The sequence below is a fragment of the Sciurus vulgaris genome (genome assembly GCF_902686455.1).
Source record: "Sciurus vulgaris genome assembly, chromosome: 3".
Taxonomy (NCBI): domain Eukaryota; kingdom Metazoa; phylum Chordata; class Mammalia; order Rodentia; family Sciuridae; genus Sciurus; species Sciurus vulgaris.
In genome coordinates this window covers 81155405-81227493 of record NC_136463.1, presented here as the reverse complement: position 1 = coordinate 81227493, position 72089 = coordinate 81155405, and positions in this window count along the sequence as shown.

The window sequence follows — 72089 nt, the reverse complement described above, 5'->3', positions numbered from 1 at the left end:
AGCTTACCTCTGACCTCAAGGATGGAATACACTGGTTATCTTGGTCTGGGTCATTAACCCACCCCCAAGACAGGGTGGAGTGGATTTCCCCAGACCACATGGAGCAGCTGGAAGGGCAGGGGGTCATGGATAGAGGGCAAGAATTCTTCATTTGGATTTTTGGACAAATCATCTATTCTTCCCCATCTACTTCCTCATTTGCTAAGGGAGATAATTTGTCTCAAGTCCTTCTAACACTAATATTCTGGAAACTATCAGTCCTCTTCATCTTTCACACTGAAACCCTGAGACTGGAGCAAGTACTGGTGGCCGCCTTGCTCCAGCCATGGAGAAGGGTTTCCTGGGAAACTCTGGAACCAGACCTTTGCCAGCAAACAAGTGTCCCTTGACTTCCTGTCCTATGCTCACATGCTGCCACTGTGGAGAAGAATCAGAGAGCTGCGGCCTGGACCGTGGCACTCAGCAAGCGTATGGAGGAGCTACCAGGCACAATGCAAACGCAGCCCGACATGACTCCTCCAGCTGTGGAAGTCCAAGCCGCGAGGTCCACTGGGGCCTTCCGAACAGTACCGCAAGGAAGACACGTGACCTGGGAAAAAGGCAACAGAGGGCAGGGCGAGAAGCGTTCATGGAAAGACAGGGATGTCCATTGGCACAACTGTGAACTTTCTAGTGTTCAGGGCAGGGCAAAGGTCGAAAGATGACGGGTGTCGTGGTGGGGAGGAAGATTCCTTGGATACACTTTGAAAGCAGGGGTGGTCCCTTTTTATTCTTTCTGTGGTGCTGGGGGTAGGACCCAGGGCATGCTAGGCAAGTGCTCTACCACTGAGCTACACTTCCAGCTCCAGGCCCATACTTTTTTTTTTTTTAATTGTAACAAATGGGATACATGTTGTTTCTGTTTGTACACGGAGTAACAGCATACCATTTGCGTAATCATACATTTACATAGGGTAATGATGTTTGATTCATTCTGTTATTTTTTCCTTTCCCCCCCACCCCTCCCACCTCTCTTTTTCCTCTATACAGTCCCTCCTTCCTCTATCTTGCCCCCCCTACCACCCCCCCATTATGTGTCATCATCCGCTTATCAGTGAGATCATTCTTCCTTTGGATTTTGAGATTGACTTATCTCACTTAGCATGCTATTCTCCAATTTCATCCATTTGCCTGCAATACCATAATTTTATTATTCTTTATAGCTGAGTAATATTCCATTGTATATATATACCACAGTTTCTTTATCCATTCATTAATCGAAGGACATCTAGGTTATTCCACAGCCTGGCTATTGTGAATTGAGCAGCTATGAACATTGATGTGGCTGTATCTCTGTAGTATGCTGATTTTAAGGTCCTTTGGGTATAGCAGGCCACATACTTTTTTGAGACCCAGTGTAAAATGAAAATGTGGCTCCCTGCTTAAACAGTAGGAAAAGAGGTCATTAAAACTGGCACCTAGGGGCTGGGATATAGCTCAGTGGTAGAGTGCTTGCCTCGAAAGCACAAGACCCTGGGTTCAAATCCCCAGCACACAAAAACAAACAAAAAAAACAAGAAAAACTGGCACCTCATATGTAAAATGCTCCCTTTCTTCTGTAGTTACTTCTCTTCAACTTGTCCTTTTCAACATCTTTGCTTGCTTTTAATGTCATTGTAAGTGAATAAAAGCAAAAAATTCAAGTTATTAGCATGCATTTTCTGTTTAATCTTTACATTATGCAATGGCAATTTTAAAATGTGATCTTTAGAGCCTTTAACTCATTTGCAGAACCACAGTGACACAACCGTCTTTCAGAGCACAGCACCTCGTGTGCCTAGTTCTTCCTGCGCCTTGGGTACCGTAGAATGTGAACAGCCCGGCAGTTTCTCATTCTTGCTGTGCACGCTCGCTCTCTCCTGCTCACTGGTGGAAAGGAAAGACGTAAAGGAAGAGGAATCACAGGTTGTCCTATCTTTCCCCTTCCTTCTTGTCATCATTTCCAGCATAAGTGGCTGGCTAATGCAGGGAAGTGGTACGAGTGAGAAAGGATATGATATGTTCCCTGGTTGTTTGTGTTTCATGGAAAGCCAGGGTTTGCTTTCTGCCCTGGGAGTGAGTTCTGGTTCAAGTGGCAACTAGGCCCTCGGGGCTGTCACGTGGTCCTGCACATAGTACACTGATCTTGGGCTTGGACTGAGCACCGCTGACCTCTCCTGCATCATGGGTACAGCTCCTCCTGCTCACTCGCAGTTTCTGTTGTCTCATCCGACATCATTCACAAAACTCAAGGTCAAAGACAAAATGATGAAGAGCTTCCATACAGCAACAGCAGAGACTGAAGCCAAGCTCACAGGGACCTTCTCGGGACTACACGGGTCATCTGCCCATGAGGCTGGCCCTGTGGGAAGGAGAACCAGGAGTCATTCAGGAAGAGAGATGGAGAGAGGGAACCCTAGGCAGAAGGAGGGGCTTGTGCAGAGAGGCCAAGTCCAGAATGCGCCTGGAACAGTTGGAGGGGGTCTCATGCCCCCCGTGAGCCATAGATCAGGAGGGATGCTTACGATCTTTTAAGCTTGTCAACATTCACAGCATTAGGTCTGTTGACCAGGAGTGATGCTACCACCCAAAACCGTTCCTACTGTCTCCACAATCCTGAGTCAGCTTCCCCTGGGGCTCCTGAGCTGGCCGCACCCTGGGCTTTTCCCACTCGGGTATGATTATTTGTTAAGCGGGGGCCAACAGAGTGCTCCTAAGAAGCGGGTGGATGTTGCATTGTGCGCAGAGTTCTCCTTAGGTTCTTGGTCAGATATAAGCAAAGGATTTTTTTTTAATGTGGAAGAAAGAAAGGAGATTTCATTCTTTAGGAATTGTGTTTTCATTTGTGTTTAATTCAAGTAGTTAATTCATTTAAGTGTGAGAATTTAGTCTTTAAAATAATCCAATGGGCATAGTGGCAATGCGTGCGTGTAATCCCAGCTACTCAAGAGATTCAGACAGGAGGATCACAGGTTCCAGGACAATCTCAGCAACTTAGTGAGACCCATCTCAAAACAAAAAGGGTTGAGGGGCTGGGGATGTAGCTCAGTTTCAAAGAGTGCTTGCCTGTCAAGCACAAGGTCCTGGGTTCAATCCCTAGCACAATAAAAAGGATTGAGGCTATAACTCAGTGGTAGAGTGTTTGCCTAAAATATGTGAGGCCCTGGGTTCAGTACTGAAAAAAAAAAAAAAAAAAAAAAAAATTGAAACCTCCAGATTTCCATTTACTGCAATTTTCTTTCTAGAACAAGGAGTGACCGGTAACTCATGATGAACCAGGTGGGCCATTCTGCTTTAAGGGGCACACCATCTTCACAGCTTTGGGGGAGTCATGAGTATGCTTGTGTAATGTAACCAAGGGAAGGATGAGATCTGATGGCCAGACAGGCGATTAGATATGTTATGAGGAAGTAGATAAACAGAAGGACCCACTGACTATCGTGTCCTTTTGGCTCAGAAACTCCTTAACTCTCTGGTTGGATCACATCCCCACCCCTGCCCGCTGTGGGGCTGGTTGAACAACTGTGCCACTGGCTCAGACGGGCTGTACAATCTCTGAGAAGAGAAGAAAGGTCTCTGGGCTGTCGGGTGAATGGGTTGCATGCTTAGGGAGAAGGCAAGGAGGGACAGCCTTTATTGGATTATGTGTTGGCTTAGGTCTGCCCACCGCCAAGCAGTTGGCTAAAGATGTCCAGTTTCCCTGATTCCGTTTTCAAAGTTACAGTGCAGAGTAAACATTTAAATTCTGATGGATTTTCCTCCCGTTTCCCTCCAGATGTTTGGTGTGGTGCAGATACCACAGCAAATAAATGTGTCTCAAAGTCTAATAAATGAGGCAAGAGGGTGGGGAGGGCGTGCTGTCTTGCCTGGCTCCCTGGGAAGGGGAGCGGCACCCATGCTTGCATCTTGGGCCTGGAAGGTGGGGCAGGTGGGCTCAGAGAGGTGCTTTAAGCAGCGTGGTGCAACAGGGAACTGAGGAACACAGGGGAAGGCCGACACCCGCCCGCCAGAGCTGTCAGAATTCACACTGCGGGAAATGCAGGAAGGAGGGGTGCGTACGTGGGAATGTGCAGAATGACAGTGCGTGTCCTCGTGGCCCCAGGCTGGACGGGCGCGGGGCGGGGGCAGGGTTGGGTTCTGGAATCCCGCTTGTCAATCTCTTGCTCCAGATGTGGGCGCTGGGGGATCTGGGCTGCCTGGATGGGGAAACTGACAAGCGGTGGTTACATCACTGTCCAAAGGCACAATGGAAATTGACTCATGCCGCCTACTAAATGTCTTTTATGCCTCAAAGCCCTGGGGCCAGATGAATTTGCATGGTGATGTGTTACCCTAGCAGTGGCAAGGGGGAGAGAAAGAGTTGCTTTGGGTGGTTTTAACTGTGAGATTAAACATTCTGCAGGGAACAGAAGAAAAACAGGCTAAGAGATTAAATCAAACAAACTCAGCTGTGCGGGGTGCTGGAAACTTTTCTATTTTCCTCCTTTCTGAACAAGACCAGGTGGGGCCCAACACATCCTTTCGAAAGGTCCCTCTTTGCTGGGGAGGCAGAAGTTACTAAATAAAAATAACAGATGCTGTTTAAATTAAAAAAAAAAAAAAGCAGAGGATCTGGGGAATGTGTCCGCCTGGGAGCTGCCTCTGTTGTGTGCTGGTCATCACTGTGTCCTGGGGTCACTTGCTGGCAGAGGTAAAGTTGCTCAGGTTGCCACCTTTGAGCCAGGGAGCTGGGGAGGGTGCTGGCTCATTTATGGCTGACCAAGCCCAAAGATAAGGTGCCCCTCGATCAGGGTCACTTCCTCATAACACCCGGCCTGCGGCTGAGCATAAATGTGTCAAACACCTGCAGGGCTGACCTCGCCGGCCGCCAGCGCTGACTGCCTGCTCAGGGAGGTGCTGACCCAGCCGGCCTGGGCTTTGGTGGGTTCAGCCTGCCTGCTGGGAACTAGAATCTGCTGCCTTTCAATAGGGAAACTGAGACCCTGAAGTAATCAGGCCATACTGTAGGAGTCGCCACAGAAAGAGGGTCCACAGCGTGGACTGTGAGCCTGGGAACCGAAACCCACCATCCTCCATGCAACAGTTACATGACAACCCATCACTCCAAGTGATCGCCCATCTGCTCAATGGGGGTGACAGTGGCAGCAGCTCCTTGTCAAGGCTTCACTGTGAGCAGTAACTAAAGATTCATGTTGCTTCAGTTCAGATCTGGAGTGTTCTCCAAAGACCCCTGTGATAAAGGCTGTCAATCATGCTGAGGCCTGTGGCACAATTGAGAGGTGATGGAACCGTTAGGAGGAGGTAGGACCTAGTGGAAGGTCCTTGGGTTCCTAAGGATGCCCTTGAAGGGAATTGGGGGGGGGGCAAGTTTTTCTCTCTCTCTCTCTCTCTCTCTCTCTCATAGTTTTCTGGTTCATCATATGTGTAATTCTTGCTCTACCACATGCTCCCCACATGATGTGCTCCCTCACCACAGGTCTAAAGAAATGAGAAATGAGACCCAGTGATCATGGTTTGGAACTTCAAAAACTGTGAGCCAAAGAAACTCTTTTCTTTATAAGTGATTATTTCAGGTATTTCATTATAGTGATGGAAAAGGGCCTAACACATGTGTAATTGGAGATGTTCTAAGAAACTACTTGCTATCTTAGCTGGTCAACTGTTAAATGAATTGCTACCTGTGACAGCAACGTATCTGAGCCCCATGTTCTGGTTTCTGTCCCCTGTGGTGACAGAGAATTTGGGGGTTTGGGATCCAACAAAAGGAATACAACTGTGTGGCCCAGCTGTAAATGGCTGATGAATAAGGAGGAGGGGGACATACATACTGGGGGTACATAGGAGCTGATTCTCAAATGCAGAGTCACTCAAGTGGTGGTGGAAATGACCACCTTGGTGCCTGAGACTTCTGGGCCCAACCATGGAAGTCCCATAGTATGCTTGAGGTCCTTCTGGCTGGCTGACTCCAGAGAACTATGACCAGAAGCAGGAGACACCTCTACAGTGGGAACACCACTGCCCACCATACAACTAAGCCCCTTATATCATAAGCCCAAGGAGGGACAAAGGATGGAGCTCCAATGAATGACTGAAACTATCATTTTTGCCCAGCTTTGTATGGGAGGGGTCTTGAAAGAGATTGAAGTGGATTGAGATGGATGAATGTGGCCTTTCATGCACCCACATATCACAGAGGTATTCACTCCAGAGTCCAGGAACTATATGCGGGCCTAGAATAAATGCTCTGAAAATGACCCCTAGTAAAGCGCTCTGTGATGAGGGGCTGACCTGGGGCCACTGAGGCGTGCACAACTGTTAGATTAATTCTGGCAGATAAGGGTAAGCCCTGTGGAAGTGTGACGCTGCCCAGGATCAGATCCTTTCATAAACCCTACAACCAGGTTAAAAGGAAGCACGTCTCAGTTCAGATTCTGCCCCATGGAGACATTTGGAAAGCAAGAGTTCCTTCCCAAGGAGCCCCAAGCACCATATGAACCCCAGTGATTCCTCAGTGGCGTGGCCCCTCTGCCCCTTGGGGAGCTCCCACCCCACCTGCGTGCGCTCTCTGCAGCAGGCACGGAGCTCCTGGGAGGACACTTGTCCAACAGGACAGAGCTCATAGGCAGCCTTAGGTGACTGGGAATCCTCGTAGGGGATGGACAACTACACCCAGGACCTCTGAGAGGTCAAGCTCCAGGGGCAGAAGCCAAAAGCAAAGCCTCCAGGGCTCCAGGGTCTTTAGACAGGGCACACAGTGCCCATCCCTGGGGGGTGTACCTCAATAAGGCAGCCAATCCAAAAGACCCTAGGTCTTGAATACCTTCATTTTCACCAATGAAAACACACTTTTTATATCATCATATTGGTTGACAAGCAACTATTATCACTCACATATACACACAAACCCAAATAAAAGCACCCATTTCTGATGTTCTCTATGCTTGCTGGCAAAATTCAGGGTGTAGACTGAGAAAATAGAATGGTGTCCAGCATTTGCTCTGGTGTGGGGCTTCCTCATGACTATCGGAACCTGCCTGGCCTGGGCACTTTGGTTATTCACTTATAGCACTGAATTTTGGCTTAAGTGGCGTGCTTCAAATGTCACAGGGGAGGAGCACTCCAGACGTGGGGCAGAATCAGGCAAGACCAATTTGGCAGTCCCTTGATTAAAATACTTTAAAAATTTAGAAAATAATGTTACGTCCTTTTTCTTCTGGTGTGTTATTGCTCCCAATTAGCTTTTGTACTTCTTGGGAACAGGGCCAAGGTTTTCAGCCACATGATGCTAGACTCATTGTATTTGCTCTTTCTTGAAATATTTATCAAGTGGCTTTTTTGACAGTGAAGAAGTTAATTGAAAGGGCATTTGGGGAAATAAGGACTTTGATGGCTGGGTCGAAGAATCTAGATTACATTCAGGGGAGCCAAGAGGCCGAGGAGTACTTTTGAGAAGGAAGAGGTCAAACCAATGCTTGAAAAGGGACCCTGAACTCACTGGGCATGCATGCACAGAATCGTCATCCTCCGTCATTCTTCAGTTGAGCCATTTCTTAAGAAAAGGGAAAACTGAATCTATTCCATACCAGCCACGATGCTAGGAGTCTCAGTCCCCAAGCCATTTGAATGAACATTTTCCAGAAGAGGAAGCCAAGACTAAGGACATTTAGCTACCTGCTTGGAATTACAAAACAGGAAGGTGGAGAATTTCTGATCAGCACCACGCTCTCTCTCCTACATTGTCCCCCTGCCCCACTTAACCCTAGGCAAGGCATCTGATTCTGAGTGGCTCTGGAGGAATCTGGAATAAGAAATGGGTGCAAGGCAGGACAGTTCCAGCTCCTTGGGAAGAGCAGTACAGAAAAAGAAATGCTTCCAAGCAATAAAACCCGTTATCTGTGCAGCATCCCATTTATACAAAAGAGAATTCCACAGGGATTATTGTCCCCTGGAGACAAGAGAAACTATTTGGTGGGCCAAAGCAATGAAGATAAGACCTCAGCAGATTATACATCCCGTTAAACAATTACCTTCTTAGCTCCCAGGATTTGCTTTTCTTTCTTTTTGCAAAGTAAGAACGCCCAATTAGGACATTCTGGCCTTTTGTATAATAAACCTGTATATTGGGTGGAGTTTGAAAAACTTGGCACATTAAATATTACTTCAGTTGAGATTTTTTTTTTAGTCCCACTTGATTGCCCACACTCTCCTTCAATCCAGAGACCCTTGGTGAACACTGATTATTACCCCAAGTGTAGGAACAGCTCAGGGCAATTAGGGTTTTTAAATTTGCTCTTTAATATCCATGATATCAGAAGGAGGATTGGAAGGCATAACTGAAGAATGCAGTAGCTCTAGCTAGCTATGCAGGCCTTCTTTACCTTCAGCCTGACAAGACCACATACTTGAAGGGGCCAGTTAGGACCTGGGGACTTGCAGACTCAGATTCTGGTCTTAGCCCCTTCACTTCTTCACTGTGTGACCTTGGGTAAGTACTCAACCTGTCTGAGAATTAAGTTCCTCTTCTGCAAAATAAAGCTGGTAATTGAATTCTCGGAGAATTAAACAAGGTAATGGGTGAAAGAGAACTTGTGTTAGTCAGTTTTCTGTTACTGTGACAAATACACGAGGTAATAAGCTTATGAAGAGAAAAGGTTTATTCTGGCTCACAGTTTTAGAGGTCCCAGTCTATCATCAGGAGGACCCCATTGCTTTAGGTCTCTGGTGGGGGGCAGCACATAATGGTGGGAACATGTGGTAGAGCAGAGCTTCTCAGCTCATGGCTGAGAAGGAAACCCTTCAAAGGGCCCTGAACACCAATGACCTAAAGACCTCCTGCTAAGCCCTGCCTCTTAAAGGTTCCACAACTGCCCAATAATTCCTTCCTGGGAACCAAGGAAGGGCCTTTCAGGAGCCTACCAGACCCAAACTGTAGTATCACCTGACACACAGTAGCTGCCAGGGAAATGTTAACCTGTGACTGGTTGTTGATACGGTTTCACTTTTGGGGCATTCCCAGTCTCTAGTCCCCAGCCTCAGGACCAGGTTAACGGTAGTATCACTCATGTGACAAGGTGGAATGAGTGGGTGGGAGAAACATGAACTTCAGGGTCCCCTACTCCTGGTTCATGCTGTATGCTCACTAGCTCTCAGTCTTGAGCAGCTAATATAGCCCTCAGTGCTTGTATTTTCTTATCTGCAGAATGGGCTTACCATACCACATGCCTGGTGAGGAGTGCTATTGGAAGCTCCAGGCTAGGAGATCCAGGTTTGGATTACAACTCCATTGAATGGAGACCTAACTTGTCCCCAGTCTTGAGTAAGGGAGTCAGCCAGAGAATCCAGGGTCTTAAGTATTCTCCAAAGACCAAATACATTTGTTTCACATGTACATGTTTGAATAGTTTTCAGATGTATTCAGGTGCTGCTGCAATAAATGAAATAGAGTCTCTCTAAGGCACTAGTGAATTCATTTTCTCTCAGCCACTGGAGTTTGCAAGACTTCAAACAGGAGAAAATATTTCACTTTAGCACTAAATAGGGGTTCCCATACTTGCAGCCAAAGGGCTAGAAATTTGGTCCAAGACTAATCTAGAGTTATGTGTGTGCTGGATGTGGAGGTTGGTTATAGGCCGGGGAGTGGGACTAGGAGGAAGATGACCCTGGACTGACCCGTCACCCCCCTCACCTGCTCTCCTTTCTCCTTCCTGATGGAAATGCTTTGGAGGCTCCTCTACAGGAGCTCTCTTCCTGGTACTTGTCTGCAGGACAAGCTTGTTAGCTCAATGCAAATGCCTGAGACTATTTTATGAGTGAAAAGATTGTGGCCCAGAATGAGTAAATAAGTCGTGCAAGGAAGCAGAGCCAGGACTCCAACCCAGCAGCCTCACTCAGGAGACCTACTTCGATGGGAACTCATAGCTGTAATGGCAAGGGCAAGGGATGTAAAAGCAAATCGCAAAAGCAGCATGGATGGACAGGAGCCAGGGTGACCTGGAAGGATCTTCCCAGCATGGCCACCACTGCAAACTGCAGCTCCATCCAGGAGGCTCAGAGCAGCTGGAGGACAAAGCTCAGCAGCTTGTGCCTTCCCTTTCTCTATCCTTCAGGCAGGAGAAGCAGAGAGCAGTGTGAGTTGCTTTGGCAGCCAAAGCCACAGGGTGACTTTACAACGATGTAGCAGCAGAAGAGGACAACTGGTCATAAAGCTCCTGCTAATGTGAGCTCTGTCAGGGCAAAACAGCCTAGAGAGGATGCACACTGAAGGGGAGCCTCTGTTTAAGGACATCCTCACTGAGGGCATGACCAGTCATGAGCCCAAAGTGGAATTTGGAAGGTTCCGGCAGCAGTTATATAAGGTTGGAACAGACCAGGCCATTGTAGAGCTTGGGGTGAGGTGGGAGGGGCTTTCTGGAAAGGGCTAGACGATGCAGGTCTGAGGTCTGGGGAGGACCTGAGGTGTGCTATGGGAAACAGGGGGCCAGGGGATTGCGGAGGGCCAGATATGGTGGGGGCAAGATGAGAGTGTGTCAGAGAGGCATGGCCGGGTTTATATCAGCTCAAAGGTTTCCATGAAGTTGCTTTATGGCCTCTCTTGGCCTCTGTGTGGTAGGCTCTGGGCTGGGCTATGGGATCCACCAAATGACACACAGCCCTGGTCTTCAGGGAGCTCCTGGCCAGCTGGGGAGATAAGGTCCCAATGGTTCTTAAGCTCGAGGATGGCACTCATGCCTGCAATCCCAGCAGCTCAGGAGACTGAGTCAGGAGGTTCAAAGCCAGCCTTGCAACTGAGTGAGGCCCTAAGCAACTCAGGGAGACTCTGTCTGTAAATAAATATAAAAATGACTGGAGATGTGGCTCAGTGGTTAAGTACCCCTAGGATCAATTCCTAGTGAAAAAAAAAAAAAGGTTTAGGGTGCATCCAAATCCTTAGAAGACCCCTCCCCCAGAGTTTCTGATTCTACAGACCTGGGGTGGGACCTGGGAATTCATATTCTAGTAGGTTCCTAGGAGAAGACAATGCTGTTAGCCTAGGACCACAGTTTGAGAACCATAGCACAATAAGATGCAGAGAACCATGCCACTTGGCCATGGAGAAATAAGATCAAAGGAAGCACTTTAAATGGTGGAGAGCAGAAGAGGAGCTTCCAGAAGAAAACAAACAGAAATGAAAACTATGGGGGATTTAGAGGACAGTGCCCCATTGGATGAGAGCCAGTGGGAGGCTGGTGGGCTACAAACCTGCATTCGGCCAAGGAAGGGGCCTTCTCCTGGGGGTTTCCGAGCAGCTGAGGAGTTCTGAATGGAGAAAGGTCAGGTGGATGTGCTAGATTGTTGGAGGAGAATCCAAACTGAGGCTGACACTCGACTGGCACTTTAGTTTGTGAAGCACCTCTCTGTGTAGACCACCTCACTTCATTTGCCCAGCAACCCTGTGGGCTCTGATTCAGTGTTATATGAACCACCCAGTCCTCAGACCTCAGACACAAAAGGGAAATGTGGCTCAGAGGTGTGGAATGACTTGCCCTAGCTGATGGCAAAGGCAGGCCAAGCCAGGGCTAGAATCCCAGGCCCTGACTCTAGATAATTCCATGATCCTACTTCCTTCTCCAAGTCCAGAGCCAAGCACACTCCTTCCCTTGTTTCCATTAAATAAACGTCTTCATCTTTTTCATACTTTTAATAATAGTAGGAAGTCAATCTGGCCATGTAATGTGAGAAAGGTAATAGTCCCAGGTCAGGAAATCCTGTTGCTTAGAGTCCCTTGGGAATGTTAACTTTCCCACTCTGACCCCACTGGGATCCTGACCTTTGGCACAATTGGCTTCCTCAGGCAATACTGAGGCCCAGAAATGCTGGGCCTTGGGCCAGAGTCTGACCTTCATCCTCTGGTAGTGTCCCTTGGGGAAGAAGAGGCCACAGTAGGCCACCAAGAGGCTCCTCTGCTCCTGGACTCTGCCCTCTGCAGGTGGGTTGTGGGGACCAGGCAATGTGACCTGCCTGGGGAAGGAGAGATGCGCTGGATGTCCCGGCTTCTCGCACACACTCTGTGCATCGAGAGGAACCTGGACAGGCGCTCATCATCTCTGGGCTTCTGTGACGTTGCCTGGAAGGGAAGCGTGATTAAGAAGTGAAGCAGAGGGCCAGGACAAGAACTGGCACTTGGAAGGTGCTGGAAGAGCAGAAAGGTGGGCTCAGCTCTCTTCTGTAGTGGGAGAGTCAGAGAAATAGGGAGCCACCTCATTCGCAGGTCAGAGCACCTGAGCACACAGGAACCAAAGATGGAGATACCATGGCCATGGCCTCAGGAGGGGAATCTAAGCCCTCCCACACAGGCAGCCAATGTGGTTGATTCATTAATTCATTCCCTGGCTCATTCATCCAGTCAGTGGTTTTATTTTATAACAAGTACAGCACTCATTTGTTTTCACACATAATTACCTCTTTTTCCAGGGAACGGCTCTGCAAGTTGGATGGTTTTAGCATTTTTTATTCATGAAGTTATCCATTCCTCCAGCACACAGTAGTAGAGCATCATCAAAATGCCAGGCATGGCGGGGACAGGGACACAGTCCTGAGCCTTGAGGAAAGCAGGGTCAGGGAGGCAGATTCTGATAAACAAATTATGTGCAAGATTACTTAATTACAATGACAAGAAATGCTTTGTGGAAGAAAAGCTACATGCCAAGTGGTCTTCTAACAGGGAGAGCCAATGGAGTCTGGGGTCCATGGCATGTTCTTGAAGGGATGACCTTGGAGCTGGGAGCTTGCAGGGGCTCCAGTCTGCCATAGTGCTCACCAGGGCCACTTGTCCCCCATCAGGAGTCATACTGACTCTCTCAGTGCTGAGTATGCAGCTCTTATTTGATCATCTCGCTGGAGCTACCTTTTCATTGATGGCCCCAAACTGAACCTACACTTGGGGTTGGGTTTGTGGTGTCTGTCCTTGGAGGCAGACATGTCCTTCCCAGCCCACAATCAATAGTTTCTCAAAGTTCAGCAGCTGATTTTGATGCTCTGCAGCAGAGATTCCCAATCACCTCTTCTCACATGATATCTGATGCATCCCATCCTTCATTTGACATCACTTGATAGGTACCCGAATGATAAGACCTGGCTCTCACCCTCCAGGAACTCTTAGTTGGATGAGACGGCAGTGTCATAGACCTATAATGTAATGTGATGCGGGTCTGCACAGGGTGCTAGAGGGGTCCACAGGGGGATGCTCAATCTGGCTAGGAAGTCAAAGAAGTCTCCCTGGAGGTGGGGATGCCTGAGCTGAGTCTGACTGGATGAGAAGTACACAGGGCCAGCATCATGGGAAGGAACAGAGACCCAGAAGTGAAAAGAGAGCAATGTCCTTCCTAGAAAACAGAGGCAGTTCAGAGCAGTTGGAAAGCAGAGTGGTAAGGGGCACCTAACCCAGCTGGGGGCATTCAAGAAGGCTTCCTGAAAGAGGTGGTACAGGAAGATAGACAATCTGAAGAGCCAATTGGAGCAGACTATAGAGAGACGGGGAAAGACACCATAGACACAGAACAAGGGAACTGCATTAGTTAACCATGCTGTATAGTAAACCACCCCCATGCCTAGGAACTTAAAGTAGCCATGACACTTATGATAGCTCAGTGTTTGGGGAGCAACCTGGCCAGTGGTTCTAGCTGGGGGATGTGTGAAGTCCCATTTACTGACGTAGGCTCACTGGGGCCAGAGGATCTGCTTCCAAGGTCTTCTCAACGTGCCTGATCACTGGTGCTGGCTGTTGGCTCCAAGTGTCTCCTCCCCTGCCAACCTCTCCACAGAGCTGCTCGGTGTCCTTGGAGTGCCAGCCAGTTTCCGCCCAAGCAAGGAATGCAAGAGACCAAGGTGAAAGCTGCAATGTCTTTTGTGACCCAACCTCATAAACTATGTCCTTCTGAATTATTCCAGTTGTCACATAGATGGGTCCTATTGCCATGTGAGAGGGGACCAGTGCTGGGACTAGATGAGGCCCCTGCTTGGGTGTAAAAGGTAAAGGTGCCAAAAGCTCAGTGATGGAGGCAAGCAATATTTTGAAAAATCAAAACAAAAGTGAAACCATCCATAATGAACAAATTATCCACACGGTAAATAAAGACAGGGCCCAACAGGGCTGGGTTAAGGTGGAGAGAGTGAGTGACCCAGCAAGTGTGAGACTGGATCCTGCACAAGGGCAGAAGTTCCAGGAGTCAGGTACCACTGCAGGTCACTCGGAGACTGGCCACCGTAGGGACCAAGCCCGAGAGACAAAGACCACTCCCCAAGATGCTGGTCCAGGACTACTGAGTCTCAGAGGCCTGGGTTTCCTGAGGCCCAGAGGCAAGGAAGTGGAGAACATCCCTCCATTGAAGTGATTGATCCTAAGATGAAATCCATGCTTGGCACCGATGTACACAACAGCCCCATTTCCAGGAAATTGGGGTTGGGGTTGAATTAATTTCTCAGGAATGGAGTTACAAATTACCATAAAAGGGGTGAATTGGAACAAGATTAACATGTTCTTTCGAAGACTTTGGGAAGCCAGAAGTCAGAAATCAAAGTGTCGGCAGGGTCAGATCCTTCTGTGGGACCAACTGGGGCTGTGAGGGAGAATCTGTTCCCAGTCTCTCTCCTGGCTCCTGATGGTCGCTGCAAGCTCTCTGGTCCTTGGCTCATGTCTGGGTCACCCCTTCTCTGCCTCTGTCATCACGTAGTATTCTCCTTGAGTCTGTATCCAAATCTCCCTCTGCTCAGGACACTATTGAATTAGGGCCCACCCTAGTCCAGTATGACCTCATACTAATTCCATTACATCTGCAAAGACCTTCTTTCCAAATAAAGTCACATCCATAAGTTTGGGGGCTAGGATTTGAACATATTTTTTGGAAACACAATTCAACCCACAGCAGGAGTATAGGATTATTCGAATGAAGCGTTTGCTACATCATTCAAATTGGAAGGAAGACAAATATTTTAAAATTCACATTTCACGCATCTGCTTTTTAAAAGCACTAACAGGAAGCATAAAGTGCTGTTGAATGAAAGTGAAAAATCAATAAAATATCTGCAGTTGTCCCCCTGTATCTGTGTGGGATATATTCCAAACCCCCAGAAGATGCCTGAAATCACGAATAGCACCAAACAGTACATACACTATGTTTTTTCCTATACAAACACACCTATCATGAAGCTTAATTTACAAATTAGGCATAGCAAGAGATTAGCAATAATAACTAATAATAAAATAGGACAAGTATAATGATAGATTATAGTACAGTTACATGAATGTGGTCACTCTTGAAAGAGTCAAGACAGCCAGGCAGGCATTGCAGGCATTGCACATACCTGCAATACCAGTGACTTGGGAGTCTGAGGCAGGAGGATCATGAGTTCAAGGCCAGACTGGGCAATTTAGTGAGACTCTGTCTCAAAATAAAAAATAAAAAGGACACAAACCCAAATAAATACAATTTTCTCATACTAGACAAAGGGGCCAAAAATATGCAATGGAGAAAAGATAGCCTCTTCAACAAATGGTGCTGGGAGAATTGGAAATCCATATGCAACAGAATGAAACTAAACCCATATCTCTCACCATGCACGAAACTAAACTCAAAATGGATTAAGGACCTCGGAATCAGACCAGAGACCCTGCAGATTATAGAAGAAAAAGTAGGTCCAAATCTTCATCTTGTTGGTCTAGGACCAGACTTCCTTAACAGGACTCCCATAGCACAAGAAATAAAAGCTAGAATCAACCACTGGGATAGATTCAAACTAAAAAGCTTTCTCTCAGCAAAGGAAACTATCAGCAATGCGAAGAAAGAGCCTACAGAGTGGGAGAATATCTTTGCCAATCATACTTCAGATAGAGCACTAATCTCCAGAATCTATAAAGAACTCAAAAAACTCTACTCCAAGAATTCAAACAGTCCAGTCAACAAATGGGCTAAAGAAATGAATAGACACTTCACAGAAGAAGATCTACAAGCAATCAACAAACATATGGAAAAATGTTCAACATCTCTAGTAATAAGAGAAATGCAAATCAAAACCACCCTAAGGTTCCATCTCACCCCAATTAGAATGGCGATTATCAAGAATACGAGCAACAACAGGTGTTGGCGAGGATGTGGGGAGAAAGGTACACTCATACACTGCTGGTGGGGCTGCAAATTAGTGCAGCCGCTATGGAAAGCAGTGTGGAGATTCCTTAGAAAACTTGGAATGGAACCACCATTTGACCCAGCTATCCCACTCCTTGGCCTATACCCAAAGGACTTAAAATCTGCATACTACAGAAATACAGCCACATCAATGTTCATAGCTGCTCAATTCACAATAGCCAGACTGTGGAACCAACCTAGATGCCCTTCAATTGATGAGTGGATAAAGAAACTGTGGTATATATATACTATGGAATATTACTCAGCCATAAAGAATGATAAAATTATGACATTTGCAGGCAAATGGATGAAATTGGAGAATATCATGCTAAGTGAGATAAGCCAATCTCAAAAAGCCAAAGGACGAATGATATCGCTAATAAGTGGAGGTTGACACATAATGGGGGGGAGGGAAGGGTTAGAGTTAGGGTTAGGGAGGGGGGCAAGTATAGAGGAAGGAACTACTGTATAGAGGGTAAAGAGGGGTGGGAGGGGTGGGGGGAAGGGAAAAAAATAACAGAATGAATCAAACAACATTGCTCTATGTAAATTTATGATTACACAAATGGTATGCCTTTACGCCATGTACAAACAGAGAAACAACATGTATCCCATTTGTTTACAATAAAAAAAAAAAAAAAAAAAATAAATAAAATAAAAAGGACTGGGGAAGTAGCTCAATAGTAGAGTACACTTGGATTTAATCCCCAGTACAAAAAGGAAGGAAGGAAGGAAGGAAGGAAGGGTCAAAACTACTACTATTTTCAGATCTCATTTGATCACAGGTAACTGAAGTAGAGAAAAACAGAACCATGGATAAGGGGGATGACAGATGCATTTCCATCTATATTGTGAACTGATGAGGGAGAATAACAACACATGAATGAGGTGAAGGAAGAAGGAAGTTCCCAGATATATGGAGACTGAGGCAGACAGACAAGCTCAGAGACAGACAGTGAAGACGGCACCAAAGACTCTGAGAGACAAGGTCAGTCCCAAGGCCTCTGGAACTCTCCCGCTAGAGACTTCCACTGCTCCCTTCAGAATTTGCAAGAACTGGCATGAGGGGAGCCCTCTTCCTGAGGTGAACACTCCAGTAAGATCAGGATTTGGTTTGAAGGGTGGGGAGTCTTTTGCTCCATACACTGTTGCTCAGAATTCATCTGACATGCTTTGATCTTCATAAAGAAAATGTCAAAACTGTCACAAGTTGGAAGACACTGAAACAAATTTCAAGTCCAGGGATGACAAACAGGTTTTCTCTCTCTACCACTGGTAGTTGTCTTGGGCAGAGCATTGTGGGAAGAAGACTCCAGGCTCGGAGAACTGTAATCCATTAGTTATGTCTGCCTCAGGTACAGGAAGGAGTACAGTATCTTTTTGTTTGTTATTTTAGATCATGCACGAATGTAGTCTTTTGGGAACGGCAAAGCAGAGGCCAAGTAAGAGAAAGGGACATGCCTGAGGTCTCCTTGCCAGTTCATAATAGTATGCAGAAATGCTCCGTCCCCCACACTCACTCCAAATTGGGTTCTTTTGCTGTTGTGATTAGCACCAACATCTGCCTTCCTGCTCAGAGTGACCCTATCACTTCCTCTCCAGCACCCTGCATGTTCAGTTATCAAGTCTTGTCCCCTCTACCTTCACCTTCTCTCCAGGTATCCACTTAATTCCATTTCACCATCACCCTCCTAGTCCAGGTTCACTTGCCCCCAGGAAATATTTGGTAATATCTGGAGGTGTTTTGGGTTGTTAAAATTCTGTCATCTAGTGAGCAGAGGCCACTAAACATCCTCCAAAGCACAAGCAGCCCCACCTCCAACAACAAAGAAGCATCTATCCCACCATGTCAACAGTGCCTTGGCAGAGAAAGCCCACCCCCATCCAAGTCACCATCATCTCTTGCCTATCCAAGCTCAAGCTCAAGGGCCTCCTACCCAGCCCTCCTGGCTCCATCTACAATCCATTCTGTCCCCACAAATCAGCATAATCTTAAAACCTAAACTCTATGCTATCCTTGCACATAGACCCAAGCTCCTCGCCATAGGCCAGGAAGACCCTGCATGCTCTGACCCTGTCTACTTCTCTTGCTGACCCCTCCTCCCACCTGCTTCATCTCTATAGTCTTACTCAGCCTCCTGAGACCTCAGAACCTATGCTTAGGCTATTCCCACCTTCCACCCCAACCTCTGCCTCATGGACAACTACTCATTTACATGATCTCACTGTTTGCTTAGAGCTCACCCCTTCGTTGGGTTAAACTTTCTTCACTTCCTGGCCAGGTCAGAGCCCTCTATGCTTGCCCTCTATGCTTGATATGGTTTATATCTGGAGTGTCCCTCAAAGGCTCATGTTTTGAAGGTCTGGTCTTCAGGCTAGTGGTACTTAGATGGTGGAACCTTTAAGAGGTGGGGCTTTATGGGAGGAAGTTAAGTCATTGGGGGGCATGCCCTTGAAGGGGATTGTGGAATCCTAGCCCCCTCCACCACTCACTTTGTTTGCCACAGACCCCAAAGCAACAGGCCAACCAATCATGGACTGGAGCCTCCAAAACCAAGAGCCAATACAAATCTTTCTCTTTATAAGTCGATTATCTCAGGTATTTTGTTTTAGTAACCAAAAGCTGGCTAATACAGTGCTCTCTTCATAGCATATCTTATCATCTATAATAAGATGCATGTCTGTGGGATTGTTTGATAAATGACAAGAAGTCCCATGTGGGTAGAAGTATCTTTTTTGACCAAACTATTTGGAATGTTTAATACCTGAAACCTAGTAAACTCTCAGTAAATATTTGTTGAATGAATGAACAACTCCAGGCCTCTCTGCCCTTTGGACTTCCATTCACTCCATTACAACAGGGTCTCTCCCTGTTCTGCTTCTTTTCTATTTCTTTCTCCTTCAAACTTTTCCTTCTACCCATTCTTTCTTCATTAACTGTCATCTTATGCAGCAAATGGCCACATGTAAGTGTTTATTGTGCTGATTAAATGTCGTTCTTTGTTCTGTGAAACAAATTCAGTTGATTTTATAATTTGCATATCCTTCTAATGATGTTGCCAGGAATGAAAAATAATCAAATATAATGAGCTGTCTATGCTGGATGGACGCCTGGCTCTGCCTGAAGGCAGGCACTGGACCAGGTGGCCTTGGGCTGGGAGTCAAAGTCAGTGGCCAATTGATATCCAGTCCCAGCCCTAAGGGGGATCCAGTTCCTGGCTCCACAGCTCTGCCCAGGGCTGGCACCTTCTCAACCTGCCGGTTTCAGTCAAATGTCATCTCCCCAGAGAAGCCCTTCCACACCAACCACCTAAATTAGCCCAAACACCAAAACCCAACTTAGGAAGTGGAGTACAGAGCTGGGAGGAGGGGGCCCTAAGGACACTGCAGAATTGTCTATCTCCTCGCCCCCTGACATATGAGAAAATTGAATGTTCCTGTAGGGTAAGTCCCTCTTCATCAGATGTCACATTACTTGCAGTTAGAAGCACTCCAACTTAATGCCTTTTTTTTTTTTTTTTTAACCACATGTATCAGTCAACTGAGGATGCCATAACAAAGAACCCCCGGCTGGGCCATGTAAACAACAAACACATATTAACCCACAGTTCTGGAAGGTGGAAACCCAAGGTCAAGGTGTCAGCAGGGCTGGTCCTTCTGAGAGCTGTGTGGGAAGGATTTGTCCCAGATCTCTCTTCTCAGCTCATAGATGGCTGCCTTTTCCCTAGGTCTTCACATGCTCTTCCCTCTGTGGGAGTCTGTGTCCAGATTTTCTCTTTTTATAAAGACAGCAGCCATATTGAATTAGGGTTCACCTAATGACCTCATATTAATTTTCTTTCTAAGGATCCATCTCCAAATAGAGTCATATTCTGAGATAATTGGGGCTTCAGATGAAAATGGGGGCGGGGAAGATGCCATTCAGCCATAACACTGCAGATCTGGAGATATCTTCCTTCCTTCCTTCCTTCCTTCCTTCCTTCCTTCCTTCCTTCCTTCCTTCCTTCCTTCCTCCCTCCCTGCCTTCCTCCTCCCTCCCTCCCCCCCTCTTTCTACCCTACTTTCTTTCTTTGCTTCCTTTCATGGTGCCAGGGATTGAACCCCAGGCCTTGCACATGCTAGGCAGACACTTTACCACTGAGGCACATCCAGGGATATTTTCTATCAACCAGAGCTAGCTCCTGGGGATGGAGCAGGAGGCCGGGTCATGGAAGCTGTACCTTCCAGCCACCCACAGGGCAGAGATGGTTGGTGAGAGCCCAGTATGCCCAGCCAACTGCCCAAGGAAAGAGAAGGCAGAAGGAAAAGTTCTTTCCAGGATTGATATCTTGACAACCAGAGGGGAAAGACATCAATAGTGATAAAAACCCTGGCTGGACAATAGTGACCACCACTGGTCAGCACCCTACGAGAGCAGGGTTATTCTCATCTGTAATGAAGAGTTCCAGTCATTCGTCACGTGCCCAAAGTCATGTGGCAGTCATGGAGGTGCCCTCTCCTTTCAAGAAAGAACCTGCTACTGAGCACCCTCAGGATCCACCTCCGCTTCCCAGCTCAAGCTGAACACTTCTGAACACCTCAGGATATCAGGGTCTGGTTCCTCCTGTCCAACTCTGGACCCCTCTGAGGGATGATGCCTGCAATGGCCTCTCTGTGTAGTCGATAGAGACGCTGTCATGTTGCACCAAAGTCTGAAGTTCTCCCGCCCGATCTGCTCTTCCTTCTACCTTTTTCTCTTTCACAGGCCTCACTCCCAATAACCCCAACTCACACACACTCCTAACTCCATCTCAGTGTCTGCTTCCCAAGGACCCAGATGGCAGACCAGCATTGGAACCAGGATGCCCCCCTAGGGGCGTCACTATCTCTTCAACCTTGCTCCATTTCCAAGGCACAGATTGGAGGGTCCGTGAAACCTAATGGGTGAAGCTAGCAGTCAATTTCACCTAGTCCAACACGCACATGGCCCAGGCAACCAAGACCAGGGGCCAGGGAGGGTAGGGGCATTGGCCAAGGTCACCAGCTGTGGGGAGATAGAGCCAAGGTCAGCACTCTGGGTCTCTGAACCACATCTGAGCCCCTTCTGAGAGTGTGGATCTGCTGCCCCAAACAGCCGTCCCAGAGCTGCAGCCTTGAGAGGTACCTGGGGAGGATAAGACCTGATGCCTGAGGAGTCGAGGTGTGTCACTGAGCTATAGAGGCAGCCTGGGGCTTTTGGTGCTCTCCCCCAATCTCCTGATGACAGAGAACCATGTCTGCCCAGCAGCAGAATACATTGAAGAAGCAGGAGGCTAGGAAGTGAGACTAGCTTATGCCCTCCCCGTCTTTCTGCACTGGCTTTGCCAAGTGAGAGGCGCAGTGTCTCATCTAAAGTGGGCATAAAGCCACCTACTTCTGGGGCAAGAGCATGGATCCCCCACCCTGGTCCATTCTGACCATGCTGTGTGGGAGCCAGAGTCAGAGGCATAACACACTGATTTATGACTGTGAGGACCCAAGACCCTGCCGAAGGACTCAGGGAGCTGGCTTATGGTCCCCACCATCTCCAGGGCTAATTAGTTTTATGGCCAACCAGAGAGAAGGCAGGTTTAGCAGTTCAGCCTGGCTCTGTGGCTCAACAGCAGGAAACACAGCTGTTTATATTCCTGGGGGCTCTGGGGCAGATTTCCTCCCTCTCTGCATCCCTCCTTCCTCCCTTCCCTCTTCCTGTGGCTGCTCGTATCTGGATGATGTGGGTAACACAGGGCATGATAAAGTCTCTCTGCTGGGGAGAGCAGGCAGCGGGGACTGCCCACACCGGCATCTCATGTGGCTGTGCTCACACCAAGGGTGAGGGCTCCAGTGGGACCCTTGAAGCAGGGGTTTGACTTGTCCTGTGAATGGAAGGAAGCTGTCTGTCCCCACACATTTTGGGGGAGGCTCAACAGAATGCTCCCTGCGAAGCCCCAGCACCTGCCTGCCTACCTACACTTTCAGGCACTTTCCAAGTCCAGTGTCAGCACTCAAAACCAGTGCTGCTCCTTTTTCAATGACCCCCACCCCCAGCAAAGACCACACCCCTGATGCCCTCATATGTGATAACAGCAACCCATGGGCACTGGGTCTGCATGACAAAATGGACAGTGTATAAGTGTGTGTTCCCAATCATTGTAGCCAGACGGTGGAGCAACACAAAAAGATTCTGGAACCAGGCTCTGGTTCTGCTACAGCAAGTTATTGACTTCCCAGCCTTGGTTGAACTCATCTGTAACATGGGGATAAAAAATGCATGCTGATGTTATTGCTATGCTTAAATGAGATAGTGTAGCAAAGTGCTGATCAGGACTCATGTCTGATCAGGACTTGATGGATTTATTAATATTCATTAGGAACAGGGAACCAGAAGGCACAGGAAAGCCCTCTGTAGGGAGCCGCCTATTCCACTGGCACAGTTGGCCCCTCCTGACAGTCTGCCTTCCTGCACACTGGTCTCACAGTTGTAGTTACTCACCTGACATCTTTGAAGAGTTTTTATAAACAGAATCCTCTTACACACATACACTTGCAAGCCCACACGCATCAGCTCATGTATTTGGGCACATGTCAGCATGAACACTTGAAAGGCACACCCATATATGCAAGTGTCTTTGCAAATGTATACCCATGTACATTCAGGCACATGCACATATGTACACATCCTGTGCATGGTGCACACAGCCCTGCAAATACACACACGCGCACACACACAGGCACAGTCTTGCAGGCATGCTCAAGTACATAGAAAGCCTTGCAAACACATCCACATATAAACACATGCACAGGTTCCTGCACGAATGCCACACACATGGACCCCTAAAGACACATGCCATGCATGTACACCTAGGGTCTCATTCCCCTGCACATGTGTAGGTGCAGAGGAGCAGGCTGATAAATGCCAGAGCCAGATCAGGGAGCATGGTCTGTTCAGAGATAAGGAAAGAAGGCAAGAGAAGACTTTATTAGTGACTCAAGGGCATCCTGAAATACAAATATCCTAGCCAGGAGGGTTCTGGCCAGCACAAGGGAACTGACCCATGCACTCTCCCACGTCCCCTTCTGAATCAAGGTCTTCAGGAGAACCACCTCTATAGCCAGATGCTACATGAAGAAGCCACAGTGAACACACAGGACACTCTCTGTGCTCCCTCCTCAGGGTCAGGGTCGGGGGTCAGATGGTTGGAGAGCTGGCAGTGGAGGCAGCCTGTCCCTGCCACTATCATCTAACTCTGGAGCCCTCCAAGGATCTTGGGGTGTGGCTGCAGGCATTTGCTTTGGTATGGTGAGCCACCATGCTTCATTTCTGGGCCTGACTTTTCTGCTGGAGCCCTACCACTGTAGGGAGAGGACAAGAAGCCAGGTCCCTAAATGAGAGGCCTGGTAGCAAAAGAAGAGGTCCAGGAGTCACACTGGCCTTCTTCCTAAGAGCGTTCAAAGCTTGGCAAGCAGGAGCCTGGCTCCTGTTGGGTCTCACTTAGGACAACTTGGATAGAAAGAAGGGAAATTAATACTAATGCTACTACAACTAATAAAACTACTTGTCATAAAATATATGGCAGTCATTGAGTTGTACACTTCAAGGGGTGCATTTTATTATATATGAATTATACTGATGTAAAGCTGCTTATATCTCTCTCCTGCTCCCAGCTGTTATGTCGGGTACTCAGCAAGGTTAAGTGGACTATTTCATTGAAACCTCTCCTGAACCCACTCCACATGTGAAGCGTGGGGCCCAGTTCAAAGTCATGCAGTTGGTCAAGGTTGGAGCTGGCCACAGACCCCCTCAAGCGAGGCAGGTTGCCTCTCCATCCCTTCCTCCACCTCTTCAGTCAACATCCAGTCACTGAGCCAATGGAAAAGATGTCCAATACCTAATGGGACTGGTGGTTCCTAAACTCCAGTATCCAGCAGTAGCATCATCAAGGTTGTGTATTAAAATGCTGATTAGGGGACCAGCTAGTTGCCTCCGTGAGCACCTGGCTCTGGCCACCCGCCCAGCAGGCGACCCCTGGGGGTGAGGCCCGGCTGCGGGAGGGATGAAGGAAGGGAGCAAGCTCCCGTGCTCGTCCGGGTAGGACGAGGCTGAGTCACAATGTGTTTGTGCTCGGGTATTAATAGAAACATAAAACCCGGGATCAGCCTTTTCTTCCCCCTCTGGACAAGCCCGAACGACACGGGGCCGCTCTTCTGTGACTCTGACCTCTACCGCATATTAAACAAGAGTCGGGCGGGTCACATGGACACCTCATTAATTCGTCCTCCCCGCGGTGGGGAACGATGGGGAGGGCGGAACAACCGAGTAGAACTCTTCACCGTAGCGCTGTCAAGGTTAACTAGAGCTCCTGGTGGAGGACGCGGGGGAGGGGCGAGGGTCCCCAGGGGCGGGGCCTCGGTGAAAGGATATATTAGCGCATCCTTTGTTTGCCTGTCAATAGGTGCTTCCAGGGGAGCCACGGGGGCCGAGGAACTTTGTTTGACCAAAGCGTTTAAACAATCCCCCTGCAATCCTGTTTGCACTTTCCATTTGCTCAGCAAACCTGCCCCTCGGAAATAGCTTTGGGGTAAACTTTGGCCCAGCTGCTGCCGAAATTGTCACATAACCTGCCCAAGACCAGCTCTCAGAGGGCTGCTTCAGACCCTCCCAAAACCGGACAGGGGCTCCAAAGGTACACAGTACCTAGTACCAGGAGTGCACACTCAAATAACACCCCTTCTGACCTCATCTTACTGGGCAAGTGAGTTAAACGTCCTAGTTCAAGTTCATTCTGTCTTTTAGCTAAGTACCTGACTTTTCTAAAGGTGGAGCTCCTGCAGGGCTGCCTGCTCTCAAGAGAATGGCCTCCTCCCTCTTTGCCAAGATGCAATAAAGGGATCTGCTGGCCCCCAGGGGTGTTGGGTTGGATCATCTTGTTGGCAACTCACCCTGTGGGCCTGTAGCTCAGGGACCTGTCCCAAGACTGTTTACTGCACTGACACCACACAGGGACATTCCTCAGAATCTACTACTGGGTTTCCCATTCCAAGGTTGCTGCCCACACATCTGGGACCTCTGATATCCCCTGGCATGGTGGGTTTCTCTGCAGTCCTTGATTTTAAAGCTGGCCCCCTCGACAAGTTCACCAGTTATGCTCAGCTTCCTTTTAGTCCCCCTCCACATAGTCTGGAACCTAAGAACCTGGGAGTGCTAGTCCAGACCTCTCAGGTGATTCCAGAACCCTCATCTACTCTGGGGGGCAGATGCTAGTTGTGGAGGGTTGGACCTTTAACTCCAGAAATGCAGGGGACAGGGGAGAAGGGAGCCCCTCCATTTCCTTTGACCTGTGAGAGTTCTTTCTTTCTTCCCTCTTTCCAGGGCTCTAACCTGGCATGCCAACAGCCTTGTGTCCCTGTGGAATACAGCAGCACCCTTAGCCCAGTCTTTTTCCTCCTGATGTCTCTCTTGTTTGGCTTTATTGCATCTGGTTACATTCTGTGTCCTCTCTATCTTACACCGGCTTAGAGTAAACCCACACATGGTTCTCCAGGTGTTGACAGTTAATATATAAACAGAAACATGCAAAGCATAGGAAACCTATATTCCCGCAGGAAAGCCTAGATTTGGAGATATAGCTCAGTGGTAGAGGCATTTTACCTGGCTGTGTGAGGCAGTGGGTTCCATCCCCACCCCTGCAAAAAAGGGAAAACAAACACCCTTTCGCTGTGAGCTGGAAGGTCCCAGCCTGGCTCTCTGTTCACTTTCTCTTTGTGTCTTATTACAACCCTAATCCTCCCTGAGGCACTAGGGGCCTCTGGTAGACTAGTAGAAAGGTCACATACAAAGAACGGAAGAAAAAAAAAAAAGCCAGGTGCATCCTACATTCTAAATGTTATTCCGTTATGTACGTGAATCTGCCCTGGGGAGGTGTTTGTAAGGGCACTGCGTTTAACACAGAAGTATTTGGAGGTGACCATCTGAGCCTGCCGATCTCCTAACTTCTGGGGTGGAGGGTAAATGGCTCCTTCCACTTCACAGGGGTGGCCCGCTGCCTCTTGAGCAGGTCTTAATGGCCCATATTCACCCTGAGAGCAGTAGTTTGCCTGCTTTCCATTTCCCAGCAAGCTTGGGTGAGAATAAGAATGCGGAGGATGATGGACACTGTCCCTGGGTATAAAGGTCAGAAAGGGATCCTCTCCCAAGTTTTGGTAGGTAGAAGGATAAAGGCCACAAGGACAGAGGAAGTCCTGGCTCCTGAGCTACACAATTTCCCTGACAGGTGCTGGATTTTGAGGGTCATGGGAAAATCAGAGAGGAAGTAAGAGACTGGGACCAATAAACCTTTGACTCCGTCCCACCCTCGCTGTCTCAGCTGTGACTTGCTCGGTCCCCTCCTGCCTCAGTTTCCCTACTGCACAGTGGACACCAAGCTGGATTCGAATAGTGTAGAGCTGTGAGTCCGAGGCACCACACTTTGAAATCAAAAGCAATCTTTTTCGTGCTGCTGGAGAGAGTGGATCGCATGAAGGTCAAGAGAAAACCCACGGAAGCGGGAGGGGGAAGAAGCGGCGGAGTGTTTTGTTTGGTGCCGCCCCTGGCCGTTGCCTCGGTAGCTGAGAACATCGGTTCTGGTCACGCTTGCCTCCGCTCCAATCCTATTACCCAGTGCGGTTGGGCTCCGAAAATAGCCCCTGTCAACCCCATCATCACAGTTCAGCGTTTCCACCACCGGCCACTTATTGTTCAGGGGACACGGTCATGGTTAACCCCTCCTCTCCCACCTGGGCTGAGATCCCACCTTTGGGGAAATCATTTTTCTTTTGGTTCCCTCTTCAATTCCATAGGCAGATACGAAGGGTGATAACTGGATAGAGTTCCCACAATAAACTGTCCCTCATAGTACGGACTTTATCCACATTTGGTGGGAGAATGAAAGCCAGGCCCAAAGAGGTGAAATGACTTACTTACCACCAGTGTATGACTGAGCCCAGGTTCAGAGTAGACTGTGTGATGCCAAGCTTGGGCTTTGTCACTATGCTGCTGTCCAAACCAGTGCCACTTCCCCAGAGCCCTCCTCCAGCACCTCTTGGTTAATGCACCCTACACCCTGCAGGCACAAGGGCTGCAGCTCCAGCTGTCTCCACAATGGCCTGGGATGTGGGTGTAAAACGTAGATTGCAGGCCCCAGGCCCCAGGCCCCAGACAGCCTGACTCAATAACCCCACTACGGTGTCCAGAAACCTGTATTTTTTACTAGCACTACACGAGAGTCTGATCATAAAGTACATTAGGAATCACAACTGACCTGAGATTGTACAGGTCCCAATAGGAAGGAAAGAAAACTGACCTTTGTGGAGCCCATGCTATACTCAGCACATTAACATGTACCACTGTATTTCTCTTCACAAGTCAGTTTTGCATTATAAGAAAATGAATTCTTTGCGCTGCATCCAATTGTTTCTCAAAAGAAGATAACCAATCAGTGTTATAACAAAAACTAGTCCAGAAAATGCACAACTGGATCATACAGACCTGGGTTTGGTGTAGACCCTAAACAGGGAGGCAGGTAGGCCAGTGGCTTTGAGCACAGGATTTGGGACCAGGCTGACCCAAAGTAGTAGGGAGGTTGAATGAGCTGATGTGGGTCACAGGGTTAGCACAGAGCCCAACATTAATGACAATATCTGAAATACACTGAGACCTCAAGATGTGCAGGACTGTCTTGATAACCTGCTATTTATGAACCCATTTAGATTTGCAAGGTAGATTCTGCTATCATCCCATTTTTCAGGGAAGAAACATAGGAACTGTGAAGTCACTTGGTACTGAAGTGGCATGGGGAATCAAACATCTGCTTTTAGAGCTTTTGTCCTGTCACATTAGTTATCTCTGTCCCAGGGACAGAGGAATCCTGGTAGGATGGCTGGAGAGCTTTGGTCTAACACTCAGGCTACCTGGTTTCTCTATCTACCCCGCAGGAACTACTATGGTTCAGATCTGGAACGTTCCCCGAAGGCTCGTGTGTTGAAGGCTTAGTCCCTAGGGCAGTAATGTTCAGAGGTGGGACTTTGGGGAAGTGAATGGGGCTCACGAGGACTCTGACCTCATCAGTGGATGAATAATTTGGTGGCATTATTGGGAGGCGGTGGAAACTGCAGGAGGTGGGACCTATTTGAAGGAGTGAGTTCTTGGGAGTGTACTTTTGGGGACCCTATCTTGTTCTTGGTCCCTTCCTTTCTCTTTCTGCTTCCTGGCTTCCAGAGTAGCTTTCCTCTGTCACATCCTTCCACCATGATGTTCTGCCTAACCTCAGGCCAAGAGCCAGGGAGCCAGCCTACCATGGACTGAAACCTCTTAAGTCATCAGCCAAAATAAATCTTCCCTCTCTTAAGTTGTTTATGTCAGGTATTTTTATCACAGAGATTAAAGTTGACTAACCCAGGGACCCTCTGGCCCTGAGTCACTGGAGGATGCTCCCTGCTGGGTCCTCCTTTTGGCAGCCTCTGTTCCCGCCACTCTGGTTCCTTAGGCCAAGTCCCTTGGGCTCCAAGCCCCTGTGTCAGGCCTGGCTTCCTTGCAACCTGCCTGGAGTCCCACCAGCTTCTGTCAGGGCATACCTCAGGATGGTCCCTTTTGGTAGTTTGGACAGCACTCTCCAAATCTTGCCCATGCTTTGATTCCATCCTGGCCAGTCTTTGCTTGTGTACTATTATCATTTAAATCAATCTTCTGGGGCATCTGGGGATGAAGGCCCTAAGGGCTCATGCCTCTGAGAAGCATAGCTACCTGCCCAAGTTTCCTCGTTGAGTTAGCAGTACACCTGGGCCTGGGCTCAGCCTCCTGCTTCCTGGGACCTAGGACCCAGCTCCTGGGGCCTAGGTGGACATGAAAGAGAGAGAGCTTAGTCTGTCCCTCAGGAAGGAGCCCCAGGCCCGAGGGCAGTGGGCTCTAGGCCTTGGGGGACCTAAGGTGAGTAGATATCCCCCAATATAGGCCTACTGTCCCCACTGTGGCTGGAGACCATCAGACTGCCAAGGCTTTTGTAGCACTTTTTGTGCACTTTGTCTCAGAGTTTTCTGCCCACTCTGTTCCATCTTTGGGATCTGCCCCTTCCATATTCTCTGCCAGTGACCAGTAGGCTGGCTGAGGTCCCGGAATGCTGTACACCCCTTCTCTGCCTCATAGGTATGGACCCAGTAAAGCTCCCACCTTGAAAATAGTGTGCAGTGTCCCCCCCAATGGCCAATAGCTGCCGACTGTTCTGGAAACTCACTGTTGGCTGTGCGCCTTGGCCTCAGGCTCCCTCAGGCTCCCAGAGCTCCTCTCTTGCAAATGGGGTATGGCAAACGAACGGCACCACGGTGCCCAGGAGTTCACCAGAACTCACCTAAGGAAATCTGATCAAAGAGCTGGGAGCTACAGTTCCCAGCCCAGATGGGCTTATGCCTGGAAGGCCCTTAACAGCTCTAAGAAGCCCGGAGTTGTCTGCTCCCAGGCACACATTTCAGGTTCTGTTGCCTTCTTTGTCAGCAGGGTCTTCTCCAGGGTGGGAAAGACAACCACCTCCAACTGCAGACTTCCTTCCCACCTCTTGAGAAACCCCTGGGGACAAAGAAGTTCCTTGTTCATCCTGCAGTGAGACATGTCATTGGCTCACCTCAGGGTGCCCCCACTCATAAACTCCAATTTGGTCCTAACTAATGAAATCAGCTCTTCTATTACTGCACTGAGCATGGCAGACGCAGGGGGCTTAAAGGAGGATCTAGGTGCGGTTTCCTGTGTCTGCCAGAGAAAAGGAAGAGTGAATCTCAGGGAGCACATGAGAGCAACAGGCAAGATACCTCTTACCATCCTCAGCCCTACTCCTGTGTGACCTTCAGAACACAAAATTGGGGCAAAGACAGGACAAGATGTCTTGTAAATCACAATTGGGCTAAGTCCAGATACACCCATGGTAAGTTGAAACTATCAAGTCAAAATGCATTTAATGCATCTAAAATTCTGAATGTCATAGTGTAGCCTGGCCCACCTTAACCAGGTCAGCATGCTTCCATTAGCCTACAGATGGGCAAAATCATCTGACACAAAGCCTATTTTGTAATACAGTGTTGGATATCTCATGGAATTTATTGAATGCTATACTGAAAGTGAAAAACAGAGGGGTATTCTGTGTTGCTGGCCTGGTAAAAGGTTAAGCTTCAAAATTCCAAACAGGTTTTACATCATAGTGAAGTTGAAAAATTATAAGTCAAACAATCACATGTGGGTGACCATATATAGCTCCTCTATTGGGCCATTTCTGATGATCCCTTCTTGTCTTTAGGTCCAGGGCTCTTCAGGCTCCTCTATGTCTGTCTGTCTATCTTTCCCCTTCCCTATATCCCCAAATACTAAGATTGGCTATTTACTTGTCTGTTTGATCCTCCATTAAATAGAAAATCCCTTCAGACCAAGAGATCTGTATTAGTTAAAGCATCAAGCCCTACACTTCTACCAATTCCTCCCAAAATCTTAATACAGGAAGATGATTGTTCTTACACACAAAGCTCCAGGCCATGTTCCTGGTTGGTAGGTGGCCTTCCTTTCAAATGGTCACAGAGTAGTACCCTCCAACAATGTCCTATGATTTCTGCACACATGTGGCTATGAAATATTTAGAATGTGGCTAGTCAGAGGAAATGGATTTTTAATTTAATTTTATTTTGACTAATTTGACTAACCACGTGCACCTAGTGACTGCCATCTTGAATAGTGTCACCTTGACATTCCCCACTGGATCTTCTGATTCTGGCTGGAAAACAGAGAAAAAGAGAGCATTAGGGGAAAGAACAACTCTGAGACAGGCCTGGGAAGTGCCCTGCATCTCTTTTGCCTACAATTCTCAGATTAAAACCCTTTCCCTGACCACATCTAACTGCAATGGGTGCTGGGAACTGTAAGCCCACAGGGCACCCTGGAGGCAGGGAGTGAGTTTGGTGAGTAGCAATCTTTGCCACACAGGGCACTGACTCACCTCTGTGCTTCCCAGACCTAGTGGTGCCCCGCAGGAGGCTAGCACACAGGAAGGGCAGGCATGTCGTGAGTAAGAGATGTGCATTCATATGAATATGGATGAAGCAGTGGGAAACTGAAGAGGCCAGAAAGCCTAAGCAGATCTCTTCCCTGCCCCAAGCTGCTTTGTCTTCCTGGGAGCTACTGGGAGGTTCAGGCCACTTCCCTGACCCCAGATTCTCTCTGCCAAGACCCAAATACAGGGGAAAATGCAAAATCTCAAACACAGGCAAATGACATCCATTAAAACAGCCAATATTGACCCTGTGAGGAGATAAGCAGAGTACAAAGTGCAAAGAGCTATGCCCAAATCCCTGCCAAGTCGAGTGGGAGGCCTTCCTCAAAGCTGAGGGCCTGGGGTCAGGGACAGAGTGGCAGTGACCGCTTCCTCTGACTCCACATACTAGCCAGCCATGCAGCAAGGGGTTAGACGCTGCCCTCTAGGGTCTCTGTCAGGAGGTGAAGATGGCCACTGAAGGATTCCAGGAGCAGGGAAGGAGAGGATGGGGAGCTCCAGCTAGAGGCCAGGGTCCTGGATTCCCATCCCGCCTCTATATCTCATTTGCAGCAGGAAAGCTCCCTCACTGCTCTGGGCTCTATAACCTCAAGACACAATGAGAGGTTTCGACGTAGGGTTTCTGAGGACATGAGGTTTCTGGACAGAAATTTCCCACCAGTACGGTTAACCTGAGATTGACTTTCATGTCCGCCATGAGTGGCACAGACTTTAGCATGGCCTTTGACGGTCAGAGGCCTCAGTTTGGCCAACACGAAAGGAGAGGACAGCTGCTGACCTGGGACTGGATGAGAAAGGAGGATAGACCCTGGACTTATGCTGAAGTTAGAGTGGCATGAGTCAAGAAAGACCACCTCCCGTGTAAACCAGGCCCGTCTCACCCCCACTGCTAAGAACCTGAGGTCTGCGAAGGTCACACAAGGTCAGTCTCTACAAGGAGATTCAGAGTTTCTTGAGAAAAGGAGGTGAGCCAGTTCTGGGGAGGGCCTCCAGGAGGGCTCATGTGTCGTGTCTGCCAATTTCTTGTGGCGTGCACTCCCCACGGTGGCAGTGTCATGCTCTCCACGTGGTATCATACCCGCAGAATTGGAGATAGATGGGCACATTTGCTCAGTGAGCCCCACGAGCCAGCTCCAGCTCCCTACTTGCCAGGGCCTACTCACCTCTGCACCTCCAAGTTCCAGGAAAGACCCAGCATGGAGCAGGTGCTTGGTGTTCTTTGACAAATGAATGAATGGTGAACCAAGGCCTGAAGACTGAGTCTAGGGGAACCCCTGCTAGAACTCCTCAGTCTGAGGCTCTTCTCCAGAGGAGCAGACACTGACACTGGAAGGAGAAATTACAAGTTTAGTACACAACACACTGGACTCAATGTATCCCCAAGTCAGAAAACCTCCCTCCCCACTTATCCATATAGATAAGAGCAAGTTTCTGGGTGCCCTGGAAGGGTCCCCCTCCTTCCAGGTGCTTTGACACTACTAGGAGGCCTAGAGGAAGGTACCAGATAAAGTCTGTTCACCCCATGTTCCCTCTCCACCCCCAAAGCACATCTCCCCTGGAGATACTGCTTCTTTGTAATCCACTCACCATGCACCAAGAAGAAGGGGAAGAAGGGCTTATGTCTGTAATCTGGGGCAACCTTAACTGGCAGAGTCAATACAGGTGGTATGGAAGGCTCCCCACTATGGACCATCCTCCTATCTGCTTCCCCCAGGGCAAAGGGCTCTAGTCCCTGCTGTTCCATGACCCTCCAGCTCCCTACCAGGAGCAGTGGGAAACAGCAGGCTGGGGCTGTCCTGAGATTATCTCCACAGGCCGCACCAAGTACATTCTCTTTCTGCTCAGGCCAGAACCTATGTGAGTGCATTGGAGCCCCCAGAGCAGGCAGAGGCATCCCCAGGGCCCACCTAGCAACTGGCCCTGGCCAATACTGTGGGCCCCACACTGATGGCCACTCAGGCAGAGCTCTGCTGAGCGGTTCTTCTGCTCCATGTGAAGTGACTATGCTTGGGCTGGTCTGAACTGTCCACAGGGCTTCACGAGCAAGTCAGCACATCTGGCTCCACCTTATGGGATGATCAGGGTGATGGTCCCAGGGCATTTGGGCTTCTCCATGGCAAGGGGAGCTGTGTGGGCTTTTCCGATCATGCTCAGAATATACAGCATCATTTCTGGCTCCAGGTTCAAGGGGGAAGGAAATTTGACTCCACCTCCTGACAGAGGAGTGCCAGGTCCCAAAACAGAAAAGTCTGGAGTAGAATGTGCTGTTACAGTCACCTGTGGAAAACACAATATGCCTGGAAGTGGATCCCAAAGCCAGGTGTTCACCCAGTCTCCTACTTTGAGGTAGCCTAGGAAAGTGTAGGCTTGAATAGTCTGATTTAGAAAGCATTATTAAGAAAATGCCTAGACCTCATCAATGAATTCAGCAAAATAGCAGGCTATAAAATCAACACGCATAAATCTACAGCATTTTTATACGCAAGCGATGAAACAGCTGAAAGGGAAATGAGGAAAACAACTCCATTTGCAATAGCCTCAAAAAAAAAAAAATAAAATACTTGGGCATCAATCTAACCAAAGAGGTAAAAGATCTCTACAATGAAAACTACAAAACACCGAAGAAAGAAATTAAGGAAGACCTTAGAAGATGGAAAGATCTCCCATGTTCTTGGATAGGCAGAATTAATATTGTCAAAATGGCCATACTACCAAAAGTGCTATACAGATTCAATGCAATTCCAATTAAAATCCCAATGACGTACCTCACAGAAATAGAGCAAGCAATCATGAAATTCATCTGGATAAGAATAAGAAACCCAGAATAGCTAAAGCAATCCTTAGCAGAAAGAATGAAACAGCGGGTATCGCAATACCAGAACTTCAACTATACTACAAAGCAATAGTAACAAAAACAGCATGGTATTGGCACCAAAATAGACAGGTAGATCAATGGTACAGAATAGAGGACACAGACACAAACCCAAATAAATACAATTTTCTCATACTAGACAAAGGTGCCAAAAATATGCAATGGAGAAAAGACAGCCTGCTCAACAAATGGTGCTGGAAAAACTGGAAATCCATATGCAGCAGAATAAAACTAAACCCCTATCTCTCACCCTCCACAAAACTCAACTCAAAATGGATCAAGGACCTTGGAATCAGACAGAGACCCTGCATCTTATAGAAGAAAAAGTAGGTCCAAATCTTCAACTTGTTGGCTTAGGATCAGACTTCCTTAACAGGACTCCCATTGTACAAGAAATAAAAGCAAGAATCAATAACTGGGATAGATTCAAACTAAATAGCTTTCTCTCAGCAAAGGAAACTATCAGCAATGGGAAGAGAAAGCCTACAGAGTAAGAGAATATCTTTGCCACTCCTACTTCAGATAATCTATAAAGAACTCAAAAAACTCTACACCAAGAATACAAATAACCCAATCAACAAATGGGCTAAGGAAATGAACAGACACTTCACAGAAGAAGATGTACAAGCAATCAACAGATATATGAAAAAATGTTCAACATCTTTAGTAATAAGAGAAATGCAAATCAAAACTACACTAAGATTCCTTCTCACCCCAATTAGAATGATGATTATCAAGAATACAAGCAACAATATGTGTTGGAGAGGATGTGGGGAGAAAGGTACACTCATACATTGCTGGTGGGACTGCAAATTAGTGCAGCCACTCTGGAAAGCAGTGTGGAGATTCCTTAGAAAACTTGGAATGGACCTACCATTTGACCCAGCTATCCCACTCCTTGGCCTATACCCAAAGGACTTAAAATCAGCACACTACAGAGATACAGCCATATCAATGTTCATAGATGCCCAATTCACAATAGCTAGACTGTGGAACCAACCTAGATGCCCTTCAATTGATGAGTGGATAAAGAAACTGTGGTATATATATACAATGGAATATTACTCAACTATAAAGAATAATAAAATTATGGCATTTGCAGGCAAATGGATGAAATTGGAGAATATCATGTTAAGTGAGATAAGCCAATCTCAAAAATCCAAAAGAGGAATGATCTCACTGATAAGCGGATGATGACACTTAATGGGGGGTGGGAGGGGGACAAGAATGGAGGAAGGAGGGACTGTATAGAGGGAAAAGAGAAGTGGGAGGGGTGGGGGGGAGGAAAAAACGGAATGAATCAAACATCATTACTCTATGTAAATATATGAATATGCAAATGGTAGGCTGTTACTCCATGTACAAACTGAAACAACATGTATCCCATTTGTTTATAATAAAAATAAAGTAAAAAAAAAATGCTGGGCTTCAATTTTCCAATAATAAGATATCATTTGAACAATTACTATATGCCAAGTGCTGTCCTAGGTATATGCATGGTCTATTTTTTTTTTCTTTCTCATAATAACCCTATTTGGTAGGGACTGTTATTCTTCATTTACAGATGGGGAAACTGAGGCACACTAGACACTACTCCCAGTAACTTCCCTGGAAGAAGCACAGACAGGATGCAGACCCCAGCATCAGGCCCCAGAGTATAATCACCATTCTTGGAAAAGCCATGTGGTCAGATAAGGCCAACTTGTCTCCAGTACCACAGTCTGACCACAGGCCTGCCTGCGCCAGAATGCTGGCAGTGCCATTTGTGAGCCATGTCACTGCAGGCCTGAGCCACTTGGAACCTTGGTTTCCTTGTCCTGGAAATGGAATAATAGTGCCCACTTCTTGGACATGTAGAGAGGTAACACAGAATCATGTGTGTAGCAGGCAAGAACATTATGTTCCTTTCCTTTTGCCCCTCAAGAAGGAAATGTGAAGATAAGGCATGTGACAAAACCATGATTTCCCAATAGGGTGGGGACATTGGAATTCTTCTGATGCTAGAGTTCAAACCTGATAGTGAAGGGGCTAGGGATGCAGCTGAAGCGCCCACAGCATGGCAGGCTTCCTACTAGGTGTTTCACATCCCTTAGCTCTTCCAACAATACTACAGGATGCCACAAATGAGCCTGAAATTCAGGGGTGCAAGTAATGGACCTAAAGCACTCACCTCAGAAGAGAGGTGGAGTCCAGTGCCCTCTTATTTCCTGACTCCCTCATGTCTTTCCATGGTTCACAAGAGGTACTGTTGAAACACTTCTCAGTGTGCTGAAGAAAACAGCTAGGGAGTCAACCTGGGAGGAGAGAGGACAGCCTGCTGTCAGTGACACTAGGGAGTTCTTGTTCTCTGGCAGATTGGGATCAGACTCAGACTCCTCCGAGCTTCAAAGCCCCTGCCCGCACTGCAATGGCACAGTGGCCCTAGGAGGGTAGGGACTTTGTCTTCACTGATCATTGCTATGTTCTTAGAGCTTCGTGCAGTGCTTGTACACAATAGGGCTCAATAAACAGAGAAAGAATGGTCCGATTAGCAGGAGAAAGGGAAGTCCAGGAGTGTGACTCAAAGATTCACCCTGGAGGGGAATCCGTGTAGGGTCTCTTTTTGTTTTTAATCAGAGCTGTCTGGAGTGGACACCTTCTTCACAGCTGAGTCCAGGATTTTCCAGGAGCTTTTTGCTAACAAGAGAAATGTCACTCTTCAGTTGAGCATAAACAATCACATTCCAAGCATTGCTCCAGATGGGGGACAGGGTATATTTCAGCAGGAGACACCCAGGGAGTCCAGCCTTCAAGACCCAAAGACAGGCTGCTTCCAGGTGAGGGGGCCTGTGCCGTCTTACAGGACCCCCTGCCCGAAAGGGGACTCCAGACTTGGTTTAATACTCTGTTTTCTTGAAACGCTTAGCTTTTTCACAAAAGATCTTCATTTTCACTCTACACTTGGCTCTGCAAATTATATAGCCAGTCGTGCCCAAAAAACCTGACCCATGGTGGGGCTCAGAACTCTGTAGATGTTGGTTATTTGTTTAGAGGGTCTTGTGAGCACTGTTCACCACACCAACCAGGCTGTCATTGGCACTGCCACTTAAACTCACCTTCTGTGCACAAGGCACTGTGTTAGATGCTGCAGAAACAGAAAGAACAAGGTACCTACCCCTGGAGCTGCCAGTCAAGACTGAGAGTCTGGCCAGTAAAGTGATACTGAACTTGAGGAGGTGGATGAGCAACAGAGAGAATAACAGTGCAGGACTGCAGTGAGCCAGGTGCTGAGTTGGAATGAACCCCTGGCAATCTGGTCCCCAAGTCCACAGCCTCATTTTCCTCAATAAAGTCTCAGCAGTCACACAGAGAAGGGCAGAGGGGCCAAGGCAAACATGGCTGGTCCCAGAACCACCAGATCTGGACCTGGCTGGGGCTCTGGTGACCACGTGGAGATACAGCCAAGGAAGTTGACAGGCCTAGTCCAAAAGGCTTTGTCATCCCAGAAGCCAACTGCTGTTCCTTTCTTTTTGGACAGTATTCCTGCAGCCACTGCTGCAGTACCTGACCCAAGGAACAGAAGGGACTCGTGCCCTGGCCACCCAGGAAAAGGAGAAATTCCTTTTAAACTGCTTTTCTGCCCACCCCCAATCTTCTGCCACTTATTGAGGCTGACTATAGCCACTAATATATGTGTATCTTCTTCCATCCTCATAACCAGCAAGCAATGTTTATTAAGCCCATTTTTCTTTCTGAGGCATGGAAAAGAAGTAATTTGCCCAAGGTGTCACCGCCAGCACAAGAGGAGTAGAGATTTGGAGACTGCAGGGCCTGGAGAAATGACCACTCAGGTAAGTTGCCTGCTCTGGGCATGTTTGTCCCTGGGGGACCCATCCTGGGGCCACCAAGTGGGTGGTCTGCACCCTGGTCCCCAAAAGGACTTGGGGAGACCTGGCAAGCAGCAGAGGGGACAGGAGTTGGTCCAGGAAAGAGCATCCCGCTCCTGGCGCTCCACATCTGCCAGTGCTGGGGGCTCAGGGCGCAGTCAGGTGCTGCTGAGCCCATTTCCGCCTCCTCGGGGGCTGTGCGAGCGGCTGCTGCTGACTGCGTGTGAACAGGGCTTGTTTTCCCTTCACTCCCTCGGGCTCCGTTTTATGAAGCACTTCCTTCTGTTGGCGCTTTGGGAATATTCATTCCTGGCTTGCACAGCACGCGGTTGACAGTTGGGCTGGGAAATGTACCCGCGGCTTAATTAGGGCATCACCAGACCTGCCAAGCTCCTGCCCCACCCCTTCGCAGCTGCCCGACCCGGGGACCCCAGGGCCTGCCCGCACTGAGGGAGAAGGTATCGCTGCGCACGGCTGTGAGCAGAAGCAGTGCTCCTGATGTCCACCCAAGGACCCTGCTGTCCCGAGCCGGTCCTCACCTTCTCCTCCCTCCTAGGAACCTGTCTCAAAGGTTCCAGCCAAGGCAGATGATCCACCTGTCCCACACTATTGTTCTTTCCTTTCTCCCATGTGGAACACCTGACTCTCCTAATGAATTCCTTTAAGCTTGTTCCCTAATCCTAATGTCCTCAGGCCCTGTTGCTGCTGTGTCCTTGGAGCCACCCTGGGGCAATGGGCACATACTACCTAGGATCACATGTAGATTGCACCTTGTTTTGGAAGAGCTGAAGGTAGCCTTTAGAGGAAGGCTGGCTCTCCAATCACTGGAAGGCTGAGAATGGACAATCTGCACACTCAGCCCAGCACAGGGCCAGGGGAGACCTCATACCCCTAAAGCCCAGAAGAACATTGCAGAAGGAAGCTGACTAGGTTGAAATCAAATGTCAAACCACAAAATAAATATTGAAAATTCAACTGTATATGTTATTAAAATCCCACTATAAAAAAAAAAAAAAAAAAAAAAAAAAACTAGAAAAATATTTGCAACACGCATGGAAAAGGCTGTTTTCCTTAAACGCTAAGTCTCTCCTACAGTGAGGGTAAGATCAACAACCCAAGAGGGAATCAGCAAACAGCAACAGATCCTACATGCAAAAGAACCCTAAAGGGCTTCTTAAGAAATGAAGAGACTGCAACGTTGCTCACAAGGACAGAAATGTGGAGCTGCAAAATGACGTTGTGGTTTAAACTGGGGAGAGACACACTCACAGATGTGTGGCCCAGGGGAGAAAAATGTTGCAGGGAGGTTCCAGGATAGGTTCCCACGGATAGTGAGGATAGGCAGATAGTGAGGGTTCCAGTGCCATTTTGGTGGCCAGCCTGCTCAGAAGGGAGTCAAGTGTTTGGGTAAGCACAAGAGCCATCAAGACTCCAGGCAGCTGGGTGTGGTGGCACACACCTGTAATCGCAGCAGCTCAGGAGGCTGAGGCAGAAGGATTGAGAGTTCAAAGCCAACCTCAGTGATATAATGAGGCCCTAATAACTCAGTGAGACCCTGTCTCTAAATAAAATACAAAAAAGTTCTGGGGATATGGCTCAGTGGTTAAGTACCCCTGGCTTCAATCCCTGGTATCAAAAAAAAAAAAAAAAAGACGCCATGCAAATCTGGGCTCCACCATTTCTGTCCCAGTTGTATGACCGCTGGCAGCTTTCATTCTCTGAGCCTCAGTCTTCCCATCTGTAAACTGAGGGCATCATGCATTTCCTGGGAAGATTAAGGTGTGGTCAGGGGAGGGCACGATAAGGGAGTAACACAGATGCTTCCAGGGCAAAGCCAGTGGGGAGGGAGGAGGGAAGGTCACTGTGGGGGAAGGGGAGGAGCACGTGATGCTGGGAGAGGATGTCCCTGGGTTGGAGATGGTCCGATTACATGGGAACTAGGTTCCCTGGGGACAGACCCAGGACCCCTGAAGAAATGGGATAAAGATGGAGCTGGTCTTGGAGATCCAGTCATTTGCAGGTGATGGAAAGGAGAAGAACTGTAAGGAGGGATAGGATACAGATGGGAAGAAATGTCTACACTGAATTAGGATAGAGGAGATGAAAATAAGTGCAGGATGGGAAAATAAGCTTAGGTTCCCAGGCTCTCCCCCAGCATCTCAAAGTCTGAGCCTTGACTAATTCTCTTGAATGGCCATGTTTTATATGACCCAATGTAGCAGAAGTCAAGTTTATGTTTATAAAGCTGGGACACACCTACAGACCAACAAATAGTTTTGAGCCCAAACCCAGCTTCCCAGGAATTCGATGGACTTGGTGGCATTTAACCCATTGCTTCAAGGGCAAGAAAGCCAGGGGAACAGTCTAGAACATCATATGTGAAGAAGGAAGCAAAAACTCTAGAGGCCCAGCACCATAGCCACTGAACATTTCTCAAAGGCATAAGCTGAGAGACCTGTGAGACTCCAAGCCCAAGTCTGAGAGGAAGTTGGGATATAGGGACCAGATGCTGGGTATGTCCTCTACTGGTCTCAGCAGCTATTGGGGTAGGGTGGGGTGCTCTTACTCTTGCAACTATGGAGAGTTCACACGGGGGTCCAGGAGCCAAATGCAGTCTCCCTGGATTCTGCAGGGGTGCTTTTCTCAGTGCCTTTGGATGTCTGACTTCCATGCAGTAGAGAAAGCCTACTAACCTTGGATAGAGAAAGGAAAATGTTAACAGGGTTACAGAGCTCAGAAACTCCAGAGTCCCAGTGGAGGCTATTGAGGGAAGGGTGTGAGGAAGAAATCAGGGCAACCTTAGAAACAGGGACCTGCCGATTTCCAGCTAACATCCCTCCCATATCATGCCTTGGCTCCCAGCAACCTGTGCACACTGAGGCCAGAGCTAGCAGAAGTATCTAATTGGCTGCCAGCCAGTCAATGGATGGCACCTTCTGAATCCACTCCCAGTCCAGGCTGGGCTCATGAAGAGCAAGTCACATTCCAAGAGAAAGTGGGGTTCAGCAAGCAGATGAACCAATACTAGCTCGCATCTGGGTTGTCCTGAATTTCTTGTGGGTTGATGCTGGCGGCTGAGTGATGGATAAGTACCTGAAGCAGGTCAGCTGACCTGGGTTCTATCCATCCCTGAAGAGTTGCATGAATGTGGTGCCTTCTCTCTCCCAGCCACAGTGTCCCAAATTGCAAAGTGAAAATAGTCATGTGCTTATCACAAGGTTTTCATGAGGAGAAAATGAGATAATAAACAGGAGAATGTTCTATAAACCATAAAGCTGGAGGCAAGTTGTTTTATTTCATACCCAAGGGAGTGAATGTTCTTGGGTTTTCCTTTGCACTGAACCATAGTTCAGCCCTCAGCTGGTGCTGGGCACCAGTCAGATCTTATATACACATCCACAGGTGAAGCAGCCCTGTCGGCAAGCAGCCGCGGTTTTCCGCAAGTGGTGGCCCGTCCGGGGAACAAACCCACGACCTTGGCGTTATCAGCACCAGGGTGGAAATTAATCTGATTACCTTGCCCTTCATATGGTCCTTGGCCTGTCAGCATGTTTAGATTCCACTGAGGACTGCCTGCAACTGCATTACGTCGGGCAGTATCAGAACATAACTCCTGGTTAGCCACTTTCCACATGAGATATTGCCCCCCAGATAAGCGGCTCACAGGTTGTGGGGAAAATACATGCAAATCTTTCCATGGGATGCACTGAGCTGGACAATACTAGCTCTGCCTCTGGAGGGAAGTGGGCTAGCTTCTGGGTCTTAGTTTCTCCATCTGCAAAATGGGTTGGGTGATGGCCACCAGTTCACTTGTGTCTTCTCCCCTCCCCTCCTCTCTGGGGCTCCATGGATGGTAGCAGCGAGAAGGAAAGAGCCCTTTGGAACATTTCTGTTTCCTCACCACACGTTCTCTCCTTCCAAGTCCTCCAGAAACCCTGGCCATCTGCCCTGTCAGCCCAATGCCAGAAAAAAAGTGGACTTTGCATTCCTCTTTAATTGTTCCAAGTGTGTCTGTAACATTTGCATGACTGGATTATAAACCTCAGAGGTCGTGGACAACCTCTTTAATGAAAATCACAGCTGCTCTCTCTGCATGTCCAGAGGAGGCCTCCAGCAAAAAGTTTGTGGAGGAAACGGAACTAAGCAGCGATCAGCACAAGTCTTCCCCACTTGCCAGGCCCCTTCCCTTCCTGCTCCTAGCCTCTGACCTCTGCATGCCTCACTGTCTCCACAGCCTCACTGTCCCATTCTCTGCATGCTGGAGACAAAACACTCCTCTTGAGTGAGCCCACCAAGTTCACTTCCTCCTGGACCCCTTCCCAACTGGTCCCTGGAATCCTGGGACCCAAGCGAGGAGGGGCTGCTGCTCCTGAGCTCTCACCCAACTCTGCAGGCCTGGGTGTCATCTCTTGCAACAGCTGACAGTGGCGCCTGCAGCACTCTGGTGTCACTTTTAACACCGCGCGTTAACACCACTGACTGACTGCGCGAGGAGGCCGCAGCAGAGCCGCGTGCAGCCGCACCCCACATGTGCAGTTGTTAACCCGGCAGTTGTTCAGCAGGTTCTCTTGGCCTCACCTCCTAACGTGTTACTTCTGGAGGGAACGACACCACGGAACTGCACCAGCTCTCCTGAGAAGGAATGATGGGGCCCGCCTGTCCTCCACCCCTCGACCAGAGAAGAAAGGGCAGACATTTCTGAACAATGACATGCAAAGATCAGGAGCCTGGATCTCTGCCACCTGCACACAGTTCCCTAAATCAGAAGAATAAGAGGAAAGAGAGAACCAGAAAGAGGGAAAGAGCATCACCATACCACTTAAATCTTTTCTTAAATCTGTTTTATACATACCACATGTTTTCAAAGAATATCGCATGATGTAATGGTAAGAGACAAAAGCTGCCCGGAAAACCATGGTGCACACCATGTGAGTCCAATTCTGTAAATACCGAGGGAAGCAGCACCACTTGTCACCATGTCCCACTCCCCTCTGCCTCCAGGCACCCTGGAAGGTTTCTGCTTCTCCTCCAAGTGAGAGCCGGGTGACCACGTGGCTCGCTTTGGCCAATGAAATGCAAGGGCAGTGACCTGTTCACTTTGAGTGCAAACGCTCCCTTTACAGCCCAGTCCACCCAGCCTGGACCGTGGGCTCACTTGGTGGGCCCGGAAGTTCCAAGGAGCCTGTATCCTGGAGTCACCACAGGCGCCAGCAGCCCAGAGAGTCACCTGGACTGCTGTGTTGTGGGTATGAGCAGACAGAAAGTTCTGTGCTTGGAACCCCCTGAGATTTTTAGTTTTTCCTGGAGTGTCAGCCACCCTATAAGGACACAAAATAGATGGCAAAGCAATCATCAGGGACCACGAGGGGACTGGAGATTTGTTTTGCGATGTTTGTAGATTTTCCACCTTTGTATAGTCAACATGTATTACTTATAATTAAGGTTCAAAAAGTTCTCAGTCTTAAGTGCCACTACCTTTTATGAATAAATACATGTGTCCTTGGTACTGAGAGACTTTCACTCTGTCACCTCATTGAATGCTCCCAAACCCTGAAAGGATTTTCCCATTTAAATAAGAAATCTGAATTTTAGAAAGATTATGTGCCAGGAATTCTACTTCTATTATCTCATTTATCTCTTCAGTGGCTGGAAATACTTTAGTTTAAAAGGTGAGGCTCAGAGAAGTTACCCATGGTTAATCCCTTAGAAATTAAAGGAAATGAAATTTAAACAGCCACTACCAGGACATCAGGCCTCCTTTATTGCTTGCTTTATGTGCCAGGCCCAGGTATGATCTCATTTAATTCTTTCAGTAACCCTACAAGGTAGGTACTAGAATCATCCCTACCTTCTGGGTGGAAAAAATGAAAGTTCAGAAAGACTGAACAATTGGCCTAGGGTCACAAAGCTAGTAATTTGCAGAGCTGAGATTGAGCCTTGTTCTATTCAAATTTTGGTCAGCTCATTTTCCTAAGAGCAGGGGTGGTTCACAAGGTGACTTTAGGTGATCTATGCATCAACATTTTTAAATTAAATTTCTATTTTTGTCAAAAATTTTATGTATGAAATTTTAAAAGTCAAATGGTACTATGAAAGCTGATAATGAGAAGCAGCCGTCCCGCCTCTCTTCAGAGGGAATGACTTCAAGTCTTTTTGCTGTTCCTTCTGACATTTACTTTCATATTTCTAAATATCATTCTTTACTGATTTTTAAGATATTATTTATTGGCTTCCTCCTGTGGAAGATTGCTGGTTCCCCATTAGCCTCCCGCACATGTGCATGCACACACACACACACACACACACACACACACACTTTCCTTTTAATATAGTCCCTATTGCAGTTGCTAAATCAATTTCCAGTTTTTACATTATCCTGTCTACATATATATATTATTGACAGCTGAACAAGGAATGTTACAGTTATAGTAGCTAATTTGTGCAACTTTTTGTTTTCCCTGGAGTTGGTAATGACCTCAATTTTTCATTTAATTATTTTTTGATGCACTAATGCTAATTCATTCCACAAACATGTCAGCAGACTTCTGAAATTTCTCACAATGTAGTCAAATACATCTGGTAACCTTTCAGTTCCTTTTTCTTTTTTTAATTATTGGAGCCCTCTGCCCTCTTCTCTGACCTGGACAGCTAGTCTCCCTGTTGTCTGTTCAGTAACCTCCTAAAATCTCTCTACACTATTATCCTGGGAATTCCCTTCACCTCTCTCCTGTGTTGGTTCCTTATTTCTTAAGATCCTAAGTCATCCTCTTTCTTGGTGTACTCTCTTCATTTTGTTGTAATATATACGCCAGTAGCTTCCTTGGAAACTGCATATGGGAAGTTCAGTTTTTGGATACTTGATTGACAGTTTGGCTGGATGTATAAATCTCGTTTGGAAATCATCTCCCCTCAGAATTCTGAAGGCAGCTCTCTATTGGCATGTGGTGTTCTGGGTTGATGTTAAGTAATCCAATGCCATTCTGATTCTTGGTCCTTGTTATGTGACTCTTTCATTTTCCAAAAGCTTCTAGGATCTTCTCCTTCTCTCTGATGTTTTAAAAATTATTTAAATAAAATTCGGTATTAAGACAAGATGGATAATTCCATGAATGGCTACCTATGTACTTTATCTCAAAGCCAGGAGGTGGACACTAGAAAAACTGTAATCACCATATCATTGTTCTGGAATGCTAGTCAGTGAAATGAAAAGACTCATTAAATGGGAACGGAAGAAGTAATCTGTCACTGAAGATTATTTGACTATTTACCTGGAAAACTCACAAGAATCTATTGATATCCTTATTGAAAATGACAACTAATTGTGCAAGGTACCTGAACACAAAGTGAGTCTTCTATTATGAATACCTTCAAATATACAGACAACAACTAGAGTTAAAATATAATGGATAAGAGACCCCATTTGCAAAAGCAACCTAGAAATAAACTTTTTTAAAATGTGCAAAACCTATGTGAAGAAAACCTTTTAAATGCCACTGAAGGATACAAATGTGAACTTACATACACTCATGGGTAAAAAGACTTAACATTACAAGCGTGCCAGTTCTCCCTAAATTAAGCTACACATCAACACAATCACACTAAAAAATATCAACAGGATTTCTGGTGGAACTAGACAAGTTGATTCTAAAGTTGATATGGAAAAATACACATGCACACATATCCAGGAAAAGTTTGAAAACAGAAATGTAAGGAGCAGAGATAACCCCGCCAATTATTTACATGTCTTTTAAATCTATTATAAAGTTAAAATAATTTCAACTATGGTACAAGTATATGAATAGCCATATAATTTAGAAATTATTGGAAGCCATCCAATATGTATAGGAAGTTACCATATGATCCAGTTGGCATTTGAAACAGGATTTATCCATATTTAGTATTGGGACAATTGGCTACCCATCTGTAAAAGAAATTAATTTAGATCCTCACTTCACATGTTATACCAAAATAAATTCTACATGAATCAAAGGTTTAAAGGAAATCAAGAAATCCTTAAAGTACCAGAAGAGAAAGCAAGGGGTATAAAACCACCACCTAACAGACCTTTATTCCAGCTAAGCAGTCCCAGCATGTGGATTATTGACCAAATTATGGATTGATTGTCAGGTCCTGTACTAGATGCTATGGCAGTAGCTGCCAATCGGCAGGCCTTGGACTAGATTTTGTTACATGTAATTTGTTTGGTTCTACCAGTGTTAAAACATTTTTGGTTTTGATCCAATATTTTGAAACTGGGAGATATCACATGAAAATCTGGATTTCAGGCCTTCCCTGAAATGTCTAAAAATCTGGCAGCACAGGGCCCTCGTTCCTTCAGGGAACAATCTGCTGAGCCACTTTGCCCTTTGCCCTTCAGATTCAGTCCTATGGGCTCCAAGTTCTGGACAAATAACAGGACCCTGTGAGCAGGCGAAGTGGTGGTGGCTGTCAATGGGGGGTGGGGAAGTGGCAGAAGCCCAGAGCCCTGGGGAAGTGGGGACAGGGGAGGCTACAGTTGTGGAGGTGAGGTACAGGGGCTGTCAAGGTCACCCAGATGAGAAGTTATGGCAGAAGGACAAGAAGAGGCCTGACCCAAGGGAATTTGGGGCTTGAATGCAATTGGCTTGGGAACAGACTGCTGTGGTGTGTGTGTGTGTGTGTGTGTGTGTGTGTGTGTGTGTGTGTGTGTGTGTAGGAGGAGCTAAGGACCCCCACCTCCTATATTCACAAAGATGCATAAATACCACTGCATGCATTGGCTAGATCTCATCACACACCTGCTGAAAATCCAAAGGTCCTACCTGGAGACCTGGCCGCTGCCCACCTTTCTGGTCCTTTCCTCTTCCTCTCTATGCGTACCTTGAACAATCCCCAGAGGCCTTGAACCATCCTAGAACCAGCCTAAAACCATCAGGCTGTCCTCTCCAACCACACACTGTCCGCTGACTTTGGTTGGCTGCCTCTGCCTTTCCCTCCAGGCTTCTTCTTAAATAGATTTCCTGGATATGCTTGCAGAAGCCAAGGGACAGCAAGAACGCTGGCTCCCATAAGGTGCCAAGGGGCTTTGAGGACCAAGGAAAGGCAAATAGATTTCTGGGCACAAAGGGAAACCTTTGGAGAACTGAGGGGGCTGGCTGGGCTGTGCAGCAGGCTGGGTCTGATCACCCCTTGAAAGGCTGCCGGGAGAACCTGCCAGGAAACCATAGGGCCAAGCCTAGCCCGGAGAGGTGGGGTCACCAATGCTGGGGAGAGATGGTAGATATAGGGCAACTAGAGACAAGTCACTGTATTCTGGGCCTTAAAGAAATTGTGAAAATGTAAGTGGGATGGGTGCCAGCCCTGCACGTGAGGAAAAGGGATCAAAGGGAATTTCTTGGTGTTCTGTCCCAGCAGAGGAGTGGTGTTGGGGCTGATGTTCCCAGGTGAAGAAGAAGCAGGTGTGGATCGGAGGAACAGAGACTGCTTCCGCTCTGCGTCGGGGTCAGTCCAATGCTGCAGGGCTGCGGACGGTGGCTGGCGGCGCCGGCATTCTAGGGAGCTGGCATTCTAGGGCGCTAAGGCAGGCGAAGAGGTCTGGATAAAGTCATGGTGTTGCTGCGGAGTGCGCTCCCCCTGGACCAAGAGACAGAGCATGGCGGGAGACCCGGGTAGAGAGCAGATTCCACCTGTTCCTTGCTGAGTCGATCGGCCTCATTTGAAAGGGAGGATCAAAGCGACAGCCTACCTCGAGGGGCTGGTTAGGGAGGGAGTGGGAAGACCTGCGGGGTGCAGCCTGGTCTCGGGTGGCTTCGGGGCGCCTTTGCAACGGAGCCAGCAGGCAGGGGCACTCGGGAGCTTTGTTTGCATGGAAATGCCGGGCGCCGGCACAAAGGCCACTTTGTGCCTGAGGCTGGTGGAGGTGGGGTGTGCGTGTCCCCCGCGGCCCAGTCGACCCTGCGCCCCCAGCACCCGGGCCGGGCCCGCGGCCCCGAGGGGGCGCCCGCCACTTCGCCGCCGCCAGCCCCGCGGCCCGGGCGCCAGAGGGCCTCTTAATTGTTCCCAGAACGGGTGGCATTTAGATCAATTAATATGCAAAACAGGAGTAAATCATCTCATTCGCGGGCCCCACGCGGGGCGGGGAGCAGAGGCATTTGCTATGCAGCGAGGTCGCGGCCCCCGCCGCGTGTTTATCTGAGGAAATGGAAATCAGGCGGCGCACAAAGCCGCCCCGCAGGCCGGGCCGCGCCCAGGCCGCCCTCGGGAGGGGTCGCCCGCACCCGTCGCGACCTATGGCCAGAGCTGGCGATGGGTCGATGGGTCGGGAGGCCTGGGATCGCCCCAGGCTCCGCAGCCCAGTTGCAGTGCACCTTCGGTCCACGCACTGTCCCTCTCTGGCTGGTAATAATAGGAGTTCTATTATTGCATAAATCAGGTAATCGAAGAATAACACCACTCTAAGTGCTTCAGATTGGAGTTTGCATGCCTGTGACCTATAATTATGTTATTGAACCTTCACTGAGGCCAAAATCTTTACTTCCATTTCTACATAAAATCACACTGAGAGGCCCTCTGATTGTTCCCTTTGCACAGCTGAAGAACCTGAGGTAGAGAGGGGGAGGACATTCACACAGGCCTGGCCCTGGGGGAGTACTGGCCATTGTGGTGTTAGTCCTAGCTAATTAACAAGGCAGTTCCCTTCTACTAGGGAAAATGGCTTCTGCAGACTGTTCTGTTGATTTAGTGATGCTTATAATCCTTACTCATTCTTCTGCATTCCAAAAATTTAATTGAGTACCTACTATGTGCCTGCATTTCCTAGACTCTGAGGGTCCCCCAAGTGAACAACACTGGAGAGTCCCTGCCCTCGTGGGAAGATATGTAGTTGAAAGACAGCAGTGTGAAAAGGTAGGGAGTGACAGGGCCAGCAGCTCTGAGGAGTCGTCGTCTGAGCAGACCTGACAGAAATGAGAAACTCTTCCAGGCAGAGGCAATACCCAGGAGGTAGCAGTGTAAAGAGGCCCATGAGCCTGGTGTGGGGAGCAAAGGGAGAGTGGAGGAGACAAGGTGAAAGTGGCCAGCTGGACACCAGGGTGCTGTCTCCAACCAAGTTCACAGTGGAGTCGCTGGGTTCTCCTGGGCATGGGAATTATAAGGAGGGCTGAGTGGCTAAGCCCAATTCAAGTGACTCCACCCCTGGCTAATCAGCAAAGGCCAGGGGCAGGTCACAGAGTGGACATGCTGCTGTGAGTGGGACACCCACCCCAACCTCTTCTCACTTCCCAAGTGGATCCTAGACGTGGGCAGCAGGCAAAGTCAAAAGCAGTCCTGGGAGCCACGGTTCAAAGGCCAGAGAGATTTCTGGAAGGCTGTCAATCTGCAAAGACAGGCTCAGAGTGTGGAACTGAAGACTTGGAAGAGCCAAGTGCACCCAGCCCAAAAGGACAGTGGCTCCAGGTGGCTGCCTAGATGTGATGGAGGTGGGGGTGGCAGGGAGACCCTGAGTGCTCAAGACCAGGAGCAGAATGGCCAGTTATGACCTTTTAACCAAATCACAACATCGCCAAACAAGCAGGAAAGCGGTCGCCGTGGGACTGCTTCTGCAGCTCAGGGAGTGGGGGGCTGGGGGAGGGGCTGCAGGTGAAGAACTTGCTCAAGTACCCAGGCAGCCCGCTTTTCTCCCCTCTCCACCCTAGCCCTATTTTGCACTTACCAGGCCTGTGGGTTCCAGCTCCTTAAGACTGCCAGTCCTTCCTTTCCATTTCCAAGGGCTTGGTGTATTTTTTTTCTTGGGCGGGGTGGGGGGCAATTTCGTGATTTTTGCCTGTTTTGTTTGTTTTACTGGGCCAGGGCTGCCACTGATCATTTCTGGAGGATCACTGCAGCAGCTCCCACCTGATCATGCCACTTCCACTGTGACCTCCAATTCACACTCCTGATGCACAGCTCTAAGTTACAGCCCTGTGAAAACCTTATTAACAATAACAAGGAGGAAACAATTTAATAAACTAGGTATGGTGGCACATGCCTGTAATCCCAGCATCCCGAGAGGCTGAGGCAGGAGGATCCCAAATTCAAAGCCAGCCTCAGCAACTTAGTGAGGCCCTGTCTCTAAATAAAATATGAAAAGTGCTGGGGATGTGGCTCAGTAGTTAAGCACCCTTGGGTTCAATCCCTGGTATCAAATAATAATAATAATAATTCACTTAAAAATGGGCAAAAGTCATTTTTCCAGATATGCAAATAGCCAACAGGCGACAAAAGATGCCCAGCATCACAAATTGTCAGGGAAATGCAAATCAAAATCACGGTGAGCTACCACTGCCTACCCACTAGGATGGTTATTGACCAATTTGATCCACTGCATTACTGTGGATGTACCCCGCTCTTGACAGAGTCCTGGCTTGCTTACAGTTTGGGATTCTCATGAATAAAACTGCTCTACATTGCAAGACAGTTACCCATGGGTCTCACATTTCTTGTGAGCACAGTGACGACTGCCCTTTGTACTGAGCAGCTGGTATTGTTAGTATAGCCAATAGCCCCAGAAGATCAGGTGTCTTCTGAAGCAGAGGGCAAGCATGCTGACTACCCATTTGCAAAGATCCAGGTTCCCTAAACTCCAGGCTTCTCTCCATAGGCATGTGCCCATCCACATTGCTCCCACAGGACAGTGGAGCAAGAGGGACAGATGTGAACATGTTGACACTCATGCTGCTTGCTGTGCTGTGCGGATCCAAGTCCTTTGTCTCTGATGATGGTTCTCACGTCTTCTGCCAGCCTCTGTGCAATAATCAGGCTGACCATCAGGGAAATGCAAATCAAAACCACAGTGAGCTACCACTTCGTACCTTTTGGGGAGGCTGTTGCAAATTGGCAGGTTAACTCGTTAGCTTCCAAGCCTGGTAGAATCTTATGCCCCTCATAGTTCTTGACACTGAATACTTTTATACAAGTGGTTTTATGAACATATATTTGGCCACATTTTTTTTGTTTTGGTTTTGGTTTTCATTTTTTGCCCTTCCATCCTGCTGCCTGGAATATGCATGTGATAGCTGGAACTCCATTGGCCCATGATAACACTAATCGTTCACTAATGTGCATTGCACTAGTCTCAGTGGGTAGCTCTGTTCAATGACTTTTAGTCCTTTCCATAATTATTGCTTCTGCCTCCCTGTGCTCAGCGCAGTGTCTGGCACATAGTAGGTGCTCAGGAGATGGTCGTTGATGAAGCAAACAGATGTGTAAAGGAAAGACTCAGAGATGAAGAGCTTGTGCGTGGAACGGCATGAGGCCAGCAGGAGTGTGAGCTGTAGTCCTGTGCTGTGGCCCTGGGCACAGCTCGTTCCTCTCTGGTCTCAGTTCTCTTGCTATGCAATATGGCTTTGACTCAGATGACAAATGCCCCTGAGCCCTGCAGAATCTCAAGCCTTGAGTTGCCTGTGAGATTTTGACCATGGCTCCCTGCTTTGCCCTCCTGGATTTTATGCTGGATCAGCAGCATCCCTTGGTGGCCGAGAGAGGACCCTACCCTAGCTGGACTCAGCACTGCTCTGCACCTGAAGGTTGGGGAAATGTGGGTTCCTGGGCAGCCTCGCAGCTGGGGGAAGAATGACAGCTTTAGCCAGCCCAGCTGGTAGCGTCAAGTTGCTGGGTGCCTGGTCACCGTGCTAATCTGCTCTTGGTGCCACTAATACCAATTTGTGAGCAGACAGCCAGGATCAGACAGGCCAGCTGTCAGGCAACTGTGGCAGCCCAGTGTGCAGTTTGATTTTATGGCTTAGGGCTGGAATGATAAATTCATTAACAAATTTAAGTTTCTGGAGTAGCTTCAGACAGGTAGTTGTCAGGGGCTAGGAGACACCAGTTAACTCAGTGATCCCAACCCCTCCAGCCCCTCTATCTTGCTAACCACCTGGAGAACCAATTCTGGTTCTAGCTCTGCCCCACCCTGTGAGTTGCTCTGGGTGAGCCCCGCCCCTCCCTGGGCTCTGCCTCCTCCACGGCAGGCCGAGGGCGGGGCGATGTTCTCTCCAACTTCTCGCCTCCAGCCATCCGTGCCTCCAGTGTGCCACAAGATGCCCAGCACAAGGAGAGCCAGCAAAGCTCTCTGTCCGCCCTCTGCCTCCAGTTCCAGGGGACCACTTCTCCCCACTGAGCTCCGGGCATCCTCCTTCCCAGAGAAAAGGAGCACTAAAGTGGAGAGATCTAAAACCACAGGTGCAGTAGGTCACACCCACCATCGAGCCTTCTGACAGGGAGGGCGTCCCATGGCCTTAAGAGGGGGACTCCAAAGGCCACACCTCGGCCACTCTGCTCTCCCATTCAGCCCTGCTTCTCAACTCAGCTCATTGCTCACTGCACTCCAGCCACATCGCCCCTCCCTTGTCCTCCTAACTGCCACTTTCCTTCCTGCCACAAGATCCTGGCATATGCCATTCCCTCTGCCTCCCCGCTCCTCCCCACTTCTTCTGACTTGTCACCTCCCAGGTCTCTGTTCTGGTGCTCTTCCTGCAGGAGGCCTGCCCTGGCTCCCCATGGACTGCTCCCATTCAGCCCTTGCCCCAGGGAAGCATCAGCTCGAGGGTCCCCTGTGGCTTACTATCCACCAGGAGGATAGGCCTCTGGACTGAGAGCCCCACCCACCCGCAGAGCAAACGCGTTTCAGTCACCACTGTTTCAGAGCCTGCTTATCGTCCCCTGAGCTTCTGAGGTTTATTCTTCCTCCTCCCACAGCAGTAGAGCTCCTGATGTTGGCCTGGCCTGGGTTGCCCCTGTTCGACCACTTCCCCAGTCCTGACAGCATGTGACCAAGCGCTGGGGGTAGAGCATGAGTGAGCAGCTGCGCCCTTCTTCCATCACCTCCTCCCTCTGGCAAGGTACAGGTGTGATGTGGGTGCCATTTTGGATCAGGCAAACAGGGGCTTCACTCCAAAAATGCAGGCAGCAAGGGGAGGACCCTGAGCAACATATCGGCTGAGTCTGTGGCAGAAGAGAATTAAGCCCCGTTTAAACCACTGTTGTTCTGTGGTCAGCTCAGTGTGTGGTTTGATTTTATGGCGTAGGGAATGATAAATCCATTAGTAAATTTCAAGTTTCTGGAACTGTTAATGACAGGTAACTCTCCAGGGTCAGGTGACCCCAGCCCAACCAGCTTCCTCCACTCTGTCATGTCACAGTACCTGCTCCCCAAACCTAATTAATGTCCCACAGTGTGTGGAAGGCATGTAGTAAATATTTGTTGATTAAAAGAATGAGTGAGCACATGAATGAGTAAAGTATTTTAAAACTCTAACCAACAATCTTAAACTTTAATAGCACTTTGGATTCAAAGAGCTTTTCTGAGTTGACCTGTGCTCTAATAAACATTATCCACTTGAACCTGGTGCCATCCTCCATGAATGGGCCTGAGGATCCCCAGACAGTTGATTCAGAAATGGGACTGCTCCACCTCCTCCTGACACAGCCATGGCCTCTGGGAGCCTCTTCCGTGGCTGGCTGTCCTTGCTACGTGGGGAAGTTCTTTTACGGGACTCTGCCAACCAGGAGCCCTATTCGTGCCAGCAAGGACATGCCAATGCCCTAAAAACTGAAAGCAACCCCAGATTTTATCCAAACTATTTAATGTAGGATTTGAACAAAAAATGTATTCAAAGTCTTTGCAAACTGGTGACATATGAAGGATAAGTTACACATATTTTGTCAAGGGAAGCACTACAAAAGAACAGGGTAGAGATTTGCTATGGGTTGGATCTTGAATGTCCTCAAATGCCCATGTGTTGAAGGCTTGTTCCCCAGTCCTTGGTGCTATGGGAGGTGAGGCCTGGTGGGAGGATGTTAGATCAAACAGGGGTGCTCTTAAAAGGGGTTGCGGGACCCCAGCACTTTCCTCTCTCTTTCTCTCTTATTTTCTGGCTGCCTTGAAGTGAGCATCCTCCTCCGCACATCCTCCCACCATGATGTGCTGTGTAGCCACAGATCCAAAGCAATAGGGAAAAGCAACACTGAATAGAAACCTCTGAAACCAGAAGCCAAAATAAACCTTTCCTCCTTATAAGTTGATTATCTCAGGAACTTTGTCATGGTAACATAGTGCTTTCTAACACATTCTTGAAAATGTCACAAGGTATCTCTAAATTTCATGGCTGCTAATGCCTAAGATTTTATCCTTTGGGTAAAGTGACTACAAATTTTTTGAAATGCAAATAACTCATAAACTCTTCTCAGTGATTTGTACATACTGGGTGCCTGTTTATGAGGTCTTGCAGTTGATCTGTGGCAGGTTTGAATGGCGGGAGAGAGAGGAGGGAGGGAGAGGGGCTGGTGGGAAGTTAGTCAGAGCTGCAGCACCCCTACTTCCCAAGTGGAGCTCAGCAAAGGTGACAGGGAATGGGGCACTGACATCCACTCTACAAGAAGGAAGAGGCACATGACTACCTGTCAGCCCCAGAGGAGCCTTCAGGCTCCATCCCCTTTGAAAAGTGCAGAGCAGTGGCTCAGAGATCCCCAGCCACTGCCATCCCTAACTGGAAGTGTTACCTGAAGCCACTGGGGCCAGCTCCCTGCTTCAAGGCAAAGATGGACCCGGCCATGCTGGACAGATGTGGGGCAGTGTAAATCCAGTCTGCATGTGTCATTAATTAGCTGCCTCAACACGAGCTCAGGGAGATTCCCACAACGAAGGTTCTCCATATCCTGCCAGAAACGCAATGCAGGTGGACCAATATGTGCAAAGTGGGTGGACGGAAGCTCAGGCTTATCGAGCGGGTGAATTAGCAGGTGAAGATATGCTCTGTGAAATTTCTGCTGTGCAAAGGAGCCCCCTCCCCAGGCGTTTGCTCACCAGCAGGCCTTGTGGGAACATGCTCTCCATCCTCAGTCTCTGGATTGTGTAGAAACCTCTGGGTACAAAAAAATGAAAGAGCAAATGGTGTGAGGAAATGACCTTGAGAGTCCACAGCCTGGCTGCACCTTGCTCTGGGGTAGCTTGAGGCAAGTCACTGCCCTGCTCTGAGCCCCACTTTCTCCCTCAGAAAGGCTATATCTCCATGGCCCCTCAGCGCAGCAGTCTCTCAGAGCTGTCTGAGAGCCATGACCTTGCACAGATGAATTAAGCCCTCTGAGCTGCAGCCATTTAGCCACAGCAAGAGGAAAGTCATGACACTTCTCTCAGAGGCTTCTTGAGAGAATGAAGTGAAACACCAGTGGCCGGGATCTGGAATGGAGAGGTCGCACCATTCAATGCAGTCACAAACCAGGACTCCAGACTCACCCAGCCCCGCCCAGTCCTTGCCTTCTGAATCACATCATTTGGTCCTTGGGTGTATCTCCATTGTGGAGGGTGCAGGGGTGGCCCAGGGGGCTGGGTTCAGTTGTAGCAATGCTCATTCAGCTTCTAGACATTTCTCTCTCTCTCCTCTTTCTTCTTCCTTTCTTCCTTTTTCTTCTTCCTCTTCCTTCCCTCCCCCTCCTTCCTTCCCTCCCCGTCCTCTCCTCCTTTTCCTCTTCATCCTCTTCTCTTACCACACACACACCCTGCATTTCTAGCTTCTCTACATGAATCAGAAGTCCCAGCCACCAGAGGTGCCAACTGCAGCCAGATGTCAAGCAGCTGTTGCTGAATAGCACCTGATCCCTTCCGTCTCACCATCCATCCCTACATGGTTCCTGCCAGGTGACTTGGGAGCACCCTTGCTCACCTGTCATTTGCTTGCCTGGCCCCAGGACCTCTGGGATCAACCCCATGCCCATTGTTTCTCTATGTCTGCTGGTTCCTGTCTCCACATCTCCCTACAACCTGAGACGCAGAGCCAGCCCAGGTCCAGGTCCAGAGTCAGGACCAGCAAACATCATTTTTGCTGTTGTTTGTTCTGTGGTGCTGGGGATCAAACCCAAGGTGCTGTACAACTGAACCCCACCCCCAGCCCTTTTCAGTTTTTATTTTAAGATGGGGTTTCCCTAAGTTACCCAGACTTGCCTTGAACTTGCAATCCTCCTGCCTCAGCCTCCCCAGTCACTGGGTTTACAGGTGTACCCCACCACACCTGGCAGTAAACACTCTTTGATGGTAACCTTTCCATCTTTCCCACGCAGAGCCTCCACACTCACCCCATTGGGGGCTGCCACAAGCCCTTGAACAACGCCATGTCTCTGTGGACTGGAATCTGAGCCCAGTGAAACTGGACAGATGCTCGTTTCAGGAAGATGAGACGTGGTTCCAGCTCCATGGCAGTAAGAGGGCAGAAAACAGATCCTGACCCGGCTGCGGAGAGGCTGGGCTGCCCAGGGTTGCATGGCCATGTGCCAGAGTGGGAGTTCTGCTGGTTCTCCTGCTGGAAGCTGGGCTCTTCTGCCTCTGCTGTCCATCCTGACTCTGTGTCCATCCCTGGGTCAGGGCAAGGACACTGGTGTGGATCCTTTCCATGCCAACCCTCCAGGCCTCTGCCTGCTCTTGTCCACAGGATTGGAACTGTTGTCATGCACAGGTCACCTGCCAGTGTTCATTTCCCAGCACCCACTGGCTGCCGTTGGATGTGGCCATGCGTCTGAGCTCTAGGCAAGGGATGCGAGCAGTGGTGATGTGTCCCACTGCCAGCCCCGGCTCCTAGCCCCTCCCCTGACAGCCTTTCCAGGCTCTTCCCTTCCTACCATCCAGCTGGCCACACCCAGCATAGCCTTTGAAGCCCTGTGTCGAAGGTCACAGAGCTTCAGCTTGGATCTTTGCTGAAGTGCATGGAGCAAAAGACCCGCAGCCCTAGAGCTTCCATCCCCACTCTCCGGAGACTGATGCATTCCCCTTGGGGTGTGGCAGCAGCAGCCAGGGTCTGTTCACTCTGTAGAGCACCATTCTGAAGAGCAGACTTTCAGTCCTGAGATGTAGGGTGGTCCTGGGCCAACAAGAAGACGGACATGCTTGCAGGCATGGTGACAGGACGAGGAAAGTCTTACTGCAAGTGACAAACCAACTAGCCTGTCACCATGCCGCTGCTAAAGGAAGATCCTCACCAGATAGTGTGGAGGCTGGCGTGAGGTTCCCCAGCCCAGTGCAGGACTGCTCTCAACATCACCTGCCACCCTCTGGCTGCTGCAGCTTAAGTCCCTACCAGAGCTGTCCAGTCACTCTCCGCTGTCACATATACACCCAGAACCCAGACAATCCCTTATCTACACTCCAGGGTGGACTGTCCAGCTCCTCTATGGATCACACTTAGTGACCCTGGTTTTCCAGTCCCAGAACAGCCAGAACTCTGTCAATCAGAACACTTCTTTCTCTCAAAGTCTTTGGTGGAAGCACATGAGTCTTCAAGAGCTGAGTCCCCTGCAGTGACAATCCCATCCTGAAAGACCTGCATGTGGTCAGCTGTGACCTGACTCGAGACTGAGGGGGAGGATCACAGGATTGCCCGGGATCAGTATGGAAACCTCACCACCCATGGCCTGCAGACAGAGCTGGGGCAGGGTGGCCAGTTTCATCTGATAAGGCCCAGAGGAGCCGTGTCTCACCACAGAGCCTGCCCTGCATCCAACCTTCGCCCGGCCACTCGCCCTTTGCCACAGGGGCATCTGCAGCATTCTTGGCCACATGCTGCATGACTGGGATTGTGCCACCACATCTGCAGATGGACCCAGCAATGAGACACCCTGAGGGTCAGCTCATTATGGCTGAAGGCTGTTTCAGCAGACCCTAAAGCTGTCCCTGGGAACTTACAGTTGCTTATCATGTTCGTGTTTCATTCTTTTCCCCAAAATTAAGATGACAGCAAAAGGACTTTGTCAGTATTCCCAAGGGCTGATCCAAGGAGGACCTGTGCAGAGATGGATGAGTCCTTTGGCCTGACACAGTGATGCGGCTGGGTCGGGTGTTCTTCCACAGCCAGGTAAGGAGGGTCCACGGCGCCAGGTGCCCGTGAGCCTAGCCAGCCCCCTCTCTGTGGCCTAAGTGGGGCCATTTTGCAGAATGGAGCTGAGGCACAGACTCTGGAACCCAGAGACCTAGATCCCAGGCTCAGCCTCAGGTTTAGCAGGTCTGCACCTGGGCAAGAGCCTCGCCTTCTCTGGACCTTGTCATGCTCATCTAAAAAGCGGACTACTCACCAAACAGCTTGTGATGAGAATTAAGAAGCGCCCCTATCAGACCATCAGTATGGCCACTGCAAATAACAAAATCCCATGTTCTGCTTTGTTGTGGTGACTTTATCTGTGGCACACAAGGCCCACTCTCACTGCCCTTCATCCCTCGATGCATCAAGTTGGCTCCTGACTTTGCCGGAGCTCTTCCGAGGTAAGCTGCTTCCTCTCCTCAGCTCAGCTGATTGTCTCAGAGAGCGTGGGTGTGTACCCAGGTGCACGGGCACTTGCACCCATATGCCTTTGTGTGCATACACACATGTGTATACCAAGGTGGGGGAGGAAGCAGCTTTGCCTTTGGTCTGTGCCAGTTCTGCTCAGGAATGGAATATGCATGTGAAAACTCAGTGTTGATCTTGGTCCTTGCTGTGAGGGCAGCTGCATCTGCATCCACGGTGGCTCCCACCACCCCTCTAGCACATGTGAGCATTACACCTGAGCAGGTAGCTTAGGGGAGGGTCTCAGTCTACCCAAGGAAGAGGCTGCAGAAATCATTCTGTATGGAGCAGCATCTCTGGCCAACTGGCAGCAGATTGGAGGCCTGGCCAGTTCTGAAGGTCCCTTGTGTCCTGGCCTCTGCTGCTACAGGTCAGCCCCTTGATCTTCCTGCTCCCCCACCCTGGGCACCGTCCACTTTCTGCTCCGCTGGGTCAGTGCTGCCCCAAGCTGCTGCCCCTCCCGGACGGTGCTGCTGCAAGGCCTCTGCTCACTGTCTGCTCTCAGCGAGTCTCTCTGCTCTCTGGATCCTTCTCTCTGTGTTTTGCATCTCAAAGTCCCAAGAGACAGTATGTTTGGCTGTCCAAACCCTGGGCCATGGGCCACACTCTCAAGCCAGGCTACTGACAGCTGCCCTGGGTCAAAGCTCTAAGTCTGGTCTCACCAGCCAAGGCCAGAGCAGCAGGGTCGTACAGAGGTGGTGGCCTCTAGCAGGGCGCCACGTGGCCTGGCTGTGAGAGCCCTGGCCGTGTGTGGGGACACTCTCAGATTTCTCACAGCCAGGCCCTCAGGGCACCCAGGTAGGTCCACAGCCAGGTCCACAGCCAGGCAAGAAGAGCGGAGGTTGACCAGATCTGTGAGATACTGCCTCGATGCTTTATGCCAGGGCCCCTGCGGGACCCAGGTGGCAGCTTTGCCACTCCCGACAAACTGTGAACCCCATCTTTTGGCACCAGTCAGGGAGGCAGGCGCCTCGAGCAACTTGGCACTCAGCAAACCACAAACCCTCTTGGGCAAAGGATTTTGTTCCTTCTGCCCCACCAAACACTTGTCTTCTTTGATTTTTGCCATTGTTCTTTCCAGGGAAATCTAATTTTAAAACAAAAAACATGTTTTCTGACCAACAGGACACACGCATGTGCCAACACATATTTGATCTGAAAGCAATCCTTTGTGCAGTTCAAGTTTTGTTTTTAAGAGACAGGACAAAACATCATACCCAGCTGTCCAGAGCATGTGCTCGGCCCCTGTGCCGCCCTCTGTTCCTCTTAGCTCGGAAATCTGGCCCGAGGTGTCCAACTGAAACCCCATCATGGGGGTCACATAGTTTCCAATCTGGAGGGTGAGGTGGGGCCGGGTGGCAGCAAGATCTTCCCTTTAAATAAAGAAGAACTAAAATACCCCAATCTGCAACATTATCAACCCCGGATGTGTCTCCACACACAAAGCTGCTTGCAAAATAGAGCCACGTTTGAGCCCAGGCCAAAGGCGATGCAGAAAGAGAAGGAGCTAATAAGTAACCAGTGGCTCAATCAAACCACACTGCTTCCCTCCCCACCCGATGGCGGTTTCTCAGTCTCTGGGCAGCTCTTCCACTCCAAGGAGAGAACCCCTTCATCACCTCCACTCCAGAGATTCTGTGTCCCCACAGTGACCAGGGCAGATCTCAGTGTCCCATATGCATACACAGCCACATATTCCACTTTAGCTTGGGCTAAAACACAGCCTAGGCCCACCACCAAATGGGGAGAAAAGTAACCAGTTTCACACAGCAGCCAGAGGCCTTGAAGGCCAAGGGCAACCTTTGCATGTTTGGAATTCACAACATTGGGGTAGGGGGAAGGATCTAAGCCCAGAAGCCCCAAGTGTGGTCACAAGTGTCTCCTACTCTGGGACCCCTCAGAGTGTGAAATGGAAACCCTGCCTCTCACAGGCTGAGACCTCTTGCAGGATGGAACCTCTTAGGCTATGGTTTCTCCTCTGTGCAAAGGAGGCCGCAGTGTGGGTTGAGGGAGATGGGGCAGAGGCTGTGAGCAACGCGTCCCAGAGTCAGTCCCCTTTTCCTTAGTAACAAACACTTGGTGTTTCACAGGACACAGGGACATCTTAGGGAATAATCCCCAGGCACGCTTGGCAGTGAGGTGTGGCCTTGCAACTGACCAGAGTCACAAGCATGAGTGCTGCATGGAGCTTCTGGAAATTTCCTTCTAGGACAGGTAGAAGGCCCCTTCTTTGTCCTCCCCCACACTGCTCAAGATGCCCCTTTGGAATGCAGGGAGCAGGGCAGTTGCCAGAGCCCATCTTAGAGCATGACAGCTAAGCTTTGTTCCAACGATGGTGGAGCATGGCCCCCACAGTGCCCATCTTGGTCTGCCTCCTTCTGGACTTCCTCTCCATAAGACAGAAGGCTCTTTTCCCTTGGTCAAGGGATCACCATCCTTTCTGTGGACACTCATTCTGTCTGAGCACAAGGACTGGCAAGGAGTGCATGGGAATGAGCCATAGCCTCTATGACCAAGTGTCCTCCAGGGAGCATGCGCCCTGAAAGACCCTGGGGTGACACACTGGTGCTCTTGGTGGTGTAGAAAAGGTCACCCACTCCAGCTTCCATGCATGCAGGCAGTGGGTGAGGAGGGAAGCAGAGGAGCCTCCACTGTTGGCAGGGCTGTTGGGCAAAGCCCAAGGCCACTGTCCACAGCTTGCCAAGTGTCACCTTGAGGAGAGCCAGACTAGCCTGGCCTGAGTCACTAATATTTTAAGGGAGACTGGAAAACTAATTTTGTAAATGCTGATAGCTTATTCAGTTTTGCTGACTACACGGTCCAGCTCCAATGGTGGTGGGGGATGGTCACAGAAATTGCATCTTCTGCCCAGGGGGCTCTGAGCCTGGCCACTCCCTCTGTCTGTGTGTTTGTGTTAGAATAAGAGTGTCATGGAGCGAGTCCTAGGCAGGCAGGCAGTTGCTGCCACCTTCTCCTCCTCCCTGTGCTTCTCAGAAGGCTGGAGGGCTCTCCACCCTATTCCTGTGAGCCTTCACGCCCTCTGAATCCATCAGTTCCATCAGTATCGATTGTCTATTTACACTCACTCATTCATGGCTTTTCCCCCAGTCTTGTGATTGAGAGCTGGGGTTAGGGACTCTGTCGGAGGCTAACGCACACACACACACACTTATTATAACTAGTCACAGAAATATTCCTAACAACTCCCATCAGTTAACCATTGACCACAAAACCCACCATTTTATATACAACATCTCTTTCAACTTTCCAATAATCCTATAATGAAGGCATCCTATCTCCATTTTACAGATGAGAAAACTGAAACTTAGAGAAGTGGCAGATGCATAATTTGAAACTATGTGGTTGAGCCTCCAAAGTTATGTGCAATTTTCATTTATCCAGCAACCACTGATTGAGTGCCTGGGGCATGCTGTGGTGGGGGTGGGGTGGGGTAGGGTAGGGGCAATAGAGAGCCACACCCAAGAAGGGCTGTAGGCATTAGCTTGGCAGAAGGTGCAGAATTGGGGCTCTCAAGTTTCAACTTCCTCTCTGCTTTGTCATGTCTAGTAGTGCCTGTCAGCCCTGCAGACCACCAAACTAATCATTGGACTGCCCCACTTTGCCACCTTGAGTTAGCTCAGGCATGTTGGCACCCAGGCAGGCAAGGGGACATTTTTCCCTGTCTCCTTTGGGATGGAATATGAGCACCTGACAGTGTGGATTTGCATGCTGGTCGTGTGGCTTCTGGGGTGTGTGTTCTAGATCCACCATCAGGCAGGAGGACTGGTGAGGTCCTGCATGTGTAGGGCCCTCCATAAGACAATGATGGAGATAGCCTGGGTCAAGTAGCCCTAGAGTGGCTTTGTATTTGGAGTCTCAACTCTTCAGCATCTCTATGACTTACTCAAGAGCTGCTGAGGTCAAGATTTCCTGCACGTTCCTGTCCTCAACGCTATCAAAAGCATGATGCTTCACCTTCTCTTTCCAGGGGGGCCCCACTATTGACTCCAGGATTTTCTCCCATGCAATCCTGGACACACATCCTGCAAGTTTTGATGAGAATGCTGGGATAAGACAACAGAGTCACGACAGCCACCTGGACTGACAAAAATTGTAAGATGTAATTTCAAAGATGCCAAAATGTGAAGGGGGGGAAAACAAAACAACAACAACAACAACAAAAAAAAAACCCGTCAACTGAGAATCAGTCAAACATGGTAAAACCAAGGAAGAAGGTGGGCGCCATCTTCAGGAGAGCGTGCCGCGCGTGCGCAGTTCCTCATAGCCCTCCCTGCGCGGAAACCTTTCCTGGGCGCAAAGAGCCTACAGTCCTGAGCGTGGCCTGGGTCCAAATGCAATCTCTGAAACCTGCTGCCTGTGAGTCTCAGTTGATCTCCCTGAGCCTCTGTCCTTGTCTGTGAAGTGGAGCCAATAACACTCAACTCAGAATCAACTCATAGGACCTAAGTGAGAACTGGTAGAAGAAATTTGAGAGCAGTAGACACTCATGGGGAGCCGCCACCGTCAGGTGGTTTTAAGGCTGAGGCACTATGTCAGACAAGTCTGGGCTGGCAGACTGGCCCTACCCCTTCCTGGCTGGCTCTGTCCTTAGGCCTTGTGTAGATAGCAAGAGAGTACAGTGCCCCTTGTTGGGATGTGAGAGTAACATGAGTCACCTGGAGGGAGAGAATGTTCACCAACACTCCTTCAGCCGGGGTATATGAATCTCCTTTGGATCAGAGTCTGATTGACTATGTGAATGAACCAGACTGTCCTTGTGTTCTATCCTGGTCAGCACTGACCCAAAGGCATGGACCTGATGGATGTGCTTGCTGCCCTTTGCCCTGATTGTGTTTCATGGTTTCTGGCCTCTCACAGTGGTTGCCAGTTTCTCTCCAGCCTTTCCAGCCTCTAGTCCATCAGCCCATGAGTGAGCTCAAGGACCAAGGTCAGAGGCAGAAATAAAGACAAAACAGCCTGGTTGTTAAAACACCAGATCTGCTGCCGTGGAGGAGGGCAGTAAAACAAAGATGAGATATTGGGTCTGAAATAGAAACATTGAGGAGAGTAACCAGCAGGGACAGGGCAGACCCTGGAGCCAGGCAGACTGAGGTACTATCTGGGTGGCCTTGGACAAGTCCCTCACCTCCCTGAGCCCTGCCTCTTGAGCTTAGCCCTCAGCTCCAAGTCCCACTAAAGCTGTCATTCCAGCTGTGCTTCTCCCCCAAGCTGCAGGTGCATGTAGCCTCTGGTGGCTCTGCATCTGCTCACAGGTCTTGCCCCACCCCTATGGAAATAAAGGTGTCCTGCGGGGGGGGGGGGGGGGGAGGAAAAAATAACAGAATGAATCAAACACCATTACCCTATGTAAATGTATGATTACACAAATGGTATGCCTTCACTCCATGTACAAACAGAAACAACATGTATCCCATTTGTTTACAATAAAAATAAATTTAAAAAAAATCAGAAGCAAAACCGTTTCCTAAATGAAATGTTCCAATAGACTTGTGCTCCTTTCAGACTCAAAAATAAAGAGAGAGGAACCAAGAGCCACACTGCATCAAGGATCATGGCAAGGCATTTGCCCCTGTGCTTACATGATGTACACAACCTGATTTAGGGATTGTTAAATAAAATGTGTGGGAAGCCACCGATTGTGCCTAGGCTCCTGCATAGATTCAATCCACCAAATGAACATGGAGTTGCATCATGGTAACTGAGTGCTGTGGATCTCAGATGGTCCTAAAGTCCATGTTCTACGGGCACATGTCTGCAGTTACCAGACTGTGGTACTACTGGGAGGTGGTAGAACCTTCAGGAGGTAAGACCCCCATGAATGAGAGTAGGCCTTTGGGCACAAGTACTTGAAGGGGATGTTGGGATCTTAACTTTTTCCCTCTGGTCTCCTTTTGCTTCTCGATCACCATGCTATCAGAAGTTTTGTTTCACCACCTGCTTCCCACCATAGTGTTTAGCCTTAACACAGCCCAAAGTGATGAGGCCAAATAATCATGGACTGAAACCTCTGAAACTCCTTTGAAGTTGCTTAATTCAGGTAATCTGTCACAGCAGTGGAAAGATAACACCCGAGTTTCAGTTCAAGTGGAAAACTTTTTAATCAAATTGTTAGAACCAATTAAATTGTCTCTATACCTCAATTCTAATTTTCTATAAATGCTACAAGATTATGTTGTTGTACATAGTTCTCATAACCTATTTTTATTCTAAGGACTATCTGATTAGAAAATCACATTTGGGACAGGTAGATCAATGGTACAGAATAGAGGACACAGACACAAACCCAAATAAATACAATTTTCTCATACTAGACAAAGGTGCCAAAAATATGCAATGGAGAAAAGATAGCCTCTTCAACAAATGGTGCTGGGAAAACTGGAAATTCATATGCAACAGAATGAAACTAAACCCCTATCTCTCACCCTGCACAAAACTCAACTCACAATGGATCAAGGACCTTGAAATCAGACCAGAGACCCTGCATCTTATAGAAGAAAAAGTAGGTCCACATCTTCACCTTGTTGGCTTAGGATCAGACTTCCTTAACAGGACTCCCATAGCACAAGAAATAAAAGCAAGAATCAATAACTGGGATAGAGTCAAACTAAATAGCTTTCTCTCAGCAAAGGAAACTATCAGCAATGGGAAGAGAGAGCCTACAGAGTGGGAGAATATCTTTGCCACTCATTCTTCAGATAGAGCACTAATTTCCAGAATCTATAAAGAACTCAAAAAACTCTACACCAAGAATACAAATAACCCAATCAACAAATGGGCTAAGGAAATGAATAGACACTTCACAGAAGATGTACAAGCAATCAACAGATTTATGAAAAATTGTTCAACATCTTTAGTAATAAGAGAAATGCAAATCAAAACTACACTAAGATTCCATCTCACCCCAATTAGAATGGTGATTATCAAGAATACAAGCAACAATAGGTGTTGGCGAGGATGTGGGGAAAAAGGTACACTCATACATTGCTGATGGGACTGCAAATTAGTGCAGCCACTCTGGAAAGTAGTGTGGAGATTCCTTAGAAAACTTGGAATGGACCTACCATTTGACCCAGCTATCCCACTCCTTGGCCTATACCCAAAGGACTTAAAATCAACATACTACAGAGATACAGCCATATCAATGTTCATAGCTGCCCAATTCACAATAGCCAGACTATGGAACCAACCTAGATGCCCTTCAATTGATGAATGGATAAAGAAACTGTGGTATATATATATAATGGAATATTACTCAGCTATAAAGAATAATAAAATTATGGCATTTGCAGGCAAATGGATGAAATTGGAGAATATCATGTTAAGTGAGATAAGCCAATCTCAAAAATCCAAAAGAGGAATGATCTCACTGATAAGCAGAATGATGACACTTAATGGGGGGTGGGAGGGGGACAAGAATGGAGGAAGGAGGAACTGTAGAGAGGGAAAATAGGGGTGGGAGGGGTGGGGGGAAGGAAAAAATAACAGAATGAATCAAACATCATTACCCTATGTAAATGAATGATTACGCAAATTGTATGCTGTTACTCCATGTACAAACTGAAACAACATGTATTCCATTTGTTTACAATAAAAATAAATTAAAAAAAAAAAAGAAAATCACATTTGGTTGTTCCTTAAATAAAATTGATTAAATTGAACAGAAAGAAAGAAAGAAAGAAAGAAAGAAAGAAAGAAAGAAAGAAAGAAAGAAAGAAAGAAAGAAAGAAAGAAAGAAAGAAAGAAAGAAAAAGAAAGAAAGAAAGAAAGAAAGAAAGGAAAGAAAACAAAGAAAGGTGTCCGGAGCTAGAGCTGAGTTCCGGGTCGTCCTGAGGATTGGCCAATGACTGCAGGCCTCACAAGAAGGAGCCTCCTGCCTCCTCAAGGAGGGGGAAGCTGAAGTCACTGGCAGTGGGTGGAGACCACATTGAAACTGAGACCCCTGCCCGTAAGTGCTGAGCTGCACAGGTGGCACCGCAGAATGTTTACCATGTTGCCAGAGTCCCCAGCCCCTGATGGTGTTAACAAAGGGCTCAGTAGTTGGCTGACTGTATGTCTTCTGCCCTACCCAAAGGGGCTTTAGAATTTCTTCTCGCTAGGAGGAGGAGGGACATAGGAACCTGCCCCACAGTGTTGTAGGAGGTCTGGGAGAGGCCAGCCTGGGGTACACCATATGGCCTGGTCCTGTACCCCAGGCTGCAGAGTCCACGGTGCGTGTTCCCAGCCCCCATCTGTCTTGACCTGACAGCACCACACAGCCCAGCTGCATCCTTCTTGAAGGCTCTTATTTTTTCTTTTTAAAAAAATTCCAATGGTAATATATTTTAATTGCCATAATTTCACCATAAAGAAACAAATATAGAAGATCTTTTCTGGAGCTCCATTTCTTGCCCTGGAGCTTCCTAATGTGGACAGTTGTGTATTACTGCACAAAACTCGTATCTGTGGCTGTCTGCAGGTGTGTCAACAGGTGTGTGCATACATCTCTGTGAATGCACATTTACAGGGCTCTAAAAACTGCAGATGGCACAGTGCTGCCCCTGCCGTTCTGCACCTCATTTTTATTTTCACATAACGAGTTGGGTACGTTTCTTGATGCCGGAGTGGAGTGTTTTGTTGACCGTAGAGCCCTCTGTCCTGCACCTTCTTGCCGATGAGCACTTGGAGGAAGGGGGCTCCGGTTTCTTCCTTTGCTAGTACAAACCATGAGGTGCTGGAGATCTTGGGCATTTTTCAAGGAGAGGCTCCTAAAAGTGAAACTGTGGGGCTCAAGGCGTGCTCGTTCAGCCTTCCCACCCTCCATGGGGACGGTGGCGCTCCTGGCTCAGAATAGGAGCCCCCTGGGGCCCCAGAGCATCTTTGCTTTAAATGTAGCCCCATGGGTTCTTGCCGTTTGGGTTTGATTTTCCTGGTGAGTGGGGTGGCTAAGTGTTATGTTGCTGTTCACTGACCATGACATTATTCTACCAGTTGTCCGGGCCTTGACTTTGTCCAATTTTTTTCCTGCCAGGTTGTACATGGTTTTACTTATCGCCTCATGGAATCTGATTGTATGTGACATTAATCTGTTATGTGTTGTGCATGTTTTAAGTATTTTCTCCCATCCGTCAGGTCGCTTTTAGTTTGATTTATCATGTCTTCGGCCATGTGGAAGCTCTTGATTTTTATGTCGTCGAGCCTGTCAGGGCTTTCTCTGCTAGCTTCTGGATTTCGTGCCTTGCCTAGGAAGACCTTGGATACTCCTCCAAGATTGTGAAAATATTCTCCTGTCTTTTCATCTAGTGGTTTTATAGCTTTGTTTTTCCCCTTTGAAGCCTCTGACCATCTGAAATGCATTTGGCAGTCTGACTCCCATTCTTGGGAAGTTCTGTCCTGCTTGGACAGACACACAGATGCCCCAGCCAGCCCACCTTCCCAACCGTCGCCCCTTGTGCTGTCACACAGGAATGCTTGGAGTCTGCCGTGCACCACACACTGACGACCCATCACAAAGATCCCAGCCTGTCCTTGGAGAGAAGGGTCTGATGGCGGAGCCAGAGCGCCAACCGAGAAACACAGATCATGCGATTTCGGATTATGTGGGGGAGGAGGGGTAACACAGGGGGTGAGGTTTTAAATAAGGTGGTCAGGAAAGGCCTCTCTGGTGGCTTGAGGCAGAGATGCTCATAAAATGAGGGAGTGAGCCACCTGGCGGTCTGGGCAAGATTTACTTGAGCAACTGCAAAGGCCCTGAGGGAGAGGTGCTGGACCAGGTCAAGGGCCCAGATAGCCATGCAGCTGAGTTGGGGGGTGTTGAGCCACGTCTCTGTGTGACTGGGTGCCTTTGAGGACAGACTTTGGTACATGTGCTTTGTGGGGGTGCTCTTTCTTCTGCCAGCCTTTTGGTGACGCTCCAGGGTGCAGCCCTGTCCTTTGCTCCCACTCCTACAGTCTTAATCCCCTCCCACCTGCAGTGGTGGACCATGCCTGGCCTCTCGCAGGCCCTCCATGAGCATTTGAGAGCGACTCCTGTTAACTCCAGCCCCAAGTCCTGCCCTGGTCTCCGGCACGGTGTCCACCCACCCCGACCCCTACGCCCTCACTGGAGCCTCTTATCCAACGTGTGCCAAAGTGGAGGCCTTCCCTCTCTCCTTGTTCCTCCTCCATGAACCTCGGGGTCACACTGGACCCTTGCCTTCCCATCTTTCACTGACCTGTGTATGACCACCATGTCCTGTGCATTCACTGAACAGCTGCAGAGACCACTTCTGGTGTCCTCCCCTTGAAATTCCAATTTCTCACAGGACAGTGAAATGAGTTTCCACCTGGCCCCTCCAGTCCCTTCTCCAAGTGGCAGCCAGATCCACTGCTCTGAAGAACAACGGCTCTCATGTCCCTTTTCTGGGGCATTTCCTCCAGCAGGGGTAAGCCGGGCAGGTGAGGAGAGACTGAGGCGGGAGTCAGGGGTTGGGCAGGGGAGGGGCGGGCGAGAGGGAGAGGAGAGGAAGTGAGAAGAGGGAGAGGCAGGAGAGCAGAGAGGAGGAGAGAGACAGCAGGGGAGAGGCGAGGGCAGGAGAGATGCGGCCCACCACAGCCCAGTGACAATGAAAATAAGGAGCAAGCAGAGAAACGCCCCAGGGAAAGAGAAGCTGGAGCGAGGGGGACTTCAGGCTCCTAGGGACAAGGATTTTACAAAGGGAAGAAGGAAATGAGGCTCCGACAGCGTGGAAGCCGTGAAGGGGTGAGTTGGGGTAAGTGGAGGCCCAGACCTCCCTCCTGGCCCTCCCTCCCATAACTCCCTACCGGCCCTCCCTCCCAGTCCTCCCTCCTGGCACTCCTGGCCCTTGTTTATCAAGCAAGGTGTCATCCTGATTCTTCCCACCGTTCTTCATGTTGCCTGGCCATGAGCCTGTCACAGAACAGGAGGCCCTTGTTGACTGGAAGCAGCCCTCGATCCCCAGCCTTGAGGACAGGATGGGAGTCTGTGATCTTCTTCTCTCCAGCAGGACTTTCACACCATCCACCCTGTCAGCTCTCGGGCAGTCAGAGCCTGGTCACGGGAGGCCTGAAGGGGATATGGCCCATCATGCCCAGGGTGGGATGCCAAGGCCTGTAGCTTGTGTTGAGCACTCAACAAATGTGTGCAGTTGTCCTTTTGCTGTGCTAGGGTTGCGTTGGGCACTTGGGGCATGCATAGTATGTATCACCCACAGCCATTCTGTGTCCATAGAAAGCACTCTCCTGCTTCAGGGATGATGGTGTGAAGTCACCTGGTGTCTACATGACCAAGACAGGTGGAGCCTGGATAGGAACCCAGGTCTGCTGACTGGTCCTGGTGGCCCAAGTAGTCACTTAGAATAGTCACTACACTTGATATGAGATCACAGGAGGGCATCAGGTGCTGAAGGAGCTTGAGGACAGGGTGGCACAAATGGGGAGATGGCCACTCCCCATGTTGAGGAAGTAGGGGTGGGACAGGTTAAGCCACCCCTTGTGGAGCCTGAGGGGAGCTCTCCACTATAAGGAGCAGGTGACCCCATCCATGGTAATCCTGACCAGTAGGCTTGAGGATGGGGTGCCCTCCTCTATCCCAGGCCACCTCTGCCATTGTCCCCATGCACCAGAGACAGCCACCTTCCCCAGTGTGCACCCCCTGTAGCCATCTGCCTCCCGACTCCTCACCACACCAGGAGCAGGGACGCACGTGTCCCTGCCAGCCTCTAGAGAAGTCTGTGGGATTGAATGCTGGTCCCCAGCCACTGCATAAGCCGTGCTGAGGGACAGAGCGTGCCACCGCCTGCCAGGAGGAGGTGAGCCAGAGGAGGCTGAGCCACAGGAGGCTGAGCCAGAGAAGGCTGGTCACGGGCTCCGCACTTTTCCTTTGACTTGGGAGCGTGTGGCAGAGGGGCAGCCAAATGGAGATGTCACCCACGCCTTGCTGTAGCCAGAGGGTGTGCAGAGCTGGCCCTGGGTGAGGAGGACCCAGAGGCAGAGGCAGAGGCGGTGGTGGGCATGGCCCAGGCCCACCCTGATCTGGAAGACTGACTCCCTGCCTCACTCTTTGGTCTCAATGCCACTAGGGACCCCCTCAAATGAGCTGGCCTGGAACACATCAGGGTCAGCCCTAGGACCTTGGTGCCTGCTGCTCGCTTATCTTGGAAGGTCCTCCTAGAGTTTTCCTGTGTGGCTCCCTCTCAACTATCAGACTCTGCCCCTGGCAAGGCCTCTAACTGTCCTAATGTGGTTTGAATATGGTTTGTCCCTTTTAAAACCCATGTTGGAGTTTAATCCTCATTATGAGGTGGAAACTTAATCCAACTATGATGTTTAACGGTGGGGCTTTGGGAGTTTATTAAGAAAGATAAGGTCATCAGGGTGGAGCCCCGGGATTGAATCCTGGTGGGGCTATGAATAATAGAGACCTGAGAACACACACACACACACACACACACACACACACACACACACACTCTCCCTACCTCTTTCCATGAGATGCCCGGTGACACCTCAGGACTCTGACAGCAAAAGGCCATCCCCTGATGCAGTCCCTTGATCATGGACCAGAACAGTTTGCCCAAGCAAATCCCTTTTCCCTGTAACCTACTCAGTCTGGGTGTGGTGACACACGCCTCTAATCCCAGCTACTCCAAGGCTGAGGCAGGAGGATCACAAGTCTGAGGCCAGCCTCAGCAACTTACCAAGACCTTTCGAAATTAACATTTAAAAAAAGGGCTGGGGAGGTAGCTCAGTGGGAGAACACCTCTGGGTTGGGTCCCCAATATTGCACAAACGAAAGCAAAACACCCAGTACGAATAACCTGCCGAGACTTTGTATTGTGTTATTAGCAACCAAAAAACAGACTAAAACACGCCACCTCTGCCTGGCACAGTGCTCCCTCCCACAGTTTAAAAGGCTGTCATACTTTACTGCATATATAATTAATTAAAATATGAGTTGGTCGGTTAGTCAGTGAGCTCGGGTTTCTGCATTTCCCCCGAGAGATCAGAGGCTGTCCACCCAGCACTTCATTTCTGTGCTTCGCATGTGGTGGCACAGTATCTTTGAAGGCAGGCAGGCAGGCAGCCACTGGCACCTGCCAAACCACCAGGCATGGGGTCACTCCCCGTTCAGGAGTCACTCTGATCTGGCCCATCCCCACCCAGAACCCCAGCCCTAACAACGGCCTTCTTCTTTGCTCCAAGAGCCCCCCACCCTGCATTCTGTCCTAGCTCCTGAGTTACAGCCCTGAGGCTCCCTCTGCACTCTGCACCCGCTTGTCCTGGCCCTGAGGCCATGACCCCTGCTGCTCCTGGAAACCCTGCTTGCTCCCTGGTTGGAGGCACCAGCCTGAGGCTGCATGGTGGGGAGAGAGGCGGACTGGCCTGTGACAGCAGAGTGGGGGAGTCCTTGTCCCCAGGAGGGTGAGCAACAGCTGCTGCCCCTCCCCCACCCCCAAGGTGGGCAGAGCGGGGATTGTGGGAAGGCTCACCATGAAGGGGAGAAGAGCGTGGAGGCCTCCCAGCCCGCACCTGGGGTGGGGACAGAAAAGAGCAGGTGGCCAGGGCTGGGGAGCATCCCAGGGCTCTCTTTTCTGGAGAAGGCCTTGTAGGCTGTAGGGGTTCTGTGCTACCAGTATCCAAATCCCAGCCCACAGAACCCCAGGCAATGTAATGGCGATGCTTGAGTGACTTCAGCTTAGCTGTGCTTGTTGGGTTTTTGTTTGTTTGTTTGTTTGTTTGGTACTAGGGATTCAATCCAGGGGCACTTAACCACTGAGCCACATACCCAGCCCTAGTTT